We start from the raw sequence: 70,393 nt of genomic DNA on the forward strand, positions 1-70,393 counted from the left end.
TGGTGCATGTTGCTACAATTTGGTTGTAACAAATTTGGTTATAACACCCACCCACCCAGCCAGCCACAAACAGAGCCCATGTTGAGGAAAACGCATGGCCCGTACACGATCTTTATTTGATTTCATTGCACTTGAAAGGTGTTCTATGTTCTATGCTTCTAGTGGTGTCATTTACTAGAAACCCAAAAGGAACTTGGATGTCCAAACTATTTTCACTGTCTTCCCTAAACCTGGTCTTGATATGCATGGGTTGAAGTTTGTTTAATTTGCATCCATCTCCCTTTGCACGATGTGAAATACATACATTCTTGAGGAGAAATTATATTCTACACGGTGTGCACCATATGGCCGTACATATTGATAATTACAACCGTTCGTTTCTATAGCGGTGCACTGAGATCGATGAGTATTTGATGAATGAAGCTCATATAATGAGCGGTTGTGATGGGCAACGTGTAGATCACGCAGTGCACACACTGTAGGATATAATTTTGCATTCTCGAGAGCCCACTGCCAGCTTGATGGGTCCTACTTAACACAAACAAATTAATGGACACAAGACAAGATGGAGAAGGAAGAAAGAGCCAAGAAAAAATGTGAACACAGCCTGCACAAGGGCTGACCAACTAGCTAGGCTGTAGCTGGTTTATGTCCACCTCCTTGAACCAAGACATCCATAATATTTCTCCAAAACAAAAAAAGGACAAGAGCTATTTTAAACTACAAAGTACGCTAAAATCATTGGCAAGGACAAATATAAAGGTTTTTTTGAGGTTTTTTGTGTTTTCGATGAAGAGGGTTTTATATTGGGCTTTTTGCATGGATACCCTTCTAAATATCAGATTTTGCGTGAATATCCTTCCAAAATTGATATTTGCATATATACTCTCGTAAAACTTTGTTATTGTACAAATATCCCTAATATAACGGTTGCCCTAATGGTGTTTTAAAAAAATCATATTTATATTAATTAAAAATAAAATTAAAATTTGAAATGACGTTATTACCCTTACTCTCCTTCATCTCCACTACCAACTCCCCCCCCCCCCCCCCCCCCCCCCCGCGCCCGACTTCCCCATCCCCTGCGCACCCCCCTGGCGGCTTCCCCACCCCCCGCGGGCTTACCCCCGAGCGCCCGGCTTCCCCACCACCACCACAAACACCCCTCCCCCCCCCTCCCCCGCCCCCCATGTATCAGGATCCCGATCGTGGGCCCAAGCCCGAAGCCGAGAACTGGTTAGAGACGAGAGAGAGAGAGAGAGAGAGAGAGAGAGAGAAGAGGAAGGGATGGAGTGCTGGTGGGATCGAGTGGTGATTCTGATGAGGCAAGTCTAGATCAACGTGGCTACTTGCATCGGAAATCGGAAAACTGGTATTTTTTTTTGATGATGCTTGTTGAACGAGTCGATGAGAACTATTCCGGTGGGAGGTTAATTAGATTAGATTTATTTCATTTCTATTTTTTGCTGTGAACCTATATTGAAACTCGATTTTTTGATTTCTAATCGCATACCATATACTTTATTTGAGGATAAAAAAGACGAAATATCACCCATTTTTGATTGATTGTTGAAACATAATATGGTTGTATATTATTCTTTTTTCTTTTATTTTGTTAGGATAGATTTGGTTGATAAGCACTCACTCTTACAATTTATATCGTGCATATTTATTTATATACAGGTTCTTAAATGGAGCAACAACTATTCAAATTGAAAGTAAAATTTGGAAGATATTTTAAGAAAATTAAGAATTCTACAAGACTTAAGTACTACTTTGGAAGACAAAAGAGCTGGTTAGTTGATGTTGACTGCTATAAAGGATTATAAAGGCTATCACATTAATTAATGTATCCAAATTCTTTCCATTTACTATATTTTTTTTTTGGCATATATACTCTTCTAAATATAAAAAATTGTATGAATATCCTTATAAAGTTACTATTTGCTTGGATACCCTTATATAAATTTCTATTTGCACGTCTACCCATTAAGGGTATTTTAGTTATTTTAATTTGAAACTGTTAATTTTTTTTAACGGCGTTAGATGGCATGGGTACATATGCAAAAATAAGAATAAAAAAGGGTAGAATAGCAAAACAAGTATTTTATGAGGGTATACATGCAAATATCAATTTTGAAAGGGTAGGTACGCAAAATCTGATATTTAGAAGGGTATCCATACAAAAAATTCTTTTATATTTTGATTACTAAATTTTACGGTAAGAAACTTTTAGAAAACAAAGGAAATAATGCCCATCTAAAAGTGTCCATAAAGTATGTGCATGGGTTGCTTTCCCATCCATGGAGCTGTGGGTACAAAATGTCCAATATGGTTGGCCGAAAAGAGGGTAAGACAGAAACAAGTTTAACACGGAAGGAAAAATTCAAGCACTCCCATCTCTTTCGGGCTGAAATTGGATCAAACACGCAACAAATATTAATATAGTTATATCTATATTTTCTAATTGTTCATTAGTATTCTACAACAAATGTTGGAATAACAACAAATTGGACTCCATTGTGCCTCATGGATATTCATCTGAAGTTGTAATTAAATTTACTAACTGGCAATGAGTTGTTGACTCATGAGATTTTTGTAGTTCTTCATTTCTTTGGAAACCACGTATTGATTTTTATAGATCCTTGCCTCGGTATAACATGGTCTGGGCCTGCAATAAGGTTTTTGTTTCCCAAGTTGCGGAACGAGAATGTCGAGATAGGCCCTTTCCCATGGCATTCTGATATTATAAACACATGCATGTCACGTACTCTATATATTTTTGAGAACTTTGTATTGCACAGAATTGCTTAGCGGGGTAAACTTGATCAGTGGAAAGATGTTAAGGTTTTCTAAATGATGGACAGCATCTAAAACCTTTTACCGCTTGGCCTGCGAGGGAGAGAGATGTCCTATTAATCAAACAATTGCCAAAGTGTTAATAGTCCTGAAAATGATAAAAAGAATTTTTGGTACACCGTCACCTCACACAGCACGCATATGGGTATAACTAACAAAATCAAAAAAACAATTACCTAATGTGACCATCTTCATTGACACCGACTCTGTTAAAGAGGACTTCATGAATAGTCTCCAAGGATCTTTATGGTGCAAGAGCTCAACCAATTATCGAGTCTGCCCAGCTGCTTCCTGAACATGTGCAGATCGACCCAGTGGGGCACGAAGGGATCAAAGGCATGCTGGAGAATATTGGATTGCATCCATACGAGAAAACCTTTTTACTCGATCGCAGTATCTCCCGCATTATTTTGCGGGTTATGTGCATGGCTGCTGAACCCTATGGATTGGATCCTTAATAATGTTTTTTTAAGTGGATTTTTCATTAGATTTGATCGTTGAACTTTTTATCTGCGTAGTTCTTGTTTCTTTATATCTGGTAATTCATAGTTCTTGTTTCTTTATGGTACTAAAGCAGGTACGTTTTCCTATTGGTTGCATGTTTGTGCAAGAATCTTATCACAATATGTCCCCTTCTTTTCCATTCTTTCCCTTTCAGATCAAAGAATGAGTACAATAATTAAACAAGCGTGCGGTAGTACAACACCAAGGAGAAATACAAGCTTCGACCTTTATCCAAACAAGAACAAATTAATACGCTAATATTCAAGCATCCTTGTCAGATGATCCTCATGAGGTTCTTATGCATCCGAATCATTGTCTTTTTGGCTTTGTTTTTACGATCCCGTCGGTGCCTGCAAGCATGAGGTACTTGTCCTTCCTGGTGAGATTTGTGCACTCGAAGCCCAGGGCACTTCCGATCTTTCTCTGGACATGGTTGGCCACTTGGTAGATGCTGCAACTCTTTCCACCAATGGAACGCGTCGGTGTGTTCTCCAGGAACTCGACGTCATACTCGGGGCAAGGATTTGCGAGGAAGTAGAAGGAATCCAAGAACTTGAATCCGGCTGCCGTCGTGCCATAAAACATGCTCACTCTGGTGACCAGCGCCACCGGGATGACCTCGTCGGCCAACTCCGTAAACAGTGGACTGAACCTTAGAAGATACGGTTCCCTGCAAGTGGTCCCTTCAGGGCACACCACAAGGTCTCCTTGGCTCAACAGCCTCTCCATTCTTCTCCTGTCCTCCTCTTTGTTTCGGGTCAGCCGCACCGTTCTGATCGGCGACAAAGCTTCAGAGATGGGGCTGACGCTGTAAGTGACGGCGGTCACGAGCTTGTTGAGCGCGGCGGAGATGTAGACCGGGTCGAGGAGGGTCCGGTGGTTGCAGACGTAGAGGTGACCGCGACCGCCGGGCTGGCGTTCAGTGCTGAAGCTGGGGGGATCTATGGCCCTGCCCTTCATCCCAAAGAAGGCTTCTATGGGGATGGATATGCTGTAGGGCAGAAACAAGAAGACCAGGCATCGAAAGATGGATAGGGGAACGGCAAGGGGTAGCCAGAGGAACATGAGAAGTGTGTTCATTGGGGTTGGCCTGAAGGCCAATCTGCCATCATGGAACACCAGGGGCTTTGGGTATTGTTCTCTGGGTAAGCCATGCCAGCTCCTCTTCTCAGCTTCAGTTACCAGGTGGACTTCCTGCAATAACACATGCATCCTAATTAAACTGCTGCTCATTTCAATCTTTTTGTTTTGCAAACTGCATGCATACGGAAGGTTATTACTGCCAGACCCGCACTTTCCAGTACAATCACCCACTGGAGATTATGTCGACTCATATTTATAGGCTTCTTCAGGCGCATGATTCATACATGTTAATATGAACATAAATAAAAGGCAATTCTCTCTCTCTCTCTCTGGACTATAGAACACCTCTGGAGTGGTTGGCCACGTACGAGGCCACTCAATCCGCAGCTTCATTGGCCTCTCCGTAAGCTGATTGATAAGCAGAAAAAAGAAAAAAACTAGAAGAGGGATGGTAAATATTGAGTCTTAGGTTTTTCCAATCTTTTAGGAGGAAAAAAAGAGGTTAAATTTCTTCATCCATCTAGTTCTTCTCTCTGAACCATCTCAATCACATGGCGGATATTGATTGGGTACGTAGACCTGTTGGCTCGCCAAATGTGCCTTGCTAAGAATTCTAGCAGACGGTTGCTTGGAGATCCAATTAAGGAAGCAAGCTCAAGGTCCTTCTGGTGGCTTGAAGTCGCCAATACTCGAGCCATTTAGGTTGGAGAGGTTCACTGTTTTTCATATAAATATTTGGTTAATTAATATCTAGAAATCTAGGCCCGTGCTAACTAACTAGTCCAAAAGCTAATCAAGGAACAATGACAGTAAGGGAACTCGGAGCAATAATATTGCTGCTGACTTGACGAATTTGGAGTTGTAACATTGCTGCTGGTCTGACCTCACCTCCATTTTTATCTTAAGGAGTTAAATCTAGAAGTGCATACTTGAAAAGAATATACTCATCCGCAGCGTCAACCACAACCATGCCCCTAGCAAAGGAACACCAACGATCTCTGGTACCTTTCACCCTAGAAATTCATGGTAGCAAGCTAACATCCCGTCAAATTAATAGCAGGCTTCCCTTTCAATCATACATACCTTGATTGGTATTGGCATTCACTTGGTTGGACATACCTTTTCTTTCTCCTTCCCGGACTTCTTAATCTTCTTACTTTTTCTAACCACTACTATTGCTTAAAAGATGTCTTAACTAATTAATGCTAATAGAGAGCCAGGATTGATTGTCTTTGTGGGTGTTTGAACGAAATGCAAGTATTATTTTCTTTGGTAGGGCCTTGCTTAAGTTCCGGGCAGAACACAACCAAAATCCATAAAAATAAACCCTGTGATTTGATGACTAATGGACCCTTTTCCGGGGATGAGTCCAACCAAGTGGACGGCTCCTCCTGTTTGTACGTACTCGTTGGCAGTGTCGGTGCCATGCACCATTTCGTCCTGCCATGCACGGTCAAGATATCCTATTGGTGCGATTGCACCATTAATGTCACGAATATGCTCGCCTTGGGTTGCCCAACATTAACGCGTCTCACGTACAGGTTTAAAAATCATGTCATGAAACCTTCCATGAGATTGACGACAGGGGAAGTGGATGATGCACTGGAAAGTGGTTCCTCGAAACACTAACAAGCGTAATTTCAGTGGCATGAGTGAGTTTGGTTCTGCCATCATCATGGGGTCGTAGGATTCACGAGAGCTTTGTCTTTTTCTTTCCATACCAGCTAGCATGCCAGCCGTTCATGGAAAACTAATTATGAAAATTTGCACAAATATATATTCGTTATCCTATAAATTTTAAATATTTATATAAAATTAAAAAATATAAATAATAATTTCTAGTTAGTTTTTTTTTTGCATAAAATTCTAATTATTTCAAAAAGTATTAGAGCAGGCCGATCTGTGGATTAGAAACACTATAGCATGCATAAGCCTAACATCAATCTTGGGTACTTAAACGGTTGGAGCTGGTCTTTTCTTCCTACAATTTATTTAATTAGTAGATTCAGATCATGTATATAGAGATCATGCTTTTGTTGTTGCATGCATTTTTAAAAGTTGAAAATTCAAAACTATTATTCTTTCAAATGCATTATTTTTTTGAGAGAGAAACGGGGAGGAAACTGACCAGCATTTTAATTGCCTAGATCCATCATTGAAGATTCAAAATTAGAAACTTTAGTTATATCTTTTACTTGGAAAAATATGATGGATTTCCTATGTTTAGTTTGTATATATCCTAGAGCTTGAAAATTTTATGGTATTACCAAGCATACTCTTGGCTTGATATTATTTCATGGTTTATAAAACTATACAAATTATGATCAACAACCTTAGGAAAAAAAATACAGGCTGAGACCGACTTTACAAAAAAAGGAAGGCAGGCTTCATTTTAAGGAGCAGCTTTTTGCAATCTGCCATCAGGGCCGGCAGCAGCAAATTAACTTGTGTTCAGACAAAATGGGAAAAGACCATACATGTATGTTAAAAAATCTGGACGTATTGTCATAATGTCTTGAAATAAAAGAATTATCATAAGTTAAAAGAGCCTTGCCATAATGTCTTGAAATAAAAGAAGTATCATAAGTTAAAAGAGCCACTTGGCTTCACCGACAAGGTGTCCGTTTGGTCCCGTCTGGTGTTTCTGTCGGGCTACACCCCTCTCTATTCCACTAGATGTATAAGAAATATATCCTTCTTTTATATGGACTAGCGAGGATCCATGCCATGGATTCTTAATTTAGACTCTCTGTGGATGGCTGAATTCTTTAATAACCTTATGTACCACATATTGATAATAACCATGGAAATAAAAAATAAATAAATGCATATAGATTCAGAAACATATAAGCATAGGCTTTTTTGTATGAAAGAAGTAGAATATATTTCAACTCACCTTGCAATGAGAGAAAAGGTGGTGCCGAGAAGAGTTGCTGCAGCTTCCAAACCCAAAGGCATCTCTACCCGTATCTTCTTCACCAAACAATACCTTCGTTTCCTCCTCCATTAGCCCCGTGTAATACCCACCAAAATCCTTCAACTCCCTCCCAACTACCACCTCCACCTCCAGGTAATCTTTGAGAAACCCTTCCACCATGACCCTTGGCATGCATGTATGACAAACCCTCCTTCTACCCCTCCTCAAGACTTCAAAACCCTCCAAGCCCACATCCTCCAAGAAGAACTTGGGAAGCACTGTTGTTCCAACCCTCAACCCCTCCTTCCTTATCCCAAAGAAGCACACCATGACCATCAATCTAAGCCCCACCTCATGGCTCAGACAGCAGAGTAGAGGGTATAAAAGCAAGAGGATAAGGCCCCTCGAGAAGCTTCCAGCCTCCAAGGCCGTAAGCATGAAGTAAGGAAAGGTGGAGGAGGACCTCAAGAGCCCTCCCTCCACATCAAACACTAGTGTTTGTTCCGAGAGCTCCATAGAGAGGCTCCTCGGTAGCTTTAGGTGGGAAGATCCATGGGGACTTCTTCTGTGGAGGAAGAGTGGGTTGTAGAGCCTTCGACGAAGGAAACGGTAGAAGGAGATCAGGAAGGACTTGAAGAAGGCCTTTGATGCCATCTGAATTCTTCTCTCTTAGCTCTCTCTCTCTCCCCCACTCTCTCTTTTGTTGGTTTATGGAGAGCAGCCGAAGGCTATCCGAGAAGGTGGTGGATATATAAATGGCTGCCACATATTGCACCCCTAGCTTTTGTGGAAATTACCATAATAGCACGAGCCGGCTATGTTTGACTTGGCCTGCTAGGCTTCGGAGTCAAAATAAGCTAACGTCGATCTATTGAAGGTTGAAGTCCACAAGAAACCAACGAGACCGACGTCTCACCTTAATCTCGTTATTTTATTGCTATTGGTCCTTCACGGGCCCCACGATCCTTCCTACGTGTCGCTTCGTGAGAGCCAAGTAGATTTGGTGAGCCCATAGTCATAGTACACGTAACTCTTGCTTAGGAGTGTCACCCAGAACTTTTTTTTCTTCCGCATCGGCGACTCACACACAACGAATATGGATGTAGTTGCCCAGGTCTTTCGAATATGTGCCGTCGGTATCTTTCTCACCATGCTGTACGGCACGAATGCATGGTTCAGGTTTGCTAATGCGAAGCTGAAAAGCTCACCGATCTTGAACGCTTTGAAACCTCATCGATCTCCTACAGGCCCACTTAACATCAAGTTCTACCTGTTACGTGTATCTTAGGACATATAACTTTGTCGGCAACGGGAAGAGGGAGGTGGCAGAAGCCATGTTTGAAAGAAAATGCAGAAGCTCTTCTTAGAAGATATCTACACCTATTGGCTAAACGGTTGGCTCTTTTGTTATGGCCATGCTTATTTCTAAACAAAGTATCTCAAGGGTTGGCGGAAAAAAAAGGTCGGGTTGGTGGCTATGATTTCAAGAGGAAGCTTATTTGGCACCGGACAAAGCATATTTCATATCAAAGGGAAATCTTACTATAAGATACTACAACATCTTGCATAGTTGTAAAATAGATAAAGCTCATATAATTGGGAGCTACCTTTTGCGAACAAGTAGTCATGTAGATTAGGTTGATGGTCTTGTTTGACAATAGCCTAATGGGAATGGTTCCCACGAGTTATAGGGCAATTATTAGCGGGCAAAAGTAAGAGAAACACTTCCCAAGTGTTTCACATATATTTAACACATGATGGTACATGAACTCGGGCAATTAATATTGTTGAAACGGTCTAACCTAATTGAACTAATATTTAACGTGGGAGTGAATTTTGGACTTGAACCATTCATAATCTCTTGCAACTTTTACTTGATTGCACTCACCACTAGTTTCACATATTTTATAGGGTCTTGAGCCGGGAAAAAAAGGGGACAACTGCTTGGTCTATGATGGTACATACAGGATCCCTTTAAACTAATTCCGCACTTCATTAGAATGGTCAAAAAGTTTACCACTACTTATTTATAATTCCAACAAGTCACAAAGTCACAACATAAGGAGGTAGAAGTAATAAAAATAATTAGAAAATAATACAAGTTGGCATGTCCTAAAAAAAAAAAATAAAAAAAAGGAGATATTGACAACATTCTTATCTTCGTCATGGCTTAATTTGTAACTAAAATAGCGTGATGTACTATGAGCTTGTCACAAGGTAAATCCAAGTGCTTACCTTCATGAATCATGAATCAAGGTAGCTGGTTCTAATGCATCACAAGATTCTCTTTTACTTCTGATGTTTTTCCTTGTTATTTCAACATATAATAAATTCTCAAGAAAGATGAACCATTAAAGGATCTTCATGTGCGTATAATTTGAATACAGAATCATAAATGCTGAAGGATACTAGGATAACAATAATTAAACTTGTGCTGCCTTTCTCTAATCAGCAGACGAACTATGTGGGAAAAAGTAAAATATTGCAGCCTATAGCCATTTGCATCCCATGGTACATGGCCAGAAGAGCAGTACTAGTTAATTTGGTCTGCCTCCTATTCTTGGATTCCTGCCATGCAAAATATCAAATAGCTGATAATGGTTGATTTTGGAACTTAGCATGAAGCTCTGGATCTCACTAAGGTATCCCAGGATATTATTGGGTTACTGCAGGTGTGACACTGTTGGAGGCATCTGTGTCCCAACGGTGCATTAATATAACAAATACCATGGCTCATTTATTTTTATTTTTTTTGATAAAAGCGGCTACTTATTTCATAGATCTCGGAAACCATGGCTCATCTTTTGCAGTCAGTAGAAACCCAAACACCCGGCTGCTGTAAGTTTCATCAAGCCTCCAGCTGAAGCCTTCGATCACTTAGCTTCTCATTTTGTGGAAGGTGATGAGAAAGACATTTGAACTGCCCGGGCCATTAAAACGAAATCAACTTTTCTCTTGGTCATACCGTTCTCGCTAAATGTTTACCACATGTGGACAAAGCTAGCGTGCTAGAGAGGTGTTTTGAATGAGCTTCCTTGGTGGACTTCATGCGAATACCAAACATGTTAAAATGGTGATTTAGATATTAACTTTGCATGTACTTAGGAAGTTATTGATGTCAAACACAATCTTTTACCCTTTTTTTTTTTGAAAATAACTTTGTAGTTCTATGTAAACGCTTAATGCTTATTAATTTTATCTGAAGGTCTAAAAGTTCAGAAGGAAATGGAAATTAAGAAATAGAGAACATTTGGTACTAGAAATGTTCAAAAATTCACTCAAAGGATTAATATACAATCACCATATAGGCGACATTTTGGTGCTATGATCTACATCAAAGATTAGGTATAATAATTCTTAAGGTTATTCTTCTAATTCCATAATATTTATATTAGCAGCTCCAACATTCCTGAGAGTGGAGTCTGGATCCTCCCTACTTGGCTTTTAAATTTTTATATCCAGTTATGTCCAATTCAGTTGCTCGCCATCCATTGGGTGGGTCCCAGTAATCAAAAGATCTTGAATGGTGGAATTTCTGGCTGTATCCCCTTCTGTTCTATCTTGTTCAATAACGTATTGAAGGCTGAATTGGATAAGAAACTCTTGAAGTGGCTCAACATCTGTACGCTCATTGAAGTGGTCCGAACCGTGGCCAATATGGAGAGTAATTGACTAGAGATCCTGAAGCATTAGATTCCACTGGTGGCATCTTCTTAGGGAATGGTTGCATGCGAGGATATGAATCATGAATGTAGCATCTGAGGATATAGAAACTTTAGGCTTCTCCGTTAGCTAGTTATTTGAAGATTGCGACAGTGAACTCATGAAATCTAAGGTTTCTGCGACTGATGCCTTACTGCATAGAAGATTATTTGTGTCAACTAAGGGATGGCAATACTCACAAACTGCACCATGCTTCACATCTTCAAAAATCAAAATATGTGCGATCACAGGTTTTCGCAACTAATGCTCGCTTCTACCATGCCCGAGATCTCGATCAAGATCTCTAACTTGTTGGCAAAAAATAGTTCTAAATATCAGATCATTCTGTCTCCCGCTTGAGCATCCCTTTAATTTTTTTTGATTCATATGAAGCTGCCAGACCTTAGCTTTCACAGAAATTAGTATTATAGCAGGTCCGCCACCAATTCAGTAATAATTCAAGCTCTTCTTTTCTATTTCTCGAGTACTTAAACCGAATGGCTGGCACAAAAAATATAGCAGTCACACTACTCTCTCAAAAGATTCTGGCGTATCTCAATGACCAACTTGGATCAATTTAGTAGAAAAGATTTCGACTCTACTAGTATTCCTTTTCCTTGCTTTGAGCTAAGTTGGTCAGCCAGTCAGTCTGCAGCACCTAGTAATTAATATTCATATTTGTTACCATGTTTTGTTGATCCGAAATAAAGTGAGAAAGTGGAGCTATATAGTGGGTAGAAGATGTCCATCAGCAGTTGCAGCCAACCTTCTGGGATTATTTCCTAATTGGTGAGAGAATGAAATGTTGCTTTAGATTATTTTAATGCAACCGAGCTTCATACTCCTGTGACAAAGAATCTGCAGGGAAATAGCGTCAAGACAAAACTGTACCTAATTGTTTCCTGTCCTTGTATCATCTGAAATAATGAACTTGACTTCCCAATCCCCTCTTTCTTCTCAACCATATATTGATAGGCTCATATATCTGGTCTATGAAAGGAGTTAAACTCACTAATTCATGTTGCATTTACGCGGAAGGCATCTATTGCTCTCAGATTAATGGTTAATAATGTTCCAAGATATCCATAGATATCAGGAAACAGCCAGACCACCCGTAGAGATAGTCATAAGTCCTACCGACCTTCTGTCCCATTGGGTTAAGCTGCTAGTACAGGAAGATCCAGCGACCTTCTATATCAACCCATTGAAGTGTCGAATAACACGAAAGCCTACCATCACAAGTCATGGAAATTATCCAACTGGCTATAAAGAGGAATACCACTTATGTAGTTGGTCCAAGATAAATACTGAGCACTTGTTCATTTGAAAAATATTTGATGAAAGCAAAGGAGCTTCAGTGGATGCATGAGAAGGGACGATGAGACTGAGCATTCTATTTCATCATGCATGGTGTGGGTGCTAGGGGACCTACCGAAGGAGGCAGAATGCTGATGTTACAATTTCATTATCACAGATTATGTTCCGTATTTGCTCTAGGAGAAGAATATGCTCAAGTGAAGCTAGATGTATGTAGAAGAATTCAATCAATGGGTCAGGCATCTGAGAATGAGGCTTCACAATTTTTATCCTGAAAAATATAAATAATATTGTAAAGAGATGATTTTGAGCAAAACATTGTTAAGGGATGTTGAATTCAGTTGATAACAAGCGAAACTGAGCATTTAATCGACACTTCTCGTGCATTGCCCATGCATTGAAAGACAAACAGATGTAAGCTTAGTGATGGTTTTGTAGCCCATGCGCGATTTGAATATTGAGGGTTGAGAAACTTTGCATGAAAAAGGAAAAGGAAAGCCTGCATTTAGTTCTATTTTTAAGCACAGAAGCCATCAATCATCATTGAGACATTGATGATGTTTTTTTTTCCCGTTGTCCGTAAGACCAGACTTAAAGAAAGCCAGATAGCGTTTAGAAATGAGAGCTGTGGTATCGTGTTGGGCTTTAAGTAGCCTAAGCCCAAAACTAACATGGGGGTTAGGCTATTGATCGAGACCAACTGCTAACTGGGCCTTCCAACTACCTGCAAAAGTATGACCTCATTTTTTTTTATAAAAAAAATAGACTTTGGACAACAGAAAATATATATGTTTGGTTGATTTTTTTTTAAAAAAAATGATGGCCAGGGATAGGAAATGAGGGAGAGGGAGGGGGGATGGGGCTGATAATGTAGCCAGTGAGGGAGATCTCAACATCGGATGGAGAGGCAGCTAAGAGAGTGGGAGAGAAAGGGGGGATAGGATTGACGTCATGGCCGAAACGAAGGGGAGGTCAGCGTTGAGTGGAGAGAAGGTCGAGAGAGCGGCAAAGGAAAAGGAAGGGGGCATGGGGTTGCTAATAAAGCCAAAGATAATAAGGAGCTTGGTATCGAATGAGAGGCAACTGAGAGAGAAGCAAAGGGAGAGAGGGCGAGGATAGGGTTTGCGATGTGGCCAAGGACAAAGAATAGCTCGGCATCATGCAGAGAGATAGTCAGTGAGGTCCATTAAGTGTGATTGGGCAGTGACAACAAGTAGAGAGCAAGGTTGGGCAAAAGAAGAGGGATGGAGGGAGAAGGGTGAAAACTTGCTTTTAAAAAAATAGAATTGAAAATTTTTTACCTTCTTTTTTTTTTTGTGGAAACAATAGAACTATGAAAAAAAGGTACCAACTAGGTCTCAAAGTGAACCTTGCATATTTGAAGAAATTTGATCCATGAAAATCAAAGATATTTCAATGAAGACATTACATACTTTTTAAGTATACATCAAATATTTTTAAGTATAATTTGATTAAGTGGAAATCAATTTTTTTTATGAGAAAACAAGATAAAAGAAAAGGCCAAAATGAGGAGGCCTACGTGAGTATGACCGTTGGACTACAAATACCTAGGAATTGGCAGTCTGTGCTCTCTCATCTATACATATTTTTCACCCACTTGAAATGGGAGTCGGTTTCTTCGCCCTTGCCTTTTTTTTTGTAACACGCGGAATGCTTTGTACCAATCTAGCATGAGTACATCCAAATCAGAAAAGAGAAGAAGGCAAGGGGGGGGGGGGGGGGGGGGGGGAGGGGGGACTCATAGCTGGCCCAATAAGATGCCATTGGAATGTTGAGCAACATTGGAAGTCACCTAATCTACGGCCATGTTTGCCTCCCGATACATATGGGTATGGTTGCCTCCCGATACACATGAGTAAGCAAAAGTTCTACACAGTTTTGCGTCCCATGGATATCGTACAAAAGGGGGTGCTCAACACCCGCCCTGGCGTGACCTTGGATCCACTTGATGACAGTCGCCGAGTCTCTCTATAGTTGAATCTGGTCCGCCCCTAGGACAAGACGAGCATAAAAGATGCCCTCCCTAGTTGCTCTCAGCTCGACACCTAGGACAAAAGTGTCATAGAGCCGACACACCCTTGCCGCAACCGATCTGGAACCAGAATCTCTAATAACAAACCCAGTGTCGCGTCTCCTATCGCCATTAGACATGCTACCATCGAAGTTCACCTCGAGAAAGCTTGGAAATGGAGGCTTCAGGCGATGAAGATCGTTCGAGGTGCTTCTAGCTGAATGAGAGCCCTAGGTGTCCCTTGTAGTCCAAGTTCCTCCAACAGTTTGAGTCTGCATGTACTCTGCTGCACGAATGAGTGCCCTGTCAAGACAATCCTTGGGCTATGCCTTCTGCCCTCAAAGATTCTAGCATTTTGTCTATCCAAACATGATAGGAGATATAAGCGCATCTGGCACCACCGGCCACATCGGCGAGTCTCTCCATGGAATCCTTCAGGTGAGCTAGGAACGCCGTTATCGAGATCGAAAACTGTAAGAAATGCTAGTCAACTTCAGTCAGCTGCCCCACCAAGGTAGCCCTAGGGCAGCCGAATAGAGCATGGTCCACTGATCCCTCTATCTCTAAGCATTTGTCACAAGTAGGGGGAGCCTCACACTCCTGCAAAAGACACCCTTGGTCGGAAGACAATCCCATGCAACCTTCTACAGAAACAAGGTAACTCGGGGATAAGTGCGAAGTCTCCATAACCAGCTACCATCGATCGATCGTGGAGCCTCAACTCTATACATATCCCCAAGGTTAGAGGACCTCACATTGGATCTGCATGTCGTACCCCAAGTCCTTCTATCCGGCCCATCCCTTGTATGTACCTACAAAGCAATGATTCTCTCAGTAAGCTACTTCCCAAAACGACACCACATCGACGCCACTTCCCATCTCCTCTCTCCCGAGCAAAAAAGATTGCATACCCTAAGACCTAAGGATGTCTACATCGACCATGGTGGGCCATAACCGCAATGGTAGGTCAGAGATTCAGGTATCATCCAGCACATCAATTGACCGACCGTCACCGATCACCCATCTAATCCGAGATAGCATCCTTGGAGCCGGGGAACATATCCCGCGCCATATAAAGGAGCAATATTGACTCACCTAGAACATAGACGCTGCGTCCTGATTGCCGTCTTGGTATATGTCGGGAGAAATTAATAAGTTTGATTAAATTGAAGTAGTCCCTAATATATCAGATAGACAGTAAAATGTCTTAAAATGTTTCACTCTTACTCATTAAATTTAGATGATCTAGACAATATAGACTCGTCAAGTAGATACATCAAATTTTGGTCTAAATATTGTTTGTATTAGTCTTAGGACATGCTTGAATTTTCCTATAGGATTAGGTTGAAAATCCTATAGGATTCATAGATTAGGTCAGCACAACCAGCAAGAACATATGTTACATGCTGTGTTAGGCTTGTATTTATAAAATATCCAGAAATAATTAGGGGTGGCAATCGGGTCGGGTCAGGCATAAACGGGTCGGGTCAGATATTAAACGGGTCAGAAAAGTATAAATCTGAACCTGACCTGTTTATTAAACAGGTCAAAAATTACAACCTGAATCCGACCTGTTTAATAAACAGGTCACCCGACCCGACCCATTTAACCTGTTTATTAAACAGGTCGATTAAACAGGTCGGGTTGATTTATGCTTACCCGTTTAACTAAATATTACTGTAAATAACCAAAAATAAAATACTTAAAATAAAAGAGGACCTTTTTCGCCCGCTGCCTTCTCGGCTTCTCCCGACCCATCTGCCGTTCCCCATCGCCGCCGGCCCGACGCCCGCTGGCTTCTCCCGAGTCCCGACCCATCCGCCGCTCCCTATCGCCGCCGCCCGCTGCCTTCTCCCGACCCGTCCGCCGCTCCCCATCGCCGCCTCGTCCACGGCAGCGCGGCTGGTCCCGGCGTAGGCCCACTCCTCCCAATCCGAGCCCCCGTCCGCCCAGCCGAAGCGGATGAGGACCTTCTCCATCTACCACTGGAAGCCTGGAACCCGGATGATCCCTCCAAGCCTCGGCTCTAGAGCTACGAGATCGATCTCGCCAAGTAGATGGAGACTGTCCCCCGGATCGCGAAACCCTTGAGTTGCTGCGTCGTTACCTCCATCGCAGTCCGTGGGCTTGCTCGGGTCCCTGCTGTCGTCGCCGTTGACGAGGAGACGGAAGTAGTCGGCAGGGGGAGGAGAGGGCGGAGGCGGATGTCCGGAGGAGAGGCGAGGGGAGGGCGGAGGCGAAGAATCCGGAGAGGGCGGAGGCGGAGGTCTGGAGGAGAGGCGAGGGGAGGGCGGAGGTGAAGAATCCAAAGAGGGCGAAGGAGAGGGGAGACCGGGAGTCGGGAGAGGGACACTGTGGGTGAAATTGAAATAAAATCGGGGAAATCCCTAGGGAGAAAGGAGGTCACGGTGAAATTGGGCCGAGCGGCGTGCGGGCTTTTTTTGGGCCAGAAAATTTGATCCAACAAATATTAAACGGGTTAAACGGGTTAAGCGGGTCAGATATCTAAAACCCGTATCCGACCCAATTAATAAACAGGTTAAACGGGTCAACCTGTTTATGACCCGAACCTGTTTAGGCCAAACCCAAACCTGTTTATGGCGGGTCGAACACGGGTCGGGTTGGCGGGTTGGGTTATACTTTGCCACCTCTAGAAATAATTTTGGAGTGGTCTGACCGAATCCCAAAAGGAGAAAGAAAAGAACCAAGGAAGATTTTTTTTTCTTCACATAGGATTCAGGTCAGTCCACTCCAAATCCTGTAATCTTGCTAATTGTACTAGCGCAATTGATAGATCCTTCGGAATTTTCATCCCAATCCTATAAAAAATCCAAGCATGCACTTAGTTAGGATGAGCCCAATCATGCTTTTGTTGGACTCCACCAACCATACCGTCCGCTCCAAATTAGGATGGCCAGTTGTATGGACCAATGTGTAACCATGCACAAAGGATGTGACAACATGGCAGGATGAGCTCCTGATCAGCATCATATGGTTCCGATATACCGAAACTTTCGGTAAATTTTGAACTCAAAACTTACGAATGACATGCTATACCGGGAACAGGTTTATGCTTTTGGCCATGCAACCCGCATCATGACTTGTGGGGCAGCAAGGTTGCCATGATCCCATACATTAGCTAGACCAGCTCCAAAAGCCCGTGATTCCCTGGAGTGCATGCACAGTGTACTTCTCACACATACAGTGCACTTCTCATGCAACGATAGACATTGGAGGTGAGGTGACGAATACGTCCTCGTAACAGAGTCATCGGGGCGATGGTTGTAATTTCCACAGAAACACGTAACCAAACAACCCTCCCCTGCGTCACTGCAGCGGGAAAGCCGGGACTTCTCGGCTCCGGTTTTGCAGCTTCCCTGTATCTTACCTCTCACATCAAACACACAATATCCAACCAAAACGACGCCAACAAAACCGGTTTCCTCGCAGCTGATCCCCTAATTCCATCTTTAGACAGCTCCGATTGGTTTATATATCTGTTCGCTGTGCTGCAATTTTCTGAAAGACGAAATTACGCTCCAAACGGGAGCCGTGGGACAAAGAACCAAAATAGACGCCGGTTTCGTCCGCAACTCAACGCACGTTTTATTTTCGCCGAGCCAGAAAAGGTGCTACACGTTAGACTTCATTATTCGTGCTGCTGATCACGAATCACGGCGTGCCACGTTCATCGCGTGGCTCTGGAGGGGGACGAGAAGGTTGCGAACGAGGGGCGTAACTAACTCGTATGGAAGCATGAGCGGCTGATTAATTAAAGGAGGGATGGAGCCAGAAGGTCGGTAGCAAGGCGCCAAGGGAAAAAAGAATGGTGTGGGCGTGCGGCATCATCATTTTCTTTAATGCCACCTGTATCCGCTCGCCGTTATTAATGCGTCAGCGCCCCAATCCGGACCCGATCCCACTTCCGGTTTGGTTGCTGAGTTCGAATCCTCTGTTATTCGTCCACGCTATCTATCTGACCAAGCCCCACTTCTCTCCCTGGCGTCGAACGAAACGGCGATTTCTCTCCGTTAGTTTCGTCGAGGTCTCTCCCAATGTTATATAAAAAAAAAAATCGAGGTCTCTCCCAATGTAAAAAAAAAAATAAAATCAAGGCCTCCCTCCTCCTCCCTCTTCTCCACCCACTACCAGGAATTTTAAAAAATTGAGTCTTAAGACCATATGGCTATGGATGCGGTCATGGTCGACGTAAGTGGATCAAGAAGTGGTGTTTTGATCTAGTTCAATAAAGATATCTCTAGCACCTCGATCTCGATCTTCTAACTCAATTTTGGCTAGTCGTTAAAGATGTAGTTCAAGCTCATGATTAGAACCTCAACCTCGATGCGGCTAGCAAGGTTGGCTATGGTAGCAATGATACGGAGAGGGACGGGCAAAGGAAGAAGAGAATGAATTTGGTAAGAAGTTGGCCAAATAAACTTGAAAATGATTCTTCGAATTTTTACCAATTTATCAAGTAATTAGACTGCGACGCTCTAAAGAGATCAAAATAATTCTTTAGATCTCCGTGAACCTAGCAATAAATTATACAATTTTTTTATAATTATGTAATTATTATAGCAACATAGGAGATGTAATATTTTTTATAATCCCAATGATATATAAAAGTATATCTCGTTAATTATATGCACGCTCAATTCTTAATTTTTATATTGAGATTGAATCGCCAAAAATTTGCTCTTTTCTTTCTTTTAAAAAAAAAATAAAAAAAAAAAGAGAAGGACGATAGGAGGAGATAGAAGGAGAAATGCGAAATGAACGAACGAGGATGAGAGAGGACCATAATGGAGAGAGAGAAATTATATCCGTATTTTATATACCATGTGGACATGCATGCAAAATTATAGCCGCCTGTTTCTGCAGGAGACGAGCATTTGATAAATGAGGCTGATAAAAATAAGCGGCTGTGATCGGCTGCATGTACGGCTGGTCCACGCAGTGTAGGGTGTAATTTCTCGACAGAGAGAAGGTCTCATCTAATGGAGGATTGGTAACGGAGAATCCGTTCTCCTCTTTGATTTTCCCGTCCGAAGCGGAGCCCCATTTCCGTCTCTGTCACCATCCTCAGTTATACCGCCCACGTCTTCCCTCCGCCTAGAGTATAAAGCCTTCACTCCACACCCTTTCATCGCTCTCTCTCTCTCTTTCTAGCCTGGGGCTCGGTTCCTCTCTCTTTCGTTCGCCGCCCGAATATCCGCGAAGCTGGTCAGAGCTCTTGACCACAGTGGGAGAGAATTGTGGAGACGCAAGAAAAAGATGTGAGGAAAAAGGGCTCCTTCTGTCTCTCCTATCTTTCCAGTACTCCTCTCTCTCTCTCTCTCTCTTCTCGCCGCTACGGAAAGCCTCCCGTACAAACGCTAACCTTGTATCTCTTTCTCTAGCTCTCGCTTGGGTCGGCCTATAAGTGGAGGTGGAACTGAGCGTGGAGAACGAGGAAGCGGAGCCTTTCTTGAACCCATCATGGCTTGAAGGTTTCTTGAAAGCCCGTGAGGTATTTAATCAAACGCTTTCAACGATTCGTAAATGCTAGGCTCTCTATCTCTTTGTTTGTGTCAGGTAGCTCAATATGGTGCCGGCGAACAACTGGATCTCGTTCTCCTACTCTCCCATGGAAATGCTCCTGCGCCCTTGTAGCTACGATCAGATCGGTCACTTCCAGTTCTTGCTCCAGGCGCCAAAGCTCGAGGACGTGCTCGGCGGGCAGCGATCGTCACCGGCGAACCCGTGCTCCGACACCCTGACCAACGCCCAGGATTCATCGTCCCTCCGCGCGGTGCATGATCGTCCCCAGAACCCGATCCCGCCGAACCCCAGCCATCTAGGCGCCCTGGCGCTCCCCGGCAACGTGGCGAGCTCGGAGGTGAACGACTCCGCTTCAGCGCCCGCGAACCAGTTCGGCGGCTTCTCGCCGGAGCGCGGAACGGAGTTCGCCATCTCGGCCTTCCCACGGCCGGTTACGCCGGCTTTGCCGGCGGCGGGAAGGTCCGGGGGAGCTGCGGCGAGGAAGGCGGCGGCGACGACGCCAGCGGCGGCGGTCGGGTCGTGCCAGAGGACGTCGGTCTACCGAGGGGTGACCAGGTACATGTTTAATTAAGCGACAATTTTGTTAGCGTACTGGAATGTTCATCCAGTAATTACGAGTAGGAGAGTCGGTTTGGCGGAAGCGTCAGAGGGGTGACGTGCCGTGGCGCACGTGTGCTGGTTTTGGCAGGCACAGGTGGACGGGCCGGTATGAGGCCCACTTGTGGGACAACACGTGCCGGCGCGATGGGCAGAAGCGGAAGGGCAGGCAAGGTACGCACTTGCGAACCTGATTTCCTACGTTCCAGTTGCATTAAAAGCATACCAGCGAGCTCCCGCCTCTCTTTCCTCCCCCTCCGCCCCCGCGGCTCGCTCTCTCTCTCTCTCTCTCTCTCTCTCTCTCTCTCTCTCTCTCGTGATGATATATTTGGGTACGGGAGAGCAGCGCTTTCGCTTTCTGTGAGATGCCGCCGCTTGGGGATAAAAACAGGGGGAAAGGATGGGGTTTTGACGAGACTGCCTGCCACTGTCTCTGTCACCCCCACCTACCTCCGGGGGCTTAAATAAATAAAGCTTTGTCTGGGGTGCATGGAACCGATGTGGAATTGGGAAACCCCTTTTTTGTGAATTTTTATTTATTTTTCTTAATTTCAAATCTTCAACTAAGTTTTTAAATTATTTTTTGTGCCTGTAGGGATTTAAATACTATACTTGCCAGGTACAACCTTAGTCCTTGTAGAAGTATCATATAAATAGTACCCTACTCTTTAATGGCAGTTCTTTTTTCTTTGCCAGTTGCTCTACAGTAGTTAATATTGGTGTACTTGTGAGATGGTACGGTTTATGTTGATTTTTTGTGAGGCAGACTTTATCCGTGCTCGTATTTGATTTTTTTATACGTAGTTTATGATTATATATTTATATGGTCAAGTCGGTAGTGCGTTGAGTGGTGGGGCCCCTCTGTCATGTGCCAATGGATGCCTGGCACGTCACGGAGGAACGCTGGTTGCTGTATGGGGTGCCTTAGACAAAGTGTAGGATGGAGAATTGATATTTGATAAAGCCTCCGTCAAAGTTCTCATCATAAAGCCTTTTGGCTGGTCGGGGGGGAGGCTGGGGGTTGATACGGGGAGTGATGTGACGACACGGGGGTAGGATCAAGTGTCCCTTCTGCGAGCTGCTGCGGCTCGAAGTACACTGTGGTCCTTTGGCGTTCATGGTCAAGTGTACATTGCCCCAACCAGTATCTTTGACTGCTGAAGCCGAGCCCATGGTTTCCTATATGTCCCTTCATTAGATTGTGATAAGATTACATTGCTTTATTATTTTGTTGTGCTATCCTCTGCGCAACTTTCCGGATGGTAGTTGGAGCAAACCTTGGACTTTATGCAGATTTTTCTTTTAGGACCCCTATCAATTATTAGTTAGTAGGAGCTTTCCTCAATTTCTTGTCAAGAGTAACTGCAATATGTAATGCCTTCCTTGGTTAAAGAGCAGCTGGGGGAGCCCGGCAACCTTGCTAAAGCTATGCTTGGAAATAATTTTCCAAAGTTGTGCTCGGAAATAATTAATGTATGGTCGATCTTATTGGTTCTGAGCGTTGCCGCTGAGAATTGACTAGCTTTTGGCATTGGGACGAAAAGCGCGACAATGCTAGAGAGCTTGGTGGCCGGCTGCTCTAGTCAGAATTGAAAAGGGCGAGAGGTGCTTGGTCACTGTAGCCGAGATTCTCATCGAAAGGCGGCACTCCGGCCTGAAACAGCACAAAGCAAAGAAGTTCTCTAGTCGAAATGTATCCGACGGAGACCCTCCGATACCTAACTCGGTGTGATAACCAGAAAATAGGAGAAGGTTGTCGTTTAGTCTGTGCGAGCGTTCCTTTTGTTTACCTCCTTTGTCCTCTCTTTTTGTGTATGTTCGATGGATGAGCTTACCTACCACCAGAAAATTAGAGTATGTGGATCGACCAAAAGCGACTAACTTAAGTACGACATAGGCATCGGGCGTGAATGCTTCGCACGCAGATGACGTCCTACTTATGACATTGGTGAGATCTTGATGATCACTAGATTCTTCGATTAGGATGTGGCCAACTATGGGAAGCTCCTGATATGCAAGCTTGGCAATATGGTGTTGGGCCTGTCTAGTGGTTGCTCCCGATCTACTACATATTGGCATCGTGGCGTGTTTTAATTAGTTGGACCTTCTGGTGAGCTGTAGCCGGTTTAGAGGCATATCACTAAAGATCGGAGAAAATAGGATTCGAGCAGTTTAATGGACCATGTAGATTTTCCATATTGTAATTCATATAAAACATGGTTACTTTCTCCACTATGTACATATTTGTGATACTTACCTCGACTCACTTCTCTTATAAAGGTAGCTATCTACATACATATCTATGGAGTTTCGAATATCTATAGATGGAGTCTTGAATATCAAGTCTTGGAAATTGCTTACTTGATTGCTGCACTTATTCTTGACTCCGTAGTATATACATACATATATGTATGTATGTATGTATATGTATTATAAAATGGCTCATTGAATTGGTGCCATGTATCTGTTCAGCAAAGAATGTGATCGTGACTGGGGCTTGCCCCAGTGGTAACACCTTTTTGCTTTTGGCAATCAGTGATCCTTAGCGCATCCCCAAAAGTCCGGACCTTTATAGTTTGCATTCTTCTTTTTATAGATGCAAGAATAGGGGTGCTTTTGGAAGATATAATAGCTTTTAAATTTGCAGCTTGTGTAGTTTTCTGACTTCCCTGCTTATTGTGGTAGTACCTCCCAGTCTAAATCTGCATGGTGATTTAGGAATAAGTGAATAAAGACATCTACGAATACATAAAATGAGCAATAGAAATATCCTATAGTAATTGTGATATCCATAGTGTTCTTTATTCCTAATGCTGTACATTGGAATAGGACCATATAACATGGAGTCAGCTCTTACCAGTTCGCAACAATTACGGGTGTGATTAACTACTAAGGCACTAGCATGCATCAAAAAGGCACATGAATTATGAAGCTCTATGACTAGGGGAACAGCTTGGGTTTGAGCTCAACTTGAACCCAACTAGTCCAACTCCTTGAGTTGGGTTGGACCCTGGCCCAAAAAAATCCCAATCCAAACCAAGTTGTGTTGGGTTATGCTCGAGCTTAACTCAATCTAAACCCCAACAAACCCTGCCAGAACCAATGCATCCTGGCCCAACCTGAAAATTAATTCAATTTATATTTATGTTTTACATGAAATATTTACACGTTTCATTTAACTATATTCTTTTAGCCCTTGGGTAAGTGCACCCAAATAAAATCCCAACAAATACTAACCTAACAAAAATGGCCAAAAACTTTCTCCAAGCTTAAATTACCTGTGCAACAGGACTTGATCCAACCTGACCTAGCCTATCTCTACACTAGCCCAACCGGACCTGACTTATTTTAAGTTGGGGTTTGTTTGCAGATATCCCAACCCAAGGTTGGGTTGGGAGAAATAGAGGTCAGGTTGGGTTAGGGCGAATCCTAAACCGGACCCAACCTAATCAAATTGCAGCCCTAATCATAACTTTATCATTTTTCTCAGATGTCGGACAAAGCAAGAAACCATAGCTCCACAGTTTTTGTTCTCAAAGTTTGAAAAAAAGGGGTTTGTAAGGCTCCTCTTATATTATTCACTCAAGCTGCTACAGCTAAAAGCAAAATCTTTTCATGTCTCATGCCTCTATATTATCGAGAGTTTAATCAAAGTAACAAGAAAATGTCAAATTGTGCTTAGGGAAACAGAAAATCCACAGATTTCCACAATTGTTTTTCAGTTCTTTTTGTACTCCTACTCGAAACTTTTTTTTCTCTATTGTCTGGTTCTGGCTGATCTAAATTGAATTTGGTACCTTAGTTACTATTCGGCTCATATGAATTTTATGTTCTCTTTTGCATGGACATGCATTCCATGTTGGTCCTGATTTTGCGGATTGCTCAGTGTACTTAGGTAAGCAACATATATTTTCAATTCCAATTTCAGCAACTTCTAATTTGAATATATGTGCGGGTTGACTCTATTGACATGATGTAGGTGGATATGACAATGAAGAAAAAGCAGCAAGGGCCTATGATCTTGCAGCTTTGAAATATTGGGGTCCTACTGCAACTACAAACTTTCCGGTACTGTCTAACTAGCAATAATTTCTTATCTCATTGTTTAGCAACAATCATTAACTTTGTCGGAAGACTGAAAGGTGGAAAGTACTTTTGCCCTGGTTTCGGCATGGCTAGATTTTCTCTTTTTAATGCCAAATCTGTTTTTGGTTTCACCGATGTTTAGGAGTTAGTTTGTGACCCTCTGTGTTAAATCTGTATCTAAAGCCTTAACAAAGTGACTAGATTTTTGCTTTGTCTAGGTCTCATTATGCGAGAATTTTACCAAAAAGGCCCGTCTCCTGAAGTTATCTGTTTTTATGACTAAGAACCTGGTGCAATATCCTTTTCTAGGTAAAAATTTACAGCAGGGAAATTGAGGAGATGAAGGCCATGTCCAAGCAAGAGTTTATTGCATCTCTAAGAAGGTAGCCATATTACCTATCCATAGCTAACTGCTAGTGAGAGGATAAATAATGCAGATTCTTATCTAGTTATTTTCTGTTGGGAAAAATTTCCAGAAAAAGCAGTGGTTTTTCGAGGGGAGCATCTATCTACAGAGGAGTGACAAGGTAAGACTCGAGACGAAAAAATATGGTGCTTGTCGGGGTATCAGTGTCATACCGTCGCATGGTACTGCTTGCCATTGTGCATGTCGCATGATTTTATTTTATGATGTGCATAATGACGGTGGCTTGCTGTGATTTGTTAGGCATCACCAACATGGGCGTTGGCAAGCAAGGATAGGCCGTGTTGCAGGCAACAAAGATCTCTACCTAGGAACATTTTGTGAGTCTGATTGCAGAGTAAATCATCATGCCTATTTTGACAGAGTCTAACTGAAACGTCATCATATACTGAGTTGCTTGTAGCTTGTTCATGTATGTGCGCGCGCGCGCGCATGCATGTCTGTATGTGTGCCTGTGTTTGTGATGCATGATGATGATGATGATGATGATGGATTGATGGGTGGTTAGAATGCTTACCTGTCTGAAGTAGTTTTCATTATCCCTATACTGTCTAATATAGTCTATTTTACAAGACCTATTAGCATATGTTTTTTCCTTTTTTTTTGGGTTGTTTTGTTTGTTTTTCTTTTGAGTTTGCATTAAACTTATTATATGTTCCCTCAGCCACGGAAGAAGAAGCTGCTGAGGCCTATGATGTTGCTGCAATCAAGTTCAGAGGTGCCGGAGCTGTTACCAACTTTGAGCTTAGTCGATATGATGTGGAAGCTATTGCAAGTACAGACCTACCCATTGGAGCATCTGCAAGACGGATCAAGCAATCCCTTCAGGCCAGCAGCAACCAGCTCACTCTCAGCAGCTCATCGATCTCACAGCGGCCAACTCTCATGCCATCTTCTCTCCTTCACAACCTCTTGCAGCTTCCTACTAGTTCTGGACCGTCCGGCCCCCTGACTTGCTCCAGTTTGGTGCCAACTGAGCCAGATGCATGCAGCCAGAGTATGTGCTGGCTTGCTGCTGATGATCAAAATAGCAACCATAGCAACCCACCAATGGGTAGCGGTATTCTCCAGCTGACACACCTTGCACCTTCCCAGTAGTCTTCACTTTTGAATGTAGGTTGCTTGTGTGACCTTCTTGGTGGCTAATATTTTGACCTCAGAGTGGCTGAGATGCTGAATTTTTGTTGTGAAACTAATATCGACTTCCATAGATCACATGCAGAATTCTGTTCGGTAGATGTTACTTTGTCTGTTTATACTGGCAGCTTTCTAATGGAAAATTCTCGGTCTCCGGCTTCCATTAATCCCATGCAGAATTCTCTTCAGTAGATGTTAACTTTCTGTGTATCGAGTGTCAACTTTCTTACGGAAAATTCTGTCTGGAAGTTTGCCGGATTTGAGTTCATGGAATCATTGATGGTTTGATGCATTGTTAAATGGCTGGCAGTTTGTTCATTTCATTTGCGTACAATCTGTAGCTACATGCTTGAGCTCTGAGTTCTAACCAACACATTCCATCCTCCTGTTATTGATATCATCATTAGGTCCTGCTGAATTAAAAGTTTCTCCTATTGAATTTTGAGGTGTACCGGCTTCGTTCTATTTTCTCGATAAAACGGGGGGAATTTTCTATCCTTTTTCTCAAAAAGTTTGTTGTTGATGACGTTGATACGAAAGCTATGTAATACTCTTGAACTGAAGGTTGTCGAGGTTTGGCAATGGTGATGACGGTGATTGGGGGGCTCAAACAAGCCAATAAAACGATCACCCCAATGGCTCCCTCTCTTTGAACAACCTCTCCAAGGCCAGACCAAAGTTTTCATCTCGGCTGGTATCTATATATTGGCCATGATCTAGGCTCAGATCTCAGTTATATGAGTAATAGAAAATATATCAACTTTTTGTTCAATATCAATTATGTAAACTAAGAAATCGTGACATATTGGCCACTACAAAATTATTATTTTAAAACTATTTTATCAGACTATATTCTCTAATTTCATTTATGTTTTGGTTTGATATTTTCACTAGTAAATTTTAGTTTATTGTACTAAATTAATGATTGTTAGTAAACCGATCTGGTGGACAGGCAACACCTCCATGAAACTTTTTTCTGTGAGATTTTCGTGTCATCAGAACACTGCTCTCCATGAATATTAGCTACCTGGACCAAAACAATCGCAATCAATTCTAGATTTTTAGAAGCAAAATCAAACCAACTTTGGAATAGAACCCAACCAACCAAGCTAAAATTTTGTTAGTTTGGATTGTTCTCCAAGTTACTTAAAGATTGAAAAAATGTTAGCTTAATGATTTATTGATTTTATGATTTTATTTTAAAGTGTCCACTAAGTGCTAGTGAATGACGCTAGATGATCTTTTCCAACATTATCCAATATTAAAATCCAAAAAACTAAGTGAGCATCCAAGTTTCCATTCAACAAAACAGTAATTAGTATAAACTATTGAGTCTATGACGAATTATAAAATTGTTTATAATTCTGTATAATATATAGATCAGTTCAGGCTGACATCGTATTGCTCAACTGTTTAATCTACAACCAAATTATCTATTTAGAATATCCAAAGCAAGAACCAAAAAAGAAAAACCGATCCATGCAAAATTCAAACCAAACTTCTAATGTTCAATGCTAAGTTAGACCATCAAATGATCTCAATGGTCATTGTGCTTAATTACGGTGCCCATTTATAGAGAATATAGAAGCCTTCTACCATTTTGAGCATGCACGAGGCCGTATGCGACTGCAATTTTTCAGATATACTACTTCGAGCAGGCTTCTCCATAAATGACTAGTGTCCCGGAGGAATGAGAGTGGAGGATAGCTGCCCAAAGTGGGAGAATATCTTGCCAAGCAACCAAAAGGGAGGGGAGAATATGTTTATGCCGTGGGAGGAGATAACTAGGCTGTAAATGGTATAATTTTTTCCCACTATTTGGGTGAAATAGATTTGCCTTGGAAGAGAGGGAATGTTATCCCCTCCAATTACTTATTTGCTCCTATTCACTATCTAAAAACACAAAAGAGTGGGAGGGTAATTTCTTCCTTGTAATAAAATTCAAATCACCAAAATTTATGCACATTAAGTACACTGTATCCCTAACACTTACCTCTTGAAGCTAAATATATATATAAATATATCCTATAGAATAAGATCTAAATTAACCCATTTACTCCTAGTTAACTTGTTACTCTTCTAAATGTAGCCTACATGGTGGAGTAGTTCTCAGGTTAAAGTAGCTAAAGAGGGTACTTCAATAAGGTTTGGCTTAAAAAAAAGGGTGGAATAATTTTGTTAAATATAGCTTTAGAATTGAGTAATTTATTCAGAGTAAAGGGAAGTAGCAATAAGTTGACCTATTTACTCCAAGTTAATGTATTCTTTCTTTCAAAGGCTGCCACAAAGTTTGCATAGGTAACCAATTTTAGAAGGTAAGGCTTCAAGGTCCGTGCTCAATGCTGATAAGATTGCTTTGGTATTCATTATAATATGCATATCAAAGTTAAATATAATACTTCTAGTGCAAATTTGGAGACCATTACCCTCCTCCTAGTTGTGCCGGAGCCCTTCTCTAAAAAGGGTCACATAAAGGTTAGGAAGTGCGTATTTGGTGAAAAAAAAGATTAGGTATCATAAAAATAAAAAATAATCAAGCAAAAAATCATTGAAGGTTTTAAATTTTTTTAAAATTTTAATTTAGTGCAATAGGGTCATTAAATTTTTAAATTTGTCCAATTGGAACTTTAGCTATGAATTTTGTCCGGCTGTCAGATGACAATTCCATCATGATAGTAAGACAAAATTCATAGTCAGGGCCTAAATTAAATGAATTAAAAAATTCAATAATTTGATTGCATTAAATTATTTTTTTTAAAAAATAAAAACTTTCAAATAATTTAGAGTTTCTTAAGTCGTTGTTCCTAAAGATAATTGGGGGAAAGAGAGTAGGCTGGTGTTAGGCACCGGAGGGGGCATAAGGGGGCTGGCCATAGGCCCATAGCCTGTATATAAATTAATTGTATCGGATTCGGATCACATGGGATCTGAAAAGGATCCGACCCGGTCCCAAACTTCCTCTTTGGCTCGTTTACTCGCCCTCCGCCTCGATTGCCATTGCGACGGCGGGATTCGAAAATGGCGCTCGTGGCCCAGTGCTGGAATCGGCTACTCGCCGGCGGAGGCAGCACGGCTGCCCCTCCGTCACTCTTCCACTGCCTCTCCGCCGTGAGATCCTACCACGGCGCGCGGTACGAAGGTATATACTACGACCTCCAAAGTTTGGGGTTTTCTATGTCTTTGGGGTAGCTAGGGTTTTTCTAGGGTTTTAATGGGTTCGAACGGTGGCACAGTGAAGGTGGGGATCCCGGAGTTCTTGAAAGGGGTGGGGAACGGGGTGGAGGCCCACGTCGCGAAGCTGGAGGCAGAGATCGGGGACTTCCAGAAGCTTCTTGTAACCAGAACCCTCCGCCTCAAGAATCTCGGCATCCCTTGCAAACACGTACGGCAACTAATTCTCTTTTATTCCTTGGTTTCTTCTCTTTTTCTGAACAAATTTCGATTTATTGTTTGTTTCTCTTCTTGTTCTTGTAAAGATTCTAATGGTCGTTCCGTTTTGATGCGAAAGAAGAAATCCTTTTGCACTAAAACCCCAAAATCTGATTTTCTTTTCTTTTAGGAGCTCAAAACCAGACTTTTCTTTAATTTCCTTGAGGCTGTTATGGGTAAAGTGATCACTTAGAAAAGCAATTAAATTGTACCTTTCTGAGAAGATAGAAGACTTGAAGAAACAAACTTGGAATCGTAGATCGGAGTAGATCCCGAATCAGTAGTATCTTTGTATGGAGACAACTTTGGAAAAATACCCTTTTTTTCTTTTTCTTTCATGGCAATGCCTAGAACTTAATGTGACATAATGCATTCACACTTGTTTTTTTTTGTTCCTATATTTCTTTATGAGAGAATCAGTAGTAGTTAGATAATCTTTTTGGCTTTCCAATAACTTGGTGATTTGATAATCTTAGATGTTATTCTGACTAATTTAACATTTCTGTCATTGGATGGCTCGATCATTGATCGACGTGCATATATGCATACACACATCTGTTTATGTTTTATGGTGTGTATGTTCGATTTGAGGACATCGAGGTGTTTGGATGCGCCAGCTTGCTATACAATGATAGCATGGATATGTATCGTATTTACATTGAAATTTTCTCTGTGGGAATTATCTTTGCATTAGTTATTTTGATGGGTGGCCTGCTGGGAATACTTGTCTTAGCGTTATACAAGGTAAGCACTCGTTTTTGAAGGGGACATGCGGCACATAGGCTTTTACACAATCTGGATTTATGGCTTTCCTGTTATTTTCCACTTTTCCCTTTCTCCGGCTTCCTTGTGGCCCTTTAGTTAAAAATAATTAGCTTGTGCATGTAATGTGGATGTCGTTCCCTAGCATCTACATGCCCCCTAAAAGTTCAATGAACGAACAGATTTCATGTGATCCATTTTCTTATGTATATGTTGACAATTGGCTGTGAATTCTAAAGATGGATGTTGTCCATACACCAGTCTATGGTGATTGGATATTTTGTGCTCTTTTCCCATCAAATAGCTGTTATTAAATCACAATTCTTTAACATTGTTATGTGTTCTATGTTTTCTTAATATGTATCTTAGGTTCTAGATAGATATGCAATATGGTTCTTGCTGAAATGTAATTTCACTTTCTTTTGGTTTTATGGATGCAGAGGAAACTGATTTTGAATTACAGTCAAAAGTATAGGCTGGGACTCTGGAGGCCTCGGGCTGAGCCTCAAAAACCATGATCAGCTTCGCTTGAAGTTTTGAAGCAACGCTTTGGAAGCGATATCTGACTGTTTATCTGCAACTAGAATGCAAATGCAAGGTGCTAGGTGTATATATATATATATATATATATATATATATATATATATATATATATATGTATTTATGTTATGCCAGCCAGTCAGAATGCTTTTAGATGAAAAGAAGTATATGTACTAATATTAGGATCACAAGTTGCCAGTTTGACTGAATATGCTTTTTTCTTATCAAGTATGTTTTGTCAACTTAATTTCTTAGAGAATTCTGGCTGTTCAAGTGATTTGTTGATTTCAGTCCCATTATGGTCTATTTAAGTCTTTTTACAGTTTACTTTATAAATTTGTATGGGTTTAAGATGTGCATAAAAAGTCATTTATATCTATGTATCTGCAATTTTATTAACTTATGTGGCTTCTTTTCCTTTGAATCTTAAATATGATCCCTCAACTAAAAGAAGTATGTAGAAGCCTATTGCCCTTTTATTTTCTTTGCAAAATCATCCTCAATTTAAAGTTGCATGAAGTGAAACACTATAGCTCATTAAAAAATGGAAGTTAGAACAAAGATTCACTCCGAGCTTTCTCGGGTGATTTTTAAGTGGTTCCTTTCTAGAAGCTCCCCTCTGTTCATTCAGAACAAAAAGAACCAAATGGGACGTCCCTCGTTCCAACTAATTTCACTTTTTCTCTATCCTCTTTTTCATGCACGATCATAATTGTCCTCCTCTCTAGGCATCCTAGCCCCTACTGACCCTTGATGAGCATAAACCATGTCACACATCAGCTCTCATGCAAGACTGCAATTTTCTCAGTCCGCCATGTCATATATATTTGCTTAGTCCCCTATTTGGTATGCTACAGCTGCACTCTGCTAAGGAGGGAGTATAACCATCCACTGAGATACTCCTATATCATCATGAATTCAGAATTCTTCAATAAAACAGTAAAATTCCTCTTTAGCATCTTATGCACCACCACATCCACTAGACTATCTTTATGCCTGAGTATGACTACTACTCTAAACCCTGAAAGTTATCAATTATAATTTCTGTTACCTTTGAATAATGGTAATGTACATATGATGATACTGACTAGGCCCTTCCTAGTTCAGATATTCAAGGTTTACTTTTGGATTTTCTTGTTGAGAGGATACTTTTCTGAGCCTTCCTGGCTCTAAGAATTTTTATATTTTTCAAATTGCCATGATTTTTTGTTAAAGGAAGACCTGGAGAATATTAGAACAAGATATATGATTCACCTGCCTTTTCTTCAATGTGTACTATTGATGCGTGTTGGAACCTCTTTTACCCACTCTGGATATTACACTTTAGATCATATATTCAACGTCATTCAACGTCAGTTGTTTAGAATTTGGAACAGGAGGCCCTTGATGCATCAATATAGGATAAGAATTTTCAGTGTAGGCTTAAATTAGTTGTCATTTTGATTTAATTATAGTGAGTCACTTAATAATTTGTGCCAATTTATATAAAAAATAATATTAAGAATCAAATCACTTTTAGGTTTCCACTCATTATTATTGCCATTGTTGTGTTTAAACCTGATGAGATAACAAGTATCCTCAGTTATGATGGACAACTGGAAAAGAAAGCAAGAAAAAGGAAAAATAAGAACTATGTATGTTCAGAAAATAGTTAGGTATTATCATAGTTTGTTTATAAAAAATAAAATCAGGGTTGAGGGTGAAACAAAGATTTTATAAAATACAAGGAAGCCAAAAAAATGCAAAATGCTAGTAAAGCTAAATATGTGGTTGTGATAATTTATATGGCAGGTCAAATTCAAAGAAGATGAGAATGTAATTTACAAAACAGCTAAAGCCAGAGAAATGAAAACTAAAGATATTGATGAAGTTAGATGTATTAAGAGTGAGGATAATAGAATATTAAAAAGATAAGGAAATTAAAGAAAGATTGTGCCATTACTTCAAAAAAATGGTGATTACAACTTCTACAACTCCTCTATTATGGATAGTTATGCAAAAACATCATATAGGTATTTAATATCATGTATCTTTTATCGTGATTTCATCCAAGAGCTTAAGGAATACCTAAAAGTAATTGAAAAAAAAAACAATTGAAAAAAATTACCTTGCATGCTTAGATGACCTGTAACGGTCATGTATCAAAACAAAATATTGTTAAAAATGGAAATTGTCCTATTTCTTTAGTCTGAGGCAAGGACTACTCAACAGAAAAGGTGTTCGAGAGAGGAGGCATCTAGACATACAATAAAAAAAAAAAATTGGAGTATAGTTGAGCAGGATGATTACATAATTTGTCGGTCTACTTAAATTTTACAGCAGAAAGACTACTAGATCAAACACTCTCTTTTGGGAATTCAGAAAGAGCAATGGTTCATCAAATATGCATGCAGAAATAAAAAAAATCAAATTCTCCACTATGTTAGAAGGAAATCATGGGTATATGATATTTTTTTCTCTATATGGTAACTCTTGGTTAGTTTTAAAAATTTTAATAACGACAACAGATGGTAAAATACCAATCTGGAAGCAATCATGAACCATAGTCCTTTCATTATGATACACTTGATAAATCTGTTGGTGATACAGGAACTGTTATCCGTGAATATAAGCAAACCGGTGTTCCGTGGTCTGACTCTTCATTCTTTGACTGCTGACTTGATCAAAGGCTGCTGTACTCTTGATCCTTATATCAAGGTCTTTCATGAGAACTGTGCATATGCAGTGAAAAAAAAAAGAATATATATATTTCATTTTGGATGGCTGTTCCGTTCCCATTTTCATGGTGGCAGACCTGCATTCATCTTGCATTAAGGTTTTAGATAAGAACAGGTAACCTTTTAGATACTCCAGATGGTTGTGGGATTCATGAATTGTGCACAGGAAGAGGACATCTCTTCTTTTCCAAGGCAAGGCATGGCTGAACAATGAGCGCAATCGCCATTCTGCATGCATATTTGCAGACTCACCATTTAAGATGAACCATTGCTCTTTCTGAATTCCCAAAAGAGTGTGTTTGCTGTAAAAATGAAGTAGACCGAAGAATTATGGAATCATCCTGCTCAACCATACTCCAATTTTTCTTTTTTATTGCTGTATGTCTAGATGCCTTCTCTCTCGATCACCACCTTTTCTGTTGACCGATCCTTGCCTCAGACTTAAGAAATAGGACAATTTCTATTTTTAACAATATTTTGTTTTGATACATGACTGTTACAGGTCATCTAAGCAGAGTAGGTTTTGTTGTTTTACTGGGTTAAATTAAAAAGAACAAGTATAGGCCTTTGTTGATATGGAAAGAAATTAAGGTCCAGACTGAAGGCTAAAAACTAATTTCTTATTTTATAATGAATTATAATAACATCTGAGCTATTTGAAGACGAAGACAGAATTCCTCAAAAAAAGGAGGCAACCAACGCAGATGTCTTCGGTTGGCAAAGCAGTTGCTTCGAAATCACCGCCTCTGGAAGTTGAGGATTTTGATGGAGATTACGTACACACTGAAGAAGAGCACGGAGAAGCCAATTAGCACCGCAATAGTAACACCTGTCATTCCAGACTCAAAGCCGAGGTTCTCCTCAAGAAACTGTTTCACTGTGCCATCAAAACCAGCCCCAACTAATCTGGTTTCGACATCACCTAATTGTGATGTAATGATGCCTCGCAGAGTCCATGCAGTAGGGCATATATGATAAAACCAAATCCACCAACCGGGGATATTCTGTGAGAAAAGGAACCATATACCATACCATCAGCGACATGAAACTGTATGTTGATCATCAGTAGAGGAAAATGAACAAAATAAACAGACAAGAAACTGTCTGGAAAGCTTCAATGATGCGACCGTCACAGGCAAAACAGACGAGTATCTTAGAAGTGGTTTAAAAAAAAAAAATAATTCTAGTTAAAAAATGTAGCTGAGCAGTAAGCTTCGATCGTCTGGCATCGGAGGGGGAAATCAATTTTGTAGACCAACAGAATATATGTTTGACATGCAAATTTAAGTGCTGCTTATTTCTTAGTGGCCAGATAATAACAGACTAAAACTGATAGAGAATTTGATACTAAACCAAATATTAACTAAAATTTAGATAATACATTTGGTTAATAACAATAACTAATATTTAGCTGCTAATTATGTTATCTATTATAGATATAATTTATAAGTGAGAGAGAGAGAGAGAGAGAGAGAGAGAGAGAGAGAGAGAGAGAGAGAGAGAGAGAGAGAGAGAACAATTTTCATATCTGTAAAAAACCCGGGTCATAGACTACTTCGATAATTATCCTTATTTTTCAATCAAAAACAAGACCATTGGTTCCTATTACTCAAGCAAGCATTCGGACGCTCCAGGGCAATCACCAGATTGGGGTTGAAGGCTGCTGTGCCATGGAAAGACATTGCCAGTAGCAAAGCGGTTTAGAGTAGATATGATCCAGGATTCGTGCAACTTCCCAAGAATGAAAGTACAATAGTACAGGGTATTATCAGGATCCGAGCTACTTACAGGTTTTGGAATCAGAAAACCTGAGAGAAGATTCCACAGAGAATAAAGTGCTGGTGAAAGAACTGCTGCTAGCTGCTGAGATGGTGTCAAACCAACTGCCATCATTCCATAGAATGTGAAGTAGGTGAAAGTGAGGAAATTGAACAAGAGGTATAATAAGAATTTCCCTGCAAAACAAAATGAATTAGAGTCTGTGTTATGTGAAAAATTAAATCATCACAGTCATGGCATCATTTCAGGGAAGTGAGGAACATGACCCTAGTATGGGGGTCAGTACTGAGACTAGTATGGGGGTCAATACTGAGACTATAATATCTTGGTGACCGTTACTCATGATATACATGATTGTGGATCATCTAATTATGTTACATCAACAGGCAAATGGGGGAAGTTTTGCTTGTTTCTAACTCGTAATATACTTAAGAGGGATGGTTCTAATCAAATTTGGTATGGTTATCAAATCTTATCAGTTTCCCTAGATATGTATTACTTCATGATTATCGATTGTCACCTTTCTTTCATTTTGACAAGTTTTATGCATTACCCTTTACATGTGAATGCTCGTTAATAATGAGAATAAAAAATTGATTATTTTGATCTCACCAAAATGATGGATATCAAAATGACATTGGTCAAACAAAGAGGATCGAATTATGTTCAAGGGGCTAAGTATGCCAAGATATTTTTTCATGACTTAATTGAAATCGAAGTATGTAGAAGAGGCAAATATGCAAAAGAATTTTTTAAAAAAAATCATGATGCAGCCTTGGGATAGTACAATCCCATCATGTGTTAAGGAGATTTTACATGCTCTTGATGACACATCTGCTGAAAATAATATAGCTTGATTTTATGAGATAGACAAAGAAAATAATTCAAAAAAGGAGCAGAAGCCTAAGTAAGTATCACAAGTTCGTCAAACTCAAGAAGTTGTTTCATGACTTTAAAAGAAATAGAAATTAGATAATTTTTCTGAGCCTATTGTGACTCAGATAAATTGGGAAGTGAAAAAGTCTTAATTATGTTTCCCTTTTTAACCAAATTCCGCTTCTAAGTTAGTCAAGGAATAACCATTTTTTGACTTTAAGTTAATAATTCTAGGTCACAATAAGTTAGAACTTACAAAATCAAGCATAGGTGCTTCCACTTGTACCATTTTCATCTAATTTTTAAACTGTAAGCAATATTGAGTTCTCTTGTACTTAGTTTAGGTAATAATTTGCATAGCTAGAAATAGTTACAGGCTACATGACTTGGTGGGTGCTAAGCTACCTTATTGTTTAAGGAAACTATGCAATAAAAGATGCACCTAGTCATTTAAGATTATTTTATACAAATTTTGCCGTACCGCTCGATACCAATATTTACCGATAATACCATACCATACCGATATCGAACCGATACATGGTATGGGGAGCATACTGACACTCAGCATGCTGAACCGGCCTCTATACCGGACATATCAACATTATAATAAGATAGTACCGGTACGAGGTCTGGTATCAAGATGGTGAACCTTGATTTTATACTCAATTTTTGTTTTCTTTAGCAAGTAATTGCTACGACTGCAATTGCTTATTTAAAAATCAGTGCAATATTTTTTCATAATTTTGAATTGATTAAAACACAAGCAAGGGGAGTTACATATTAAGCTTTGCATTTATAAAAGATCTTTTAGGTGATTAATAAGAGCAAGGATAAATATTAAAGCATGTGGTTGATCATTGAAACTCACATGCTTTAACATCTATGTAGTTCAGATAGCATGTAGGCATGAAGTTTCATTAGTTACTAGCTATTTGCATTCTTCTTGTCTTTATCAAGGCCTTTGTTTGCTGATTTTCTTTTTTATCTTATATTGTTATAAGTTTGATGCATTTATCTCCATGTATAAATTACATTTTTTATTTTACTCAAGTCAAATAATGAGGAGTCAGCAAGTCAAGCCCAGGAACTTCTACCAGCCCCTTACCAAAAGATCTATGGTGCCAAACTACAAATGCGAAGAGTTTCCAAAGTGGCCAAGTTTCCTCTTGAGGTTGATCTAAACATCAGCATTTTCAAGGACAAATTTCAGCAGGCAATGAAATGCCACCACTCGGTAACGTGTTCTTGTCCATACTGATGCATCTCTCCCAACATCATCCATGTCTATTGGTGATCAAGCAGCCTTGGTCGCTGACTGCAATGAAGGAGCAAACTTATAGGTGTTGCGAACAGTACTGATGCTACCGCTCTCACCTTGGACATTACATATTATTATGTATTTGTTTAGTACAAGATGCAAAGGCTCTATGAGGCACTTACAAAATTAAAATCATCAAGTCATCTAGCAAACAAATATAAAGCTATAAATTGTAGAAACAGAAAATAAGGGATGTATGTTCTTACCTAATGCCTTTTCGTAATTGACCATGAAATAGGTGATGCAACCAAATATAATAGTTTGTGCAAAAATGTATGGAATCTCTACAGCACCCTGTAATTTGAGACAATATCTAATGTTATGTACTGTTTAGACAAAACCAGGAAAATCTGATAAGGGAAAACAACCTGTGCTGCTGCATAAGGAACTGAAGAGTACATTCCAGATGCTCTTTCTCTGTAGAAAACAGTCCTCTCAATAGAAATCATGGGCTGTACTGATGATGCATTATTTACTCCAAGAAATAGACAAGAAGCGTAAAGAGCCCCCATTACAATTTGCAAGTCCTGTGCTGTTTCCCTACAAAATGGATGCGGTCTATCATTGAATACACGATACCATTATGATTTTAATATATAAAATCATATGATTGAAAATTTTCCATTAAATTTCTACATAAGAGTTTTCAGCTGAACCAAATTATTTTGAAATTATATGGTGACACTAGTATTTTAGAGAATGCCATCATGCCTGAATCTGTGAAGAAAGAAGTTGACTTTTTGTAATATTATCCCATATCACTTGAAATAAACAAAAAAGACACAAAATTGAGTTGTTGTAAGTACTTACTACATCATAATCAATTGCTTTCTTTGTTACATGGACCCAGGTCCTTGTGTCGGGTTTGGTTGTGCATCTACGTGTTGGATCCTTCTAATAAATAAGAAGAAATGGAATTATTTGCAGGCTAATTGAGTGTCCAGATAACATGGGCTGCTTTCACCTAGAAGGGTGGATGAACAATTAAACGTAGTCATGATTATTCAAAGAAAGACTATGGTCTAACTCTTATTTATGGAATTCTTCCATTGAGAGGGAGAATCCCTAGACAAAAGAATGGTGAAATAAAATATAAACCCAAATAAAAGGGGACAAGGCTAGTTTATATTATTATGAAAAATTTAATCTGAAATATGATCCCAATTAACAGAATGTCACTGCTGCACTATTAATTGTATTTAAAGGAAGAATTAATAGAAGGGAAAAGAACTCAAACATAACTAGATAGAGCCTTTTAAGAAAAAAAAAATCAACTAGACTAAGCAAAAATTGTAGGCAAAACATTCGAGCTGTAACAAGAAATGCGTAGAGAAAATGGATGACAATTGGAGTACCTTTTTGAACCAACATTCCAAAACACGGTTCCAAATATCAAAGAAGAAATTGTGGTGAAGAACAAGCGCACAGCATTATATTGTGGACTTCTCCAGTATACAAGATTTTGCTTCAGAAAGCAGGTTTTGAATTGGGTCATGGTATCTTGTGAAAATTCTGAGGAGAATTTCAACGGCTCTGTTCCAGCAGCAGGAGTGCTTAATTGATGGATCAAATCTTCAACTTCCCTAAGACAAATAATTAAGTATTTTCACTTTTCCATGGCAACATGCAAATAAGGAAAAAAAAAAGTGATGTGGATTTTTAGCAGAGAGCTTTCAGTTTACTACATCAATATTCACCTGAATTGATCTGAGTTTCTGTATACGGTAGCAAAGTCAAGACCAAGCCTTTCTTCACATGCTTCCGTACTAATTTCAAGCATCCAAGTTGCTGGATTATAACCATCTGGGATAGGAGGGACTCCAGGAATCCCCTGTATGTAGGAGACAAGTACATATTAACTGAATCACTCAGAAAAATAAAATAAACATCAAGTTTTTATGTCACATTAATTTTATTAGGGTATCCATTGATCTATCAACATAACCATTCCCCTTAATTATTAACTGTGTCGAGCTAACAGGAGAATAGAAGATATGAAATTCGAGTCAGAGTTGCTTTTTTAACCATAACAGTGGCATAATGCTAGTGCACGGCTTATCAATAAAGGCGCCTGTTCTAGGAATAATACTGGATGTAGTAGCCTGAAAGTCGAAAATGGATCAAAGTATATGAAGTTCTTGATGCAGAGGGAGATAATACTTAACGAGATTATTCAAAAGCCAGAAAGCCTATGCAAACTTGTCAGACAAAAGCACAAAGCACAAGGCACAAAGGGTTACTCATTTGGTAATTAGACTATGTCATATGTTTCAAGAGACGGAAAGTTAACAACTTGTAGCAATATATTGACATAGAAAACAAGCAAAAAATCATCTTATGAAAGAAAAGGCCAGAAGTGATATACAGCAGGTTTAGAAAATGCAACATCCATGGACAAGATTTAGCCTATCCAAGATGTGGACTAAAACTAATTAAACAGAATAATATCTTAGGGATCATGCAAATAAGAGATAACGTCCGTAACTCCTAACTCATGTATGGCAGGAAGCAACTTTCCAACGCTCTGACAAGTGACTTCTCTCTCTTCTCTATGCGTGAGTCGTAGTCCATGCGCCCGTGGGATAAGATATACGCGAGCGTTGTTATACCTATGTGTATGTACGTACTACAAGCAGTAGTTTCTTGGTGTTCAGAAGCCATATTCAGAATAGAGTAAACATGAGGAATAATAGAAGCGTTCCACTATACCTATTTAAAATCAGATTTTTAATTTCCAATCAAGCAGATTTTATATAGATTAAAAATGGAGGCATACGTAATGCACATCTTCTGTTAAAATTTAGACAAAACAAAAGATGCATCTGATCATAGAATTGCAGGGCATTAGACTCCTCATCACCAGAAGGTGCTATTTTGGTTGCAGAATATTTCTTCTCCTTGAAAGAACATAACTCGATAACTAAAGGCAAACCTCCTTCCCTATGCAGAGGGAGTGAAGGGTAATGGCGGAGGTGGTGGTGGGAGTTTCTGTGTGTGGGTGCGCATGTGGGTGGAGGAGAGGTGTGTATAGAGGTGGAGATCATATATAATGCTACCTGAAAGTAATCAATCATCCTTTGTGAGTTCACACCTAGCAAGCCTGCATATATGAGATGGCCTCCACGTTTCATAAGAAGAAGCTGCACCAGAATAAAGAAGGTGACGAGAGGGAAAATAAAGAAGGTTTGGAAGAAGTATCACAGCGAACAATTACAAGATATACAAAAATTAAATGGTTTATAACTTCATCAAATGCTTCAAATATATCAATGCTCGGTTGGTGTATGGTGCAAACAACAGTTCTTCCTGTATCTACAGTGTTGCGAACAGTACGCATCACAATGGCTGCAGCACGCGCATCTAATCCAGATGTGGGTTCATCCATAAAAATAATAGAAGGATTTGCTACTAGCTCCACAGCAATGGTGAGGCGTTTTCTTTGTTCTGTAGATAAGCCAGAACTTCCAGGCAAGCCTACCAATGCATGCCGCAGACCATCAAGCTCTACTAAAGCCATCACTTCCTCGACAAATGCCTGCAGGGAAAAGATCTCAGATACACATGGAAGGTAAAATAATGGAAAAGATGAAGTTAGAGTAGGGAAACTAACGAGTCTATCCTCTTTGGTGATTCCTTTGGGAAGGCGAAGACTCGATGAAAACCAGAGAGATTCTTCAACTGTTACTTGAGGTGAATGTATATCATTTTGTTCGACATATCCTGATATTCTAGCGAAGGTGCTTTGTTCTTTTACATACCCAGATATTCTTATATCACCCTCTATGTATCCACCAGTCTTCCTCCCAGCGAGCACATCCATGAGTGTTGTCTTCCCAGCTCCACTTGAACCAACCAGTGCTGTCAAGACATGTGGTCTAAACACTCCACTCACATTGGACAGTAGCTGCAACCGTGTTTCTGGAACTCCTTTCGTTCTCATTTCCTACAGTTTTACAGGGGATAATTTGTCTCAAAATATTGCATGTATTAATATGTCTTAACATGAAGCAAAATAAACAATTATCATCTACCAACCTTTGGCATGTCAACAAAGTAATTGACATTATGAAATGTCATGGATACTGGTTGGAAGGAAAGGATCATTCCTCTCTTCGGGGTACTTCCTTCTGAAGTTCTCATTTGAGATGACTCGGGCCTGTTGCTTACTGGTGCAATCACCAGGAGTTCCACTAGTTATTTAAAATGAAAGCAAAAAGTTTCCAGGAACATTTACAAAATAAACACGAGCCACAGGATGCATCTGCTCCAACAGGAGGTCACCTTTAGATCCCATTTCAGAGTTAGTGCCTAAAACACCCTCGTCCTTCTTTTCTGCAGAATCCGATGGGATCACTGCCTGTGCCTTTCCCAGTGCTTTGATGACATTAAAAAAGGAAGTAAGAAATTCTATCAAGTGAAAAAATGGAACTAAAGCACAATAGAATAAAAAGTAGGCATATCAGTAGACATACGGTTAAGGTATGCAAAGGCAAGGGTGCACAAAATGTTGAAGAGGATAGAATACGCCAATAAAACACCAACACCAAGCCAATACCAGTACTCCTGGGTGGGCAGACCATGCAGATGGAGAACATTGTTCCCAATTGTATCAGTTCCAGTAGCAGATCTCTGTCATCGAACAGCACAGGTAACAAGAATATCAATTAGGTGTCATGATTGTATCAAAGATAATTAATGAGAGAAAGGGGTGGGGTAACAAGATACCCACCTCTTTCCACCTAGAGGCAGTGAACTCATTAACTGAAATTGCCCGTTGTCCATATTGTAATGGAGAAGTCCAGAAAGCCCAAATCCACCATGGTTTGATTGCATCTGCGATAACAACGAAACTAGTGATAAAACTACTACTAAAAGGAAAGATGGAAATTTTATTAGTTAAACATATGAAAAATAGCACTATTGATATTGCAATAGGTCTCATAAAAATGAACCAATACAAACAGATGGTCAATTCATCTTATTATCAGATCACCAAATCTAACCTTTTGGAACAATAAATCCCCCCAGCAAAAATATAGCTATCAGTGCAAAAGATCCAAATGTATTGGCAACAATCAGATCGCGTGCAACAGATGCCATCATCTGGAAAAGACCCAGTGCCATTTGGTGCATGGAAAAGTGTAAAAGCACGAAGCGGGAAAACCTGAAGGTAAAAGTTATTATTAAATGCAGCCTATGCATGGCGAAATTACCTAATAAAAATAACAGGAAATACGTGAAGGAAAAGATGAATGCACATAATTAGAATACCTTCCAACACTTGGCGCAAACCCTACTGTGTAGTAGACTATGCAAGACCACACAACAGCCTCGATCATGGAGTAAGGAATACGTAATATCCAACTAGGAATTGAAAAGGCCCAAGCAGGATGAAAGAAATTGTCTCTCTGCTTATAGAAAACCGGCAGTCGGCTTATAGTGATTGGAAGCTCTGGAAGTCCATTGAACATCATGTGTATCAGTCCAAAAAACAAGCATGAAAGATACAAATTTCCATTTGTCTCATCAACAGGATGAATCCTTGTGCGGAGAAACATTGTGCATGTGATGATTCCCACAAATGCAACCTGCATCAGATGTCAAGCAGCAATTATCACGTAATAATAAATGAATGAGGGAAGAAAACACTTACAAGTTTGATGATAATAAGCATTGTGCGCAATATGGAAGTTGAAAATGCAACAAATGAGTTTCTTTAAATGCCTGACAATGAAGCAAATTTAGTTTCTATGAAAGGGTGAACACCCAAATATCAAATTCCTCATGCATTACAAAGATGCGAGAAGTTTTATCCCCACAATAAATAAATATGTTTTCTTTCCCCTAGTGACGTTCAGCTTAAAGGAAGGAGGGAGAGGAAAGGGAGGTATTATCATGAATTGAAAAATAAAAAAAATAAGCATTAACTGCTTGCATGATCCACATTAGATGTTTTAAATGCCTAGGAGCAAGGTTCACAATCTCGGTCCGATACCCAGTACACCCCTTGTACTGAGTATCAGCTTACTCTTATTTTCAAGGTCATATAATAGATCATACTATCTTTACAAACAGTGCGGCTTACTCTCAAATGCTGACATATTTAGATATGAAATGGACTCGCAGAAAGCCTTTGAATGTAATGTATTATCATAACAGCATGAATAAAACATATTAATTCATGCTTGATAGTCTACATATAACTGAAGTTTGCTTGCAATTTAAACCAAAAAGCACTCTACTTCAGGTATAGATCTTATATTTGGCTCAGGTCTGATGCAGACTCATCGCCACCTCATTTATTATTTTTCTGGATGCTAAGATACATTAAAGAATGTAGAATCATGTGACATGTGATATGACTGAACGTTCAGTGCCAGAGCATGCTACATGAGTAGCAGATTTATCTTGACTCTGTAAGAATCCACGAAAAATATAACAAATTCGAAAAATATATTGAAGCATACTTGACATGTTCTGAAAAGGTACAGGAAACGATGGCGAGAGATAAGAAGCAGTTCCCGAGAGAAGCATGCTCTGAGAAGGTCTCTTTTTGATATAGCAAACTTTGTCCTGGCAAGGGCAGAGGGGAGGAACTTTGTTTTATCATTAGGAACAGAGAGACTGGATTCTATAGATTTTCCATATTCAGACTGTCTGAATGCCTCAGCAATTTTTGAAACGGGAAGAAACACATAGGGCTTCGAACAATCAGACCAATACTGCGCTTGATCCTTTCTAGAGGTAACCTGAAGCACAGAAGACATTTTAAATAAGTAAATTCAGAAAATATTTGAATCAATATGAGAAGCATACCTCTTGGAGAAAGTCTGCTACTCCTTTGCGAGGTGGTAAGGAAAAGCCTAATGATTCAAAGAACCCAAGGACATGTTTCCTGGGACCTTGGTAAACAATATGTCCCTCAGATAATAGTATAAGATCATCAAAAAGATCAAATGTCTCTGGTGCAGGCTGCAGAAGAGACATCAGCACAGTTGCCTCCATTTGATGAACAAAGTTCCTCATGCACTTCACAATTTGATATGTAGTAGAGCTGTCGAGTCCTGTAGATATTTCATCCATGAAAAGGGTTTTTCTCGGTCCAACTATCATTTCTCCTGCATTTAGATACGTAATAAAAATGAGTATACTGGTTTTTGCAGAAGAAATTTACCAAAGAAGATATGAAAATCACAATATGAGACATATTATACACTTAAATTTGGCATGAAAATCATACTTGAATTTTTTGTTTGTGCATAAGCAAGAATCCTTTAAGTACTGCAAGCAGAACATGATTGGAGGTTGGAGAGTTTTTTATGTTATAGCAAGATCCAGGTTATACCCAAATAACTTGACACACTAAGACATATGATACTTGGAAAAAGATATTTTTTTTCATACATTAAAAGAAAATATACGGAGGAATGCAATGATTTTTTTAAACTAATCAATGTACTATACAAACTCAGAGAGAGTGTTTTGTCATGTAAGGACTAGGGCTTGTCTCCAAAAAAAGAAACAACAACTTCAGGCTCAGACTAATGTGTAGAACAAACCTATAATTATCTTGTTTCCTTAAAGGCAATGCTATGACCAATCATTTGTCCTGAATTTGTTGTAGATCTGAGAGGATTTTAGTTTGGCTCCTATTTCTGTTGGATTGGACCAGCAATTCAGGTTGTGTTAAACTAAAGCACATATCGCATCCGGAAAATAAGGTTATATGAGAAGATATAGAAATGCGAGTTGAATTGAGGAGCAGCAGTGTCATGGTTATACCTACACTAGCATGTGTTCAAAGGTGCATTGGCCCTAAAGAGGAATACCTGGCACATGAGAATCCACATAGCCAACCCCAGATAGTTGGAAAAAGGCTGGATGATTATGATTATGATGAATAATTGATTAATGAGACTATTGCATTTTTTTAAGTCCTATGGTCTGTCTGATATCGTAATCAGAAACTAGGGAATGGACGCAAGCTAGGTTCCATGGATTATTGATCGACTGATAAAGATTAAAACACCCTTGAAGCAGAAAGAATAAAATTTCATGATGTGAAGTGTAAACTCTTATGTGGTTCTATAATGGGAAGATGCAGTATTTCATAGTTGCTAATCAGTAATCAGCCAAACTCTAAATCACACACTCTTCTCCTCACTTTGCCAGGTCTAGGCATCTCTTAGAATAAACAAATACTTGTTTCAGTCCAAACTTCAACTAATCAGGATAAGCAGCAAAGACTCTTATGATTAGTAATGGAATTGGGTTTTTTTTTTTTTTGGCTAGAAGTAATGTTCCAATCCAAAGAGTCCAGGTTATAAGATAGTTAAGGATAAGATCTCACCAGTTAAAATGTTCTCAGAAAACAATTTTTGAAATCAGGAGAATCCCACAAACCTTTATATAGCAGTCTAGGAACTGTAACAATGTCTGATTTTAGACTTTGATAAACTAAATAGTCAAGCTAAGGAAAAGATAGAAGCTATCTGCATGAGGCATGTATAGACAATATATGACATGAAAGACTAATAACAGCAATCGGTTCAGTTGCATATAGATCCATTAGAAAACATTGAAGACAATAACCTGTTGTTACTCGCTTTTTCTGACCACCTGAGACACCCCTGACCATATCACTACCAACCAGAGTATCAGCACAAATGTCAAGACCAAGTACTTTTAAAACATAATCTTTTGCAAGGTTGTGCTTTTCACTGCCAATTGAAGCAACCTATTAAATCAGATATATTTCAACAGAAGTGATTAGTAAAATAAACAGTAACAGAAAATTGAAGTTAGCAAGTTAACAGGGGACATGGATAATGACCTTCATAAATGCATCAATTTCGGGACTTGGATGGGTTTTCTTTTCCTTCTCAAGCCTGACCAGATCTTTCAAATACTCTGTATACATGAAAAATAAAATAATGAACAAAAAATAATCCAAAAACAAAAGCCATTACCCAGTTATAGTCCTGACAGACTGAGGACAGAGTTTTCTTTTTTTTACCATTGCACCCAGCAATGGCCCTTGAACAAAAGATAACCTAAAAAAGAAAAAAAAATAATCTAAACTATTTGCAAATAAGGCAAAACAGCATATGAATTATGACATCTAAATATATAGACCCTTAATAAATATGTTGAAAGAAGCTCCAATAACTGAAAATCCAACCAGGTCCAACGAATTCTGAACCCTGTAGAGGCAAAACTTTAACTCAAAAAACAGCTGAGATTAAGGTAGAGGAAGTGACCTACACCAGAAGCAACTCCAATTGGCCAACATCTACCTGTAAAAAGTGATTGAAAATCTATTGCTCGATGGTAGGAAAAATAATAAGTTTGGAGATCCATCAACAAACACATGGATTGGCAACTAATACAATTGCTTGAGAGCAAAGCTACCGAAACTTGTAACTAGCTAGCTTCCAACACGACTGAACAAAAAGACCATAAGCTTTGCAATGGTGGCATAATGGCCCCATAAAAGCTTTAAAGGCACTAGAAAGGCCCCCCAAAAAAAGGTACAAGACAAACATTGTGTGCAATAAGAATACAAATCTAACATGCTGGATATCACATGGCAACAAGTTAGAGGCATTTTTCCTCAATAATAACTCAAATATCCCATCAATCAATAAAGAACAAAACATTAAAAACATAGAAGCTAGGAAACATGATTTCCACTCCAATAAGGGTTTCTTGGGAAACTAAATTGGAAAACTGATTTGAAGCAAGTGTCGGGAAATGCAAAGTTTCAAGTTTTCCCTCACCATAGTTTTTCCTCATGATTTGGTACAAAATTAAACATGAGCGAGATCATGTGGTTTCCTAGAAATGGATAAGATCTTGGGGGAAGCGCATTGGCAAAGTAATGAGGGAAACTCAAAGAAACACTCTAATATGCCAATATTGCCTTCTCAAACTTCTCTGTTTCTACTTCTAGACCCCAAGCCTAAAAGATAAAGATAAGTTAACAAGGGAACTCTTGATGGATAAAGAAAATAAAAACAAAAGCTTATCTAAATAAAGAAGCTACCTACTTTATATAACATATGCCATATCAACGGCACTACTTTGTACAGCATCTTGTTTGGTGCCATCGAGAAACTGAACTATAGGATGTTACAAGTTAGATGTATAAATTTTTCTCATAAGTTATTTGTTACACTAATACTTGTATTATTTTTTCAAAGACTTGGTTAAAAAACAAGACAACACAAGTGATAATTAATTTAAAAAAGGCTTTTATGACTAGTTATATATTTTTTATAGAGAGAGAGAGAGACGGACTTTGTCCCTCTCAAACAAATGACTAGACTGTGAAACAAGCCAGAAGCCTCTCTTTCTTCTTTCTCGAATTCTTCCTCCCTAACTTTCTCTCTTCTCCCCTTAATTATTCATGATCGTTACTATTTTGACATGAAATAAGATCTCAGACTCTTCATGCCAGCAGGAAAAAAAAAGGCTTCTAAGTGCATAAAACTTCAAAACTCTATCCCGAACCTGTTTTCTACTTGTTGAAACTTAGTAGCTTCTTGACTTTTATGAGGATACATCATAACCCTATCCATAGGTCCCAGTTCAGAATACTGGGGTCATTTTCCAGTTCCTTTCAATTTTAGAGTGAGAACATTATTCATTTGCATCCCTGAGATGTAATCAAAGAAAAAACAGACAATAACAGGGAATATTTCAAAATCAACTAAAAAGTCATATTTCTGACTGTGTTGATGAATGAACAGCTACAAGATAATATCAAAAAACTGAAGAATCATATTTCACAGGAGTGATGAGAAATATGTACCATATTAGGGGAGATTTTACCATTTGTGACAGTGATCTGGCTGTATGTGTCTCATGTCTCAATTATTTACAAAGAAGGCACAAGCTCTTATCAAATGAAAAATAAAATAAAATTCGAAAGACAAAAAAAGAGAGAGAAGGAAAGAAAGAAAAGTCTAAAGAATTTAGCAAGGATCAGGACTGGTTAACTCATTGTACAAGCATGGCAAGCATGCCAACTATAAAAGTATAGAGAATAGTTTTAATGAGACACAAATAGCAGTAGCATATCTTATAGGTAAATTCTGATATAGCAATACAAACTGGAGTTAAACGCCAGACCTGCCCAATTGTCGCTTGCACCCTGGCATCTTGCAGCAAAATCTAAAGTTTCTCGAACAGTCAATTCTCCAATATGATTATCCGTCTGGCTGATATATGCAGATGTTCTTTGTACACAGAATTTATCAATAGCACAGCCATTGTATGTCACATTTCCACTTGTCTGATGTAAAAGAGGAGGGAAAAGGATGTAAATAAGAGCTTGCATGAACTGATAATGTTGTATACTTTAATGACAAGGGCAGTATGATATAAACTATTAATCTTCAAAGCGGCATAACCAGAGAAATACCAAAATTGTAGCCATTAACATTACTTACATTTTCAGATAATGTTTCTAAGAAGAAAGTTTTCAAGCACAGGACAAAAAAATAACATTATTACAGAAGATTAACATAAACCCCCTGACCACCACCACCCCCCCCTCCCATTTAGAAGGCCAAAAATTCCAGGACCCATCTATATGCTGCATGAAGAACTTAACCAACCATATCTCGTTATCATCGATTGTCCCGTCACAAGCTAGAAGTGTTATATTATAGCAGGCCCCGTTACGGGCTAGAAATGTGATACTATGATAGGCCCCGTCACATGCGGAAAATGTGATACTATTGGTTGCCCCATCATAGGCTGAAAATGTGATACCATAGCAGGCCCTGTCATAAGCTGGAAATGTGATACTATTGGTTGCTCCGTCACAAGTTGAAAATGTGATACTATTAATTGCCTCGTCATGGGCTGAAAATGTGACCGAGATTTGGCCCAAAGTCGAAAAAATAATCGATCCTGATCAAGTGAATGAAAAGCATTGAAACACTGTAGAAGTTTTATGAGATATCGTATGATATATCACTCTTGAGTGATTGAATTTCTATTTATATTTGATATACATATTTATACTTATTATTCGAGTATTATTGATAATGAGTTTGTGATTTCATGATGGGTGCAATGATTTTTTTGTGATTATCAATCTTACATTATTATTGTGTTGGTATGGATGTATGAAGATTCTTATTGAGCTGTAAAGCTCATACCATCTCTTTTCTTTTTCTTTTAGAATTGCAGGTTGCTTGGTACTTGGCTATAGTTGGGATCATGAGTGAAAGGATGAGTATATAGACCATCACTGATACCGGTTGGATGATTAAATTTTGTAATTGTACCAGTTTTGTTAATTGTTATAAAGATCATTATTATTCAATTATATTGAGGTTGAAATAAATTTCCAGGCCTTACATATTTTCTAGGACTTTGCCCTAGAGAGTATGCGGCCGTGTCACGTAGCCGACTAGGGTATTGGGTTCGGGGCGTGACATAATCATTTAGTAGAATCTTTGTATCACTTCACTTGAGGCATCTCTCTCTCTCTCTCTCTCTCTCTCTCTCTCTCTCTCTCTCTCTCTCTCTCTCTCTCTCTCGAGCGTGTGCATTCCTATATTCATAAGTTATAGGATTATGCGTAGAAGGCAATGAAATATAGATGCATGCAATTTTCATCATGGAATTAAGTATATATTAGTTTAGCACAATACCTAGAGACCTAAGACACATTTATCATGGTATTCTTTTCTCCTCTATTTGGAATGGATATGATAATAAAAGGAGAAGAGAAGAAGCGTCACCTTTAACTTGGAATCCAGTTTACCAGCAAGTGCTGAGAGTAATGTGGATTTCCCAGAACAAGGAGGTCCCAACAGCAGCATAATTCTGCCACCACAGCATATAAGGCAAACAACATTACACGCCCATCAAATACATTATTAAATAGACCAACAAAAACCCCGAATCTTAACTGCTTTATCATCAAGCAATACCATGTTGGCCTGCAATGAGACTATCATAAAAAACGCCCCTCTTGAACAATGTACAAGCTCCCCCCCCCCCCCAAAAAAAAAAAAAAGAGAGGAAAGAATAGCTATACAGCGACATATTACTACTACAACAAGCAAAGAGGTGCATGAACTAGATTCCAGGTTCATAATCCTCCTTTCATATAGTATTTTTGCTATAAACTACTAGATATGACATGCAGGAAAAAAAAGATGGTAAGCTTTTTGTCCTCACCTTCCTGGCTTCACAATGCCGCTAACATTATCCAAGATGGTGAGGGTCTGTTTATTCGGTTGGAGTATCCGCAAGGATGTGAGAAATGTCTGCATTGAACCCCATAAAAATAAATAAATCAAAAGAATAAATCATTCAGACAAGAAGAAAACTAGAAAATTGTTGAAACAGTCGGCAAGCGACAACGGGGATTGCATAGTAATGGTTTCATGCAGGGTTGCATTCTGTGGCTTAACTCAAACCACAAGCTTGCACCACCTATGTGATGGGTTGCCAAAATTTTGGGTCCACCCTGGACAGACCTCATCAGACAGTCAAGAAGAAGGTGCAATAATCTGATATCCTAAAGGAAAAAATTGAAATAAGATAAATATGGTGTCCGCATAAACACTCTTGCCAGGAGAAAATGTATTCTTCTTTTTCTCTTTCTTCCCTTCTGCGGTTAGAATATGAAATAAAGAAGCATTCTGGCCATGTTGCAATGAAAAAATTCTGACAAATTAGGTTCTAGTTTCCGATGAATAGTTTCTAACAGGCCAAAATCAAATGTCAACAATTTGAAAATGACAAGTGTGAAAAAGAACAGTATCTTTGTTCATCATATGTGTTTATATTTTTGGTGACACAGTTCTACTACTTTGGTGATGGACAAGTAAAAGTGCAACATACCTCGACAGCATCGAGGACATAGTTGGGGAGAGTAGGCAATGCTCTTCGACCAGTGTGAACTTTTGCAGACACATTCAGGCCCTGGAACCTCACTTCCACTTTCGGAACCTCCAATCCTGCCCTGTTAAGTTTGAAGTTTGAACATCATCAAATCATAGTATGGAGCTGATTTCCTCTGATTTACTTCTAGAGCGGGGGGAAGAAGAAAGGCCAAAATTTGAAAAGATTGTTCACCATCATGCCCACCACCAATAAAAGCAAAGAAACTATGAGCTAATTTCAGTATATGCACCAAAACTACAGATTCTTGGAATCTAACTTCCAAACGATTAGCTAGCTGACCTCGTGCCAGATCCTCCGTAAGCTCGAGCAGAGGATCGCGATCCTCCGTTCACATTTTGTTGTTGTTTTTTTGGGCCCTGGGCTGAAGTCGGCACGGTGCCGACTGCGTGCCGACTTCAGCCTTTTTTTTCGGGGCCTGTTCTCACAGATTTTATTAATAACAGTTGATATATGGAAGTGCAAAGAAAGGGAAGGACAGACAGGATGCAAAACAAAAGCCACCCGTCCCTTCTATGAGCTTTCTTCCTGGGGAAACGACGCTGTCTGACCTACCAACGATAACATAATTCATGAGAAATAATGATTATAATCAAGGTAGGATGAAGAACAAAAAGAGAGCAGATCAACAACACCCAACCCTCCCGTTCATAATCCTTCTTTTTCAAAAAACTATTATATCAAGCGCTCGTGAGAGACGGGAGAAGGGGAAACACAAGAATACAACCAAGAGAAACGAATCGAGAGAAGAGGAGGACCAAGAAACAAGAAGAGGATAGAGTTGGCCGGGCAGTTTGTTTTACCGATCAAAGCGGGCTTTGATGCCGGCCAAGAGGTTGTAGTTATCCTGGTCGTTGGTGGCGAAGGCTTTCTGCAGCACGCGCTCGCGGACGCGGCGGTCGAGCTTCCGGACGTCGACGACCTCGAAGGTAGAGGACTCGCCGGCTCGGCCTCGGGGGCGGCGGGGGTAGGAGACGGAGTCGCAGCGGACGATGGCGAAGTTGTGGCGCTTGATGGAGGGCAGCCTCTCGATGGCGGCCCATACGAGCTCCGCCTCGTCCTCGTCCACGACGTCCGCGTTGGACGGCCTCGGCCGCGAGAAGTGCTCCATGGCCGACTCCACGTCGATCTCTAAGTACTCCATGCCGCTCGAAGCTGCCATCGCTAGCTCTCCTGCGGGCGCAGTAGTTAGAGAGGGAGGGAGGGAGACAAAGAGACAGAGGAGAGAGCTGTCCTTGGATGCGAAGGGACGGGGAGTTTAAGGGGTTCGGGTTTTCGCGCGGAAGAGAAGGATTCATGCCACGCCGATTCGGAAATGAATGAACAAGAACAACGCACCTGTACGTATACCTGACGGGGGTTTTATCTTTCGCGCGAAAGAAGGATTCACCTTCCTTCGCGTGATTGCACCGTCGGATGGCGCAATAGACGGCCTATGAGATCCGTGCAGCGGATGATTGAAGGAGTTTGATGCGCTTTCAGATCTCTGCGGGGTGCGATCCAACGGACGACGCCATTCTTTCGCGTGAAAGATACAACCGAACCCGTACGTACCTGCGATCGATGCTTTGGTTTGGTTTGATTTGAGGAGGGCGCGATGGAAAGTAGGAACGGGCGTTGAATGATGGATCTAAAGGCCTTCCATTTCTTCATTCTTATCTTTTACGGTTTTGCCACCCCCAACCCCCCCCCCAAAACAATAAAAAATAAAAATGAACAAAAAACATTTAATAGGAACACTTTAAATGTTCTGATCAGGTGATAATGCATAAGATGGCATTTGTATACAAGAAAAACATAAAAAAACTCAATTTCTCAATCAAAGAGAGCAAAACAACCATTCTATACCAAAAGACCAAAACAATCTGTAACCCCAGTCATTCATGAACAGTAAAAAACACCATTACTCGATATGATAATGGTATGATAATATTGGTGGAGGTAATCCCACCTTCTTAGTTGCAGGGTAATCAAGCAATCAAACATGAATTATAGATGCAGTTTCCAGATGGAAGCAAAGACACTTGTAACTACAAAATGCAGCATTCTAATCACAGCTGCATGCAGAAATACAAGCAACAAAATAACCTCTAATTGGTCCTTGATATTGATCTTGTCTACAACCACTTGTCTCCTGCACCAAACAAGTTTGCCGAACAAGTTTGGGGCTCAAACCGTATCCCTTCAATTAAATCTCCCTAGCTTAAATTATCAGTCAGCCTTGATCGAAATTTCGTCGGCCGAGCATACTCTATGGTCTAGAGTTGCTCATCCTTACTGCTCTGTCATTGAGCTTTTGCTTCTTCAGACACACTGGCCAAGCAAATACCGAATGACTCATGAGCCTAAATGGCGTTTGCTGAAATATGGAACATTTCTACTCATAGAAGCGATGGCTAGTCTCTTCGAGTCTTTAACCTGGATGGACATTGGAGGCAAGAAAAAGTGTTAGGTGATTCACTGTTGATCAACGTGAGGCCTACCGTACCAATCTATTCAACTACTGATCCCTGTAATAGTTGCTGAAATGCTCCAGAGAAATGCGAAAGAAATGCAGTGTCAAAAGGCATCAGAGACCAGGTGGTGAGCCCTAGAAGAATTATGTCATCATCTTATATAACACTATCCTCAAAGACGCCATCCTCTTGCACCTGCTGCTACGTTTTATCCGTTCTCAAGTCTGTCCATCTTATAGCAGGCTGCCTGGTATTAAGAACCCTTGAATGCTGTACCCAAAAAAGAGGGAACCTTGAATGAAGATTGCACGAGTAACCAACTCCACATTTTATACACTAGTAAGATATTTATCTATCGGAAATTGGTCTGTCAACAAAAGCACGTATATGAATGCCAGAGTATGAGGTCAGAGAAGGAAAAGTCGCATATATGTGCCAAGGAGAACAGAGGCCGAGAAAGATCAGTAAATTCTTAGCAAAAAGCTTACTGTCGTGTATATGCAATGTCTCAAAGGCACAGTCTTCATATGTACATAAGATTATGTGGAAATATGTTACAATCACTGATCCCTGCAATGGGATGATAATGCTGGAAACACATTCTTTTAGCATCGCTTCTAGAGGATTTAAGATGCTGCTCAACCTGCTCCTCTGATTGTTTTCACATGATCGTCCACCCCCGATACTGGTTCTGCATTGCTGCAAAAAGAACACAATATTAGCAACAAAATCCAAACTTACCAATAGACACAAGGCCAAATACCAATCGCAAGTTCCAACTATTTATGGGTTTGGATATCCGTTGACAGATGTCATGGTTGCCTTGAGAATTAATAAAAACCAATTCAAGGCAATTATGATCACCAAAAAAAAAGGATGCATTTTCCCATCCAGTGGTGTTATGATGTTCAAGTTACAAAAAAATAATTGACTTTTGAACCATCCCTGACTAGTTAATATCTTCAAATTAGATGAAAAAGAAAGTTAAATCTTAAAATCATGCTAGAGAGCATACTTCGGAGATGCTGAACTAGAATTATGTGGGCCAATTGCTGAACCATTACTGTAAAACTGAACTGAGATTAATCCGGTCCTCGTTCCTACTGAAGATTCAGGTGAGCCAAGAACACTCAAAGTAGAACTGCCTCTTGAAAAAAGTCCTGATAAGAATAGCCCCGGGGCTATTAAAAAATGAGAAATTTAACCATTCAAATATGGGCATTCAGAAAATAAAACTGCCTAGTGGCTTGCATCATCAACTTTATATGCTAGCTTTGATGACACATGATTGCACACTTCTAAAATCAGCATTTGAGCTAACAGCATTTATACTAAAGTTTATGTTATATAAAAACGCAATAAACATTTCAGCAGAGATTTTCTAATGGATTTTTTTCAACAAGCAGCTTACTACTTATGATTGCCAGCCAATTTATGCTCATCCATTATCTTATACCACAAATTTGTAGACAACACAGTTACAGTTCTTTGAGAGTTTTCCAGAATCAGTTTGCACGTGAAGAGGATGTCATAACATAATTTTGAAAAATGAAAAGTGAGATATCTTAGACTTTTTGATTGTCATTATAATGTGACTAAAGTGGAAGATGATGTACATAATCCAGAGTTAAAACTAACACAAAATTATTTCCTAGAAACTCATTAAAAACAAACATTAGTTAACGAAACTAATGAATAGGAACACAGTAAAGGTACCAAACTTTATAGGAATGCAGTAAAGGTACCAAAATTTCTGCAGTAATTAAATTAAACCTTCTGACACCTTTAATTTACCAAGGATCAGGAAAATCTGCATTTTTCTCCAGTCAAATACATAGCACACCTTTTCTTTCCAAAACCCACTTTCAATCCTTTAACCTTGATACTACATGTGAACTGAAATCCCTGACTAAATCCTAGTTAAGAAACCTAAAAGAGAAGAAACAAACATATATATGAGCACTTCCCATCATGGATGCCCAGGTGCTTAAGGGTTTGGTGTCAAGGCACATCCCCCTAACACCTGCCTCTGCTTGGATTTTTAAGAAGCTGCTTCTGCAACTGACCGTGACTGCCTTAGTACCACCTAGTGTCTAAACAGCTGCCCAAAATTCTTTGTAGAATAATAAAGGAATATGCATTCTTTTGGCATCTTATTGTCTTCTGAACTTGTGGATGTGAAACTAAACTGAGGTTAAGTCGTGCTTAATGTGAAACTTTTTTTATCTAGTCACTAGGCATACTCATAAAAATACAGCCCAAGCTATGTCATCTTGGTACTGAGCCCCGTACTGATGCCGCCCTATTACTGTTGATACGCCTGGTATGGAGGCTAGTTTTGCATATCAAATATTGGTACCGCATACCGATACCAAATTAGTATAGCACGGTACGTTCCATACCATCTGGTTCGGTGTGGTATGGCATATCATGATACAACCCACTATCATTTATGATAGATTTAATGAATAACAAGTTGTAATTTTAAGTGACTACAAGGTAATCAAGAGGCTCAATTCGCAAGACCATCCAAGTGCTTAAATGTCCTTGGCATAACAGGAGAAGAAGCTGCAAGTGCATAGATGCACCATAATCATGGTTCGCTTCCGATAGTACCATCTAAAAATCGCAGATCAGGACAAAGAAATAGATACATCAGTAAAAGAAATGCAAGAAGTTTTTCTCGTAAAGTTTGAATGCACAAACAAAAACAAGGACCAAATTGACATCCTAAATTTCATTACTGTTCTATGACATTTAATTATATTTCTCTTCATTTCTGAGAAAAATTACACTGCCACTCATCCACACACTTATTCAAGTGGAAGGAGGGTTTCAGCTTCATCAAATACATCCCTTTCATTTGATTGTTTTACCACTTAACCCAATAGATTAACCCACTAAATACACTCCTCCAAGTCAGAAAGTCTTGTTGAAAAAAATATATCCAGTAAAGTGTGCGCGAATATCATCCAACAAAAGTCTAAGAGAGCTAAACATCAACATTGAAAAGATGAACATGACAGCCTATAAGGGGAAAAATAGAAGACAAGAATAGTGAGGATTGGATAAAAAACATTTCATGTGTCTATTTTAATGCACATTAGCATTCATCACATCTACTCTGAAGATGACATGTCATGTTCCATTAAAGGCAATGAATCCAAAATTGGGGTTAAAAACAGGTTGAAAACCAAAGAAATGATGCTTATCACCCAAAAAAAAAGTCCAGTTAGAACATAGTAAAGTTAGATAACTAAAATTAGGAAAGTCCTATGAGACAGAGAAGTTTAATGACAAAAAGGAAGAGTTACTTTAGAAGCCAGTAAATAATTAGTAAATGCAGAAATTATATAAACATTTATGAAGTCTTTAAAGAAGCCAAATGATTATGTAACAATAAAAGAAGCCAAATGATTAAAAGGAAACAATACTCTAATGCCAATGACTAGATAATACACATAGGAAATTAAACCATGAAAAGACTAATGATAACTTTATGAAGAAGCATAACAATGAAAAGGGAAGATCTACTTTAAAAACTCCAGATCTTTGTAAGAACTATATGCTAACTTCTGAAATATGCTTATCATTGTGAACTATGAAAAGTATCATTGTGATGGTTATGCACATGCTAGGCAGAACAAACTTACAAGGACAAAACTGTGTAGAAGACCTAATGTGGATTACCCATCCATGCAGACATTAGATCACTTAAAGCATGTTTTATGAATGCAGTCATAGTCTTGAAATACAGCATCATCACAAATCATAAGACAAACATATTGCAGATGTAATGCTTCTTTCCATTATCGCAGTTGGAGATACTATTAGTTTACACAAGCCCTTGTTTTCTTTACTCATAAACATTTGAAGAAATAGTTGTTATACGAAGCAGAGAGCAGTAAAAAAGCTACAAAAGCATTCGACTGTTCAAATTAATTTATGCCTCTAGGTGCAACAGTGTAACAACCATTTGGAAAATAAACAATGCAAACAAAGGTTACAAGTAAGACCGAGGATATTGTAAAAAACAAACAAGTAACTCAAGAAAATTCTTTTCTTGGCACAATATCGGATTGGTGCAAGAATGTTTGCACATACATAAATTTGTTGTGTAATATATATTGTTTATAACTTGCCTAACTAATATTGCAAAATTGCAAGTAATGACAGTAGTCCAAGCCAAACCACAATAGCAAAAAGCAATGATCAAAATTATGCAGAGGCAACCATAATTTGGTGTGCTGCTAACCTTGCCAAATTATCACGAGGCAGAAGAGAATAGTGATAATCAAGGCACCCGAGTTGATGCTGGAAGATGTTGATTTGGCATTCTTCATCTTCTTCAATCCTTTCATCTGTTCAATCCTTGCCTTTCTCAACGTAGCAAGCTCAGATATCTCACTGATCAGCTTCCTATCAGCCGCGTCTAACGCTGGCAAGTTAGGAGGCCGGGGTGGTTTTGGGGGCTTTTTACAGTTCTTCTTCTTAGGCTTCTCTGCTCCTGTCTTCTTCCCCAAAAGACCCACCTTTTTCTCACCTCCAAACCTCTTGTCCGCAAAAGTTCCTCCATTAGCAAGAGGACCTTCGGCTTTATTATTTCCCGAATGCACGGATTCCTCACCCTTAATAGATCCATCAACGCTAACAAAACCGCTCCATACTCTATTCAGCACTTTTTTAGCCTGTCCGACGCTCGAGCCAACATCTCTGGATGCTTCCTGTCCATTTATTACAGATTTTGTGCCGCTTTCCAGGTCGATCAGAACATCTCTTTCTGTTGAACTCTTTGTATCCATAACAACCATGGTGTCAACCTCCCAATTAACAAAAAAAAAAAAGGAAAGCTTTTTCACCAACGATTCAGGTCACTTTCGGAGATTCCATAACCGGAATCTCCATCCCTCATTGTAATCAGCACGAGACAGACAGAGTACACCTCCAAGACTTGACAAAACCTATCTTCCTGCATTCGAATAAAGGGAAATCAAATCTCTATTAAGAAAAATCCAGTCTTTTTTCATCAGAAAAAAAAAGAGAGAGAGAAAGAAACAGAGCCAAGACCTTCCAAAGATAAAACAACCATCTCATCCTCTGGGTACGATAGCCCGCCAATCCCCAGAAAACCAAACGCTTTTTCTCAAACCCTAAGAAATAGCTCGGCTTATACCTCAAATCCCGAACCCAAACAAATAAAGGAAAACCCTAGAATCAACGGGAAAAAAAAAAAACCTTCATCAACTGAAGAGGATCGCCCACGGCGCTTACCGTCAAGCCGAAAGATCAAGACCTTTGATCCGATCCAGACAATGGCACCAGTACCTCGACCCCAACCGCAATAGAATCCAAGAACCCCACAAAGAGAGAGAGAGGAGACAAATATGCGGAGGTTCTCCGACGAGAATTCCAGAGTTGGCAAAGCTACGGCCTCGGCATTGGGAGTAGCGGAATTGGGTTAGAAGACGAACAGAAAAGAACCAAAAAAAGCCAAAAAGAATTGAGTTATTGAGAGAAGGCGATGCGTTTAGGAGGGGAGGTGAGGAGGATGTTAAAAAAAGGTAATCAGTTGATCCGCCACCCTCGGCTCACCTAACCTGAACCACCAGTCAACTGAAGCCCCATTCCCACCGTCTAACTTAGACGGAGTTATATAGTCCACAGTTTGGAGTAACGGAATGACGATACCAGCAACGGCTGACTCCGTTTATGTTCGACGGTGCCCGACGCTTGCTGCTGGAATATACCACGTACTTTTGTTTTTCTTCTCTGCTTGAGAATTTTTACGGAATTGAGACGGACTGACGGAGAGATTGAAGGGAGGAAATGATTAAAAAGAAAGGAAGTGGTCCACAGGTCTAGAGACATCTATGGGACGAAAGAAGCCCATTACCAACCTTGGTTCATGGAGAAGATAAGCCGGATTAAGGACTAAGTCTGCTGGTTTCTTGCATATTATATTTAAACATGTTATTTTAGTGGCCACACAATATGCTGGTTAGTATAGCAATACACTCGTCTTCAATCGTGCAAAGATGGTCTTGGTGTGCATCGAGACGGACCATAGCTCACCAGATCGAGGAGCCGTCCAACCAAAGCTCGCTATAAAGCCAGTGCAACACTAGTCAAGGACAGACATCTAGCACAACTAGATGTACACGGCCAAGTTTGAATTTCAAAAGCTTAAGCAATCTCCAAACTCATGCCAACCTAATAGATAGAGTGCGATCTGCGTGCGAAACGCCTAAGCCCGATATTCGGAATGTGTGAAGGCCAGGTGATCCACATGCCCGAATTCTATGGCAACAGACTTCGTCTATACAACCAACTCTCTAAAGACCTTGCAAGTAAGTGCTCGGTTGCTCTGACAGATTACTAAGAACCTTTTTTTGTTCTCTAAGTATCGTCCTCGCTCAGGCATCGGAGAGTCTCCCGTCGGATACACCCTGGCACAGAGGACTTTTTTTATTTGTGCTATTTCAAATTGAAGTACGATCGTAAACTAGCATTCCAACAACTACTGCCCGTGTTAGGTCTCAACCCAGTCCAATTTAAGCAGCTGATCGCCGAGCTCTCCAACACCCACACTCCACTTGCTCAGGGCTTAGGGCAAGCCGGTTTCCAGCCGCAATAGGTCCCAATTTGATTAAATTTTTTCCTACTAATTAAGAGAGAAGAGACTTGGTGTGGAGGTATATGTATTTTTTGAGTTTGATATCTTAGTCCATGGCGCAGAATCGAGGACGACTTGGATGGGCATTAGTTATGTGCAACCAATCCAAAGAGTTGATTTCATTTGCAAGATAAATAGGGGTGGCAGTTACTCATCTTATTTTGCAAGACATTTAGACGATGGCAAGAGAGGATGCTTCTTTCTATGCTAAGTATATTTATTTAAAGATGAATATGGCAGTGACCTTCTTCATGATTCAGAACTCTAATGAGGTATCGTGGATCGAGTTAGCGGCAGCCCTGACAGCTCTTTATAATATTTTATTTTTTAATTTTATTAGATATATTTATACTAAATTAGTGTGAGCAGTCCGTTCTATATATTAAAAAAAAAAGGTTTACATACTTCTAAGAAACTGCCCTTTTAGTGTTTTTTTATTATGGTAAGTGGTGATATAAGCTGTAAAACTTCGTTTTCCTTTTTTTTATTTTCTGAAGAAAGAGTCTTGAGCTGCTGAGGTTTGTTCATCCTGGGAATGCAGCCAAATTTAATTTTAGTTTAGAGAGATTTTTCCATCTGTTTTATTCTCCTTCTTTTCCTGGGCCATCATGTCTCGCCAGGCACATACGTGGGTTGCCCGATTTGCAACACGTAGTGACGACAGCTTTCGTTCCCTTGTTGACCGACCGAAGCTGGCAGACAGGCTAGGCTTAATTAGCGGGAAACACATGCAATAGATTCGATTAAAAATGTCAGAATCTAGGGCTGAAAAGGATGGTGTTGGCGGAAAGCGGAAGAATTGGGTCCTTTTCGTGCTCAAATGCATCAGACCTACCTTCGAGCATGAGCGATTCATCGGGAAGAGATTGCGTGGTGAGCCCAGGATTTTGCCGTAATATGGGGAGAGCGAGGAAGTCCAAATTAAGTTAAAGCGGAGACAGGTTTGACGCGCCTTTTTTCTCTCTGAGAACTCTCTTATTAGAGACCTTCCCTGTTAAAGACTTGTGGTGCCTACTAATTGAATGCTCTACATTGAATCTTCTGTGCCTCTTAAATCCCCAGCAAAGGAACTTGGTGCCAAATAATAGTTTCAAGTCATCATCAAGTGTTGCTGGAAATGCCACAAAGAACTCGTTTGATTCGCATAGCAATACCAGATTTCATGTTTCCATATTGTGGCCCCAAAATCATTCGAGGGTCACTAAGTCAACGAGGGCGACAAGAATTTGATGACCAGAGTTTCCATAGCTTGTGTCTTCTATTAATTTTCTATATCTATATAGTGAACATCTAACCCTTACAAGGTCATTATTATTTATGAAACACAGGAAACAAAGTTTATAACAAGGCCTAGATTCTTCATTTCCATATTGTGGCCCCAGAACTGCAGTGGTCACAATACTAAGCATTGCAAATAGATTTTTGATGACTAATTCCCCTATAAAATGTCATTCTAATTTACGGCCCTTCTCCAAATATCTCTAATCCCCTAAGTCTTGGTGAAGGGTGTCATTTGGTCCAACTGCTAATGACTTTACCAGTTTGATAAGCGGAGACTTTTAGTATAAACTTAAATCAGGTCATTGCATGGATGTTTATAGCGGCATTCTTACTGGCAGAGTAATATATTTTACAAATTATAATTGCAAATATTTTTCAGCACATACAAAGAGCATTTCTCTTCTAGAATTTTAATTGCATTTCTTGCAAAGGTCGAAATACACATCAATCCTGTCATCGCAAGACATCAACATGGAGACGCATTTATTTGCAAATCCTTATATGATTTGATGCAGTCGCAGAACCTAAAGTCTTGCTTATGGAATTCTCCTGGCGAGTTATCATCCAATAGATGCATCATCTTGTCAAGAGGAATTTAGAGAACTGCAGTGAGAGACTAAATGCTGCGAATAGGCAGATGATCAGGTTCTCGAGGGAAGAGGCAACTATCGTAAAGAACAAAGGATGTTATCGAAATGTTTTAGATCATACAATACTGAATAATTAGGAGAAAGATTCCTTCTAAAAAAATGTTTAAAGTAAGTATACGAATCCTTTTAGGATTCCATGAGCCAAACTTTCCTTATTAAGAAAATAATCTTTCTCCCACCCGTCAGCTTCTTCCCCACCATCTAAACAGGCAAATGTTCTTGTCTGCTGCTACATCTAAGCATATGATACTCCTGAAGAACACCTCAATACATTGCAAAGACTTGCATCCCTCTTAAACCCAAAATCTTAAACCATGGGTGAGGTATGGTTCCCAAATCTAAAGCATTCTCTCGTTACCTAGTCAGACAAGCAAATTTAGTCTGAAAATTTTTTGTTGAAAAAAAAAAAATCATGTCTTTTGCTAAGGCAAATGATTTGCTAAATATGTGAAAATCCTTTTGCATGCAATACATCCGAAAGAGAGGAGAAAGAAGAGAATCATCAAGGTCCAGAATTGGAATTGGAAGGTTGTTAATCCTGTGATCTAGTAATTACATCAACCTGTGCATATGCCTGAGATGGCCCCATGGGCGATATGTGTCATAGCCGACAGCCAACAGTGCTCTAAACTACTTCAAGATAAGAGATTGAGCTGATTTCTTATCTCAACGCCAGCACAAGTAGATGCTGAGAATAAATTATACATATTATGCATACCATTTGGAAAGCTAGAAGGTTATAGACCGCACTAAGATATAATGACCAAGCCCTGAGATTCACCTTTGATTCAGACATCAGCCAGTTCTCCGAACTTGGCCTAGCAGCAGGGAATGTATTTCAGACGAGTCCCAACCACCAGGTCACACTGCAAGCCTTCACAAAATCCTGCAGATTAACAAGGGGACAGAATGATATAGCATGAACAATGAATAAGTCGATGAATTGGAAATGAATCTTGATTCATCCATTCATGATTCCCTTGATGTCGACAGAGAGGATGCTGATACTGCAAGTCTCAAATGCCTTAGCAAGAATGAAAGAGGAAAGATTTTTCATGGCTTTTTTTTTATTAGATATTATTGCCAACATTTGGCACGAATACAAACACCAAATACAAGCTTGGTTATGCCGCCTATTTGGCTTGAACTCAACACCAGAACAAGATTTAGCATCGAAGAAACATGAACCATAAAAAAGAGGAGCTGGAATTTGCCATCTGACCGGCACTCGACACCATCCAAACAAAAATTTTGTTTCACAGAATAGGCAAAATCATAACTATCACCTCGACCAAAGTCATAAAGAATTTTCAACCCAAGACCATAGAAATGTCAGGAATGACAGTTCCCGTGAGTTAAAAACGCATTAACAACAGGTATTTTCCTACCATTATTTCACTCATAAGAGGAAGCCAGGTTATTTATGACTAACATAATATGAAGACCAGAGTAGCGACCAAGAGGCATGACAAATGCTCCCCATATGAACAGTTTTGAAACCAAGCAAAGCCATAATTTTAAGCCTTTGATTGAGTGGAAGGTTCATCCTTAGGAGCAGGTTTCGAAGTAAGTGCCTCTAACGTCTTGTAGAACTCTTCTGGGAGTGGAGCAGGTCGGTGTTGAGGAACATGTTTCGGAATTGGAGTATCGTCTTCAATGACTTCACATTCAAAATCATCTGGAACACCCCAGGGATCCCATTCTGCATTCAGCATAACAAAATTTAAGCTGCAGCATACAAGTCTTATTACATTAGCAATGAAATAAACATGACTTCTTCCTTTCTGAACAACTTGTTTACCAATTATCACATGCACTAATCCACAGTAACTTGGGAAAAGTCACTTGCAGCTATATCCTAGAAGGCAAGCCGTCAAACTTTAAGGGTGAGAGCTCTGGTTGTAGCCGCTCAAAGCGATGCTAGTAATACAGTGGAAGCCATATAAGAACTGTAATACTTTAACAGTACCTATCTGCTGCCAGTCCTTGGTAGTGCACAATAACAACTGTCCTTGCTTTTTAATAGGCTGGGCCTGGGCTGAGAAACTAAAATGTTTTCTATAGACCTATCTCAAGAACTGGCTCCATATACCATAATATGCCTGCTGCCAGCCTGCTTAACAGTTGCACTGTTGCAGTCCGGGGCAAGAGTCATGGAAATAGGATTGCACAAACAAAAAGCTTTGGACTCACAGTCCCATCGCATATAAAATTCAGGCCAATAATCGGAACCAGAAAACCACAAGAAATCATTTCTCATGTTCTGTATAACTAAGTAAATGAATTCCCAAAAACAAGGGTGGTCCAATGCATAAGGCCCCTACCACTGCGAGGTCTATGGAGGGTCAGATGCATCCTCATAAATCATCCAATGTGGGTTCAAGTTCTATGACTCCTTCCCCAGGCTCTTAAGATTGAGCTCCTTATCTGGGTAGCTATCTCTCTGATTCTTATTCGCAGACTTGCAGTACATCTCAAAGCAGCGAACCCACCATCAGTTAATGTATCACCGCAAACAATATGACAGGTGACCCTGGCTCTTTTATTTTGGAGAAGGGAGGGAGGGGGGCGGGGGGGTACGGGAATCAAGCATACCAGGGTTCATTGCAATCCAAAACAGAGAACAGGCTTTTGGAATCAAGCATTCACATACTCTTCGAAGGCTGACATTTGAGCAATTCTTCCATCAACTGTCTCAAAAGAGCACTAGAAGCAGCTTACTGTTTTCAGGCACCCTTCAACATTTAGTCAGATTTGGGTCTGAGAAATTTAATTGGAATAATACCAAAAGAAAACAGGAGCCAAATACTAGCATAATCTGATTACTGCTTCTGGGAATCAAACACGCACATCCTCTTCTGAGGCTGACATTTGAGCAACACTTACTTTTAATTCTCTCAAAACAGCAATAAAAGCACCTTACTATTTTCAGGCACTCTCAAACAATTGGGTTAAATTTGGACCCGAGAAACTTTAATTGAAATATTACCAAAAGAAAACAGGAGCCATATAACTGGCGTGGACCTGATTAGTCCGAAAGCTAAGCATAACTGGTTCAATAACTTCAAACATACCAAAACTTAAGCAAATTATATGCCAAATAATCTACTAGACACGCCCAACATGAGCTATCCAAAATGATGGAAACAATTACTTGCCAAACTAAAGCTTGTCTACATTCATAAGAAATATCATGTATATACTTTAAATGACGATGAATATATAAACTAAGATTATTAATCAATTAGAATGTATCACAGAGAAGAAAAAAAAATTCTTGTATGAAGTTCTGTCACAGATGGTAATATATTGTTAGAGAATTTATCTGTCCAACCATAGTGCAGTGATTAACACCCATAACCAGGATGTTGAGGCATAGTGGAAAGAAAATATTGAGTTCAAGTATTTGCTCCTCTATTTCATAAGAGTATCAAATGGTATTGCCGCAAATTTCATTGGTTATAACTAGTAGCAAACCAAGAGGTCTATGTGTTAATACATAAAACAACCCTCCATATATATCACAAATCCTCACACATGGTACATACTAATGCAACCCTTTCACGGAACTTTGGGCATCTCATTCCTCCAAGATCATCGCTCTGCAGACTTAGACAATATCTCCAAACTTCAAAACATGGGCTCAAAACAAACCCAAGCCAAGCTCTGGAAAGTAGTAGGGACTAGCAAATAGTGTGTCTGATCACACAAGTGAAAGGTCACAGCAATTCTACACATACACACACAGATGGAAGAGGAAAAATGTCTAGCCCATCAACGGATCTGGACAACAATGACAGCTACAAGTCTTCCCATTTTCAGGCCAAGCAGCTGAACTTGCAATACTTACTCATTTTAGAAATGTCTAGAACAAGAAGAATGGGATCCCTGATCTTATCTTCAGAATCGTGGTAATTCTCTTTATTTCAGGCACTCTAGCAAAAAACATGTGGTATGATACTCTTCTCTTTTGAGATATTCGGTCTCTTTAACCTATCAAGTTTTTCAAAGAGATTGATAAAATTTAATCATGGACAACCAAATAAAATCTAGGACCTCTTCCAGAACCCATCAAGTACAAGGGCCTAGAGCAAAACAATGCATCACATTCTCATTGATCTGCCAGCATAGTTAACATCCTTGGAAAGGTCCAGAACATAACACTATTGTTTTCCTTAGCCAAAATACTTCCATGTCTATTTCCACATGAAGACCTAAACACCAAAAGACCAAATCATTCTGCATGTCCCCGTCAAAAGTACAACATATTAGTATCAACAAGGAATATTCTCGGACAGATATTGACAGCCTACCTAATTTCTTTTTCTTCGTTCAGTTTGCTCCTGCAATTCTAAGCAATTTTAGCAAACTCAGCAGATATGCTTCCTGCTAAGCCTCAGTAAGAATAGGACCGCTAATAATCACTTCATCTTTCAACTTCACATAACCAGAATAAAGGAATATTTGTCTAAAGGCATGCAGCAAGCTAGACAGAAGAAAGATAGACAAATCTAACTGCACTACGACATTCTGAAAGAGCAACACCTTAGCAGAAAAGTCCATTGTAGTCGGAATATCACTTTTTATATTCTCAGTATGTTTAACTCATCTTCTACTTGTTTCAAACTAGATGCTTTTCACTCTTACCAAACACCACCTTAACATTAACATCTTCAACATCGCCCACCTTTTTATCACCTAACAATCCAATGGATACAACAAAGTGAATCCTACTATAGCCCTACACAGTTGCCCCTTAAGTAGCATACATACAACAATCACATTGCACCACGAAATCAACGCTTAATAATGTGTATCGAATACCACAAAATATCATATAGGCACTGATGCTAATTGCAATATGAATATTTATTCTCGTAATGATTTTTTCTTAACACTTTGCTTAAAAATGTAGCCTTTGACAAGAATGAATGGTTAAGATGTGTCACTAAGCTTAAATCAAAAATATCAAATATGGTAGTTCATTACAAGGCCCTCCATAATTCCAATTTTAGAATGTAAAATACACATACATTCAACAGTTCCCTTCCTGGTTCCAATTTAACATCAGAAAGTGTGGATATAATAACAAAGAAGAGTACAAGTAAAAATACTAGTTGAATATCTATGATTACTTCGTTGAACTAGAATTGTTATAATATATTGCCTCAGTGATGTTTAAAGATTATCAAGAATGACCTAGAATAATGAAAAGTTACCTGAACTTTGGCGCCCTAAGATAGTTGACCTTAAAGAGGCTGTTCTTCTCTAAATCTTAGCTAAAGACTACAATATGCAAGTCAAGTTTTGGTTTTTCTTGCTCCACAAAAAGATAAGATTCAAAGCTGTGTATGACTAGTTATATTGACCACTTGAGGAATCACAGAACCAACAATTCTCTCATAGTCATCTGACAATTAAACACAATCTCCACTCCTCTTAGTGCTAAAAAGATAATCATTATTTGCTCAAAATCTTAAGAAAACCAAACTTCTTACACTTAATGTGGTAAACAAGGTCACTATCTTTTTTCCCACATGCTTTATTACAGTGGTACTGTACACAGAAATGGTTGTAAGGTCGGAGCTTCAACCCATGTGCAGTAGTCACTACTTGGTGTTGCTTGATAATCTCCACCTTCTTTGTGAACATTATGGCACTACAGGCGGCCATCATCATCATGCCATGGTTGAAGATATCCAAACTTTAATGTCTCGATAGCATTTCCATTACATTATGTTTACTCATGTCAGTCATACAAGTACTGAATGCAAATGAGAAATGTGCCACCTTCCGCTCATCTTACTGAAATACAATTCATCTCAAGCACTTCACACATTAATGGATCCTGGGCTTTATCAGTCAAAAAAGGACATTTTAAATTTCTGTAACATTCTCATTTCCCAGGAACAAAAAAGAAAACCCGTTCATAATATAAAAATTCGGAAATCCTTCACTACCGATAAAGCCTATAATCGAGTAAAGTTCATTCATTGCCTCAGAGTTACCATCCAAAAGACAGTAATTTCTAACTTTCACCACTTCAAAGGGGGCCCAAAAACTCATTGATGCTACAAAGTTTCAGAAAATATGAAGGCCAGACAGAACCTAACAAATACAAGGGAAAAAAAAAGACAAGTCAAAATAATCTTCCTTTTTCTTCGAACTCTCCCAAATAAAAGTGCTTCCTTCCATTCTCAAATGAGAATACAAGGAATTCCATTTTCATACAATCTCTTAACAGAATTCCATGTGATGATCAATGATTTTTTTTTTTTCACAGCTATACACGATCGAATGCACTTCACTCATTTCCACGACTCTAAACAATCAAATCCCTAATCCGCACAGCAACACCACTAGAAAAAAAATCGATATTTATGCTATAAAATACGTTCCTTCCAGAGAAAAACCTAACCAAGGGAAAGAAAGAAATCGACTTTCCAGATCAAATACTACTGCAAGATGGGTTTAGTTTTTTTTTTGCATAATAAATGCAAAAATGAAAAATCTTTGATCAGATTATTAGAGGGATAGGGATGCATTCCGAGATGACGAATTCGGGTCTCAAAGAACAAAAAAATGCAAGCAATAGAAGGAGAGATTAATCTAATAAAAGTAGAAAGGAAGGGGTGGGGGGGGGGGGGGGGGGGACCGATCATCTTGTCGATGAGCTTGAGCTCGTCCTGGGCCTCCTCGATGAGCTCCTCGACCTGGCCGCAGCCGATGCGCTTCTCGATCACCTCCCAGTCCTCCTCCTCGAGGCAGACCTCGAGGCGGTGCCGGGTGAAGCTCTCGACGGCCTTGCGGTAGCCCTCGTTCTCCGGCACGGCCTGGATCTCCTTCAGGGTCCGCCTGTACAGCGAGATCAGCACCTCCCGGGCGTTCGGCACCACCTCCAGCCCCACGATCCCCGTCGTCTCCTTCACCTTCGCCAACAATACCGCCCCCATCCCCCCCGTCAAGATCCGCCGCAGGAACATCGTACCGCACTCGAAAGAAGCTCTTTCTCGGACCACTACCACTTCTCGCTCGCTCGCTCGCTCTCTCGGCACGGGGAAGAGAAGAGGGCAGACTGGGGTTCAGGGAATAAGCGGCCGGAGAAAGCCACGTCGGCCGCGATTCGATCCCGACCCAACGGCCGACGATGGTAAGGCTCAGCTCTAGGGGATTCTGTTGAGATGAACTAGGATTCGCTGTTTGGCTCAAGACATGACTGACTGGATCTCATCGATCAGATATATCATCGTTTCTTTTTTTATGTTCATATAGATTTAGGCCGAATTCGATCGCACACTCGGCCCCAAAAAAAAGCCAGACTTTCCCTCGGCATGCTCTAAAACCTCTAACCAGCTTTTAAGACAGTCCTGGTTTGCATACCAGCCTCTATGGGTTCTCATAAATTTTTTTCCTCAAACAAATCCTCTCAAAAGCACGCTACGCCGGTCCAAAAAGCGCAATCAGAATGGTCAGCTACGGGTGGAGACTCTTAAGTAATGAACGCTATGTGGGATAATGCAAGAGATGAGGTAGAGTCCCAAGTGCTCCGAACTATCAAAAATTCCCTAGAAGAATATGAGTAGATGATCACAGTAGCTTAAACTTGAGTCCTCTCTAAGATGAACCTTGGCAGTTGATTGCTCTTCCTAAAATTCAGCCATTTTTGACCAGCTATATATGATAGGCAATATAAACAGCCATAGAAAATAGTATTTTTCAAGAGTCCTAAGTATATGAAGACAAATACGAAACATCTTACAAGAACACCATACCTCCCACCA

The 70,393-nt window shown here is 39.8% G+C and overlaps 6 protein-coding genes across 10 annotated transcripts; 2 read left to right on the top strand and 4 right to left on the bottom strand.

Annotated features, from left to right (window-relative positions):
* Positions 1-3,474: 3,474 nt before the first annotated feature.
* On the bottom strand, positions 3,475-8,081 carry LOC103701014 (putative glycerol-3-phosphate acyltransferase 3). The gene is made up of 2 exons (XM_008782942.4): positions 7,343-8,081; positions 3,475-4,557 (listed from the first exon to the last, which is right to left on the bottom strand). Exons 1-2 carry the CDS (start codon positions 8,015-8,017, stop codon positions 3,673-3,675), a joined length of 1,560 nt encoding a protein of 519 aa, XP_008781164.3. The 5' UTR covers positions 8,018-8,081; the 3' UTR covers positions 3,475-3,672.
* An 11,244-nt stretch (positions 8,082-19,325) lies between these two features.
* On the top strand, positions 19,326-26,502 carry LOC103701013 (uncharacterized). The gene is made up of 10 exons (XM_008782941.6): positions 19,326-19,733; positions 19,817-19,926; positions 19,992-20,513; positions 20,647-20,729; positions 24,442-24,450; positions 24,535-24,623; positions 24,951-25,024; positions 25,118-25,168; positions 25,309-25,385; positions 25,730-26,502. The coding sequence occupies exons 3-10, from the start codon at positions 20,002-20,004 to the stop codon at positions 26,161-26,163; spliced, it is 1,329 nt and encodes a 442-aa protein (XP_008781163.5). The 5' UTR covers positions 19,326-19,733; positions 19,817-19,926; positions 19,992-20,001; the 3' UTR covers positions 26,164-26,502.
* Positions 26,503-29,177: 2,675 nt separating this feature from the next.
* LOC103701012 (uncharacterized) lies at positions 29,178-31,312 on the top strand. Its single transcript, XM_008782940.6, has 3 exons — positions 29,178-29,341; positions 29,436-29,584; positions 30,834-31,312. Exons 1-3 carry the CDS (start codon positions 29,221-29,223, stop codon positions 30,909-30,911), a joined length of 348 nt encoding a protein of 115 aa, XP_008781162.3. The 5' UTR covers positions 29,178-29,220; the 3' UTR covers positions 30,912-31,312.
* A 2,126-nt stretch (positions 31,313-33,438) lies between these two features.
* On the bottom strand, positions 33,439-54,330 carry LOC103701011 (ABC transporter G family member 51-like). The gene is made up of 24 exons (XM_088702627.2): positions 52,356-54,330; positions 51,493-51,613; positions 50,824-50,912; positions 50,382-50,466; positions 48,757-48,919; positions 46,457-46,533; positions 46,216-46,360; positions 44,440-44,741; positions 44,091-44,372; positions 42,895-43,211; positions 42,627-42,787; positions 42,353-42,456; positions 42,096-42,252; positions 41,905-41,997; positions 41,659-41,789; positions 41,234-41,566; positions 40,868-41,158; positions 40,680-40,763; positions 39,321-39,454; positions 38,979-39,206; positions 37,992-38,163; positions 37,830-37,917; positions 35,439-35,605; positions 33,439-34,654 (listed from the first exon to the last, which is right to left on the bottom strand). The coding sequence occupies exons 1-24, from the start codon at positions 52,712-52,714 to the stop codon at positions 34,388-34,390; spliced, it is 4,350 nt and encodes a 1,449-aa protein (XP_088558753.2). The 5' UTR covers positions 52,715-54,330; the 3' UTR covers positions 33,439-34,387.
* Positions 54,331-54,477: 147 nt separating this feature from the next.
* On the bottom strand, positions 54,478-59,626 carry LOC103701010 (uncharacterized). 5 transcript variants are annotated; one of them, XM_088702629.2, is made up of 5 exons: positions 59,280-59,626; positions 59,076-59,158; positions 58,264-58,977; positions 55,024-55,168; positions 54,478-54,707 (listed from the first exon to the last, which is right to left on the bottom strand). In XM_088702629.2, the coding sequence occupies exons 3-5, from the start codon at positions 58,817-58,819 to the stop codon at positions 54,647-54,649; spliced, it is 762 nt and encodes a 253-aa protein (XP_088558755.2). In that variant the 5' UTR covers positions 58,820-58,977; positions 59,076-59,158; positions 59,280-59,626; the 3' UTR covers positions 54,478-54,646. The 5 variants fall into 5 exon arrangements, with proteins under 5 accessions (XP_088558755.2, XP_008781159.4, XP_038980308.3 ...); XM_008782937.6 differs by having other exon boundaries at positions 55,024-55,189; positions 59,280-59,616; XM_039124380.3 differs by having other exon boundaries at positions 55,024-55,189; positions 59,244-59,616.
* Positions 59,627-63,861: 4,235 nt separating this feature from the next.
* On the bottom strand, positions 63,862-70,255 carry LOC103701009 (putative NADH dehydrogenase [ubiquinone] 1 alpha subcomplex subunit 5, mitochondrial). The gene is made up of 2 exons (XM_089924729.1): positions 69,268-70,255; positions 63,862-64,314 (listed from the first exon to the last, which is right to left on the bottom strand). Exons 1-2 carry the CDS (start codon positions 69,593-69,595, stop codon positions 64,130-64,132), a joined length of 513 nt encoding a protein of 170 aa, XP_089780855.1. The 5' UTR covers positions 69,596-70,255; the 3' UTR covers positions 63,862-64,129.
* Between the last annotated feature and the right edge of the window lie 138 nt (positions 70,256-70,393).

This window comes from Phoenix dactylifera, chromosome 8 (assembly GCF_051530095.1).
Source record: "Phoenix dactylifera cultivar Ajwa chromosome 8, Ajwa_hap1_PhDact_Kaust_v1.1, whole genome shotgun sequence".
Taxonomy (NCBI): Eukaryota; Viridiplantae; Streptophyta; class Magnoliopsida; order Arecales; family Arecaceae; genus Phoenix; species Phoenix dactylifera.

Coding starts and splice junctions, on each gene's coding strand:
- LOC103701014 (XM_008782942.4), bottom strand. CDS start 8,017: ATGGCATCAAAGGCCTTCTTCAAGTCCTTCCTGATCTCCTTCTACCGT. Junction 4,558..7,342: donor ACCTTTTCTCTCATTGCAAG/GTGAGTTGAAAT, acceptor GTGTTATTGCAG/GAAGTCCACCTGGTAACTGA.
- LOC103701013 (XM_008782941.6), top strand. CDS start 20,002: ATGGTGCCGGCGAACAACTGGATCTCGTTCTCCTACTCTCCCATGGAA. Junction 24,624..24,950: donor CTGCAACTACAAACTTTCCG/GTACTGTCTAAC, acceptor ATCCTTTTCTAG/GTAAAAATTTACAGCAGGGA. Junction 25,169..25,308: donor ATCTACAGAGGAGTGACAAG/GTAAGACTCGAG, acceptor GTGATTTGTTAG/GCATCACCAACATGGGCGTT.
- LOC103701012 (XM_008782940.6), top strand. CDS start 29,221: ATGGCGCTCGTGGCCCAGTGCTGGAATCGGCTACTCGCCGGCGGAGGC. Junction 29,342..29,435: donor CCACGGCGCGCGGTACGAAG/GTATATACTACG, acceptor ACGGTGGCACAG/TGAAGGTGGGGATCCCGGAG. Junction 29,585..30,833: donor TCGGCATCCCTTGCAAACAC/GTACGGCAACTA, acceptor TTATGGATGCAG/AGGAAACTGATTTTGAATTA.
- LOC103701011 (XM_088702627.2), bottom strand. CDS start 52,714: ATGGCAGCTTCGAGCGGCATGGAGTACTTAGAGATCGACGTGGAGTCG. Junction 51,614..52,355: donor ATCAAAGCCCGCTTTGATCG/GTAAAACAAACT, acceptor CAAACTTAACAG/GGCAGGATTGGAGGTTCCGA. Junction 42,788..42,894: donor TTTGCGCCAAGTGTTGGAAG/GTATTCTAATTA, acceptor TTTTACCTTCAG/GTTTTCCCGCTTCGTGCTTT.
- LOC103701010 (XM_008782936.6), bottom strand. CDS start 58,819: ATGGTTGTTATGGATACAAAGAGTTCAACAGAAAGAGATGTTCTGATC. Junction 55,190..58,263: donor CCTCGTGATAATTTGGCAAG/GTTAGCAGCACA, acceptor ATTTTTTAATAG/CCCCGGGGCTATTCTTATCA. Junction 54,708..55,023: donor TCTAGTTCAGCATCTCCGAA/GTATGCTCTCTA, acceptor TTCTTTTTGCAG/CAATGCAGAACCAGTATCGG.
- LOC103701009 (XM_089924729.1), bottom strand. CDS start 69,595: ATGTTCCTGCGGCGGATCTTGACGGGGGGGATGGGGGCGGTATTGTTG. Junction 64,315..69,267: donor GCTCATCGACAAGATGATCG/GTCCCCCCCCCC, acceptor TGCTGAATGCAG/AATGGGATCCCTGGGGTGTT.